At 47.0% G+C, this 72,089-nt stretch overlaps 1 protein-coding gene across 1 annotated transcript; it reads right to left on the reverse strand.

Moving 5' to 3' along the window:
* Positions 1–11,440: 11,440 nt before the first annotated feature.
* LOC149326333 (uncharacterized) lies at positions 11,441–36,565 on the reverse strand. The gene is made up of 5 exons (XM_089564539.1): positions 36,502–36,565; positions 31,838–31,848; positions 14,183–14,569; positions 13,478–13,685; positions 11,441–11,832 (listed from the first exon to the last, which is right to left on the reverse strand). The coding sequence occupies exons 3-5, from the start codon at positions 14,351–14,353 to the stop codon at positions 11,441–11,443; spliced, it is 771 nt and encodes a 256-aa protein (XP_089420665.1). The 5' UTR covers positions 14,354–14,569; positions 31,838–31,848; positions 36,502–36,565.
* Between the last annotated feature and the right edge of the window lie 35,524 nt (positions 36,566–72,089).

A 72,089-nucleotide genomic window follows, 5' to 3' on the forward strand; every position in this document is an offset into this window, starting at 1 on the left:
ATCTGTTGCCCTGCGCACCTTCATTTTTTCCAGATTGTTTGGCTCAACATGAGTCCGTGTGAGGAATTTAACAGGTTTAACTAGAAGTTGGGTTAAAAGAGTAGAAATCTGAGCTAGTTGGTTCATACTTCTTGGTGGGAACAGCCGAAATAATGAAACGCAGACACAGAAAGGAACACATAGAACGTAGACGAAGCAGCTTCGTCTACGTTCTATGTGTTCCTTTCTGTGTCTGCGTTTCATTATTTCGGCTGTTCCCACCAAGTAGAAGTTGGGATTGAATTTCAAAAACCTTCTTCAAGTAAAATCCACCTCCAATGGCCTGCCCCTCATCTACCAATTCTCTTTCGAGGAAGTTCGTGCGGAGATTTTCAATCAGGTGGTTTGGGTCAAACGCCAAAAAAAGGGGGTCACTTTTCCTGAAAGGGTGAGGCACCGCGTGTACAAGTGCACCTTCCTCTGAAAGGCTCTTGAACAGGGCAACATTGGTTTGGTGGTTGTCCGTTACAATTCTTGAGACGCGAAAGCCAACCTCTTCAACTGACTGCATAACTTCCATGGTCATTGAATGAAGCTTGTCATTCTTCAGACAGCGGGAGAAAAAATAACCTACTGGTATGATGTAAGGCGTTGACAAGCCTCTCAAAACAAAACACAACAGACGGTTTGCCACCTGAGAGATTGTTGTTGAGAGCTCTGCAGAGCCCATGTCTACGAGGCCGAAAACTTTGTCGACTTGCCGGGCATATATAACTTTTTGCGCTATAGCCATTTCATCAATGATTAATGAACAGTAAGCCTCTTGCGGCACACTCAGGTTTTCATACTAAACACGAAGACTTTCCTTGATGAGGGATGTCACTCCAATCTCTCCTGTTGACCGACCTACATACTTCTGCAGGGTGGTTCGGCACGGCAGCTTAAATAGACCCCTTGATCGGACGTGATCGTAGCCTTTGTTTGAGCACGCTTTCCAAAGTACGCACTCTCTCAGAACAGGTTCACTGTACACAGTTTTTTGCTTGCAACAGTTGGCAACTTGAGTTTCGATGAAGAGAGCCGTTTTGTCACCTGCTTCAGCTGATTTTAGTAACCTCATGAAATCCTGAACCGCCTTGTTTTCTTGATAACCTTGCAAGCGCTCTTTCATTTTGTCGTGCTCGGCTTGCAGTTTTTGCAGCGCTTTTCCTTGACGAGCGATTTTAGATTTCAGCCTGTTCTCGGTCTTCTTTGCATCGTCCATCACGCTCGCGAGATCAAACGCAGTCTGACAAGCCTCATCAACCAGCAAAACATTTTTGCTACAGGTTTCCAACCAAGGCTGGCCTCCATCCTCCGTCAACAGGGTACTTTCGGTGCTCATTTGCGTGCTTACTTCAGGAGCAACATCATGGTCGCCATAAGAAACGCGAGATCCACTCGCATTTGGGTCTTCCGTCGAGCCGTGGCACTCAGCTGGAGTTGCGCAACTTCCTTTCCTCAAATACAATTTTCGACTAGTGTCTACTGAGATATGTGAGACAGTTAATGCGTAATTTCCTTTCCTCAAGTACAATTTTCATTTTCTTCACTACGGCCCCTCTTTCTTCTTTCACTCACTCTTCCTCCCTTCCTGTACGGTGCGGCTCAGGTGTCCACCGAGACGACAGAGAATTACAGCCCATTTCATTTCCTCAAAAAGCGTTGCGTTCAAAGGGCAACGCATCGCGCCGAACGGGTGGTGGCATTCCGTGGACTCCCCGGCAGCGCTACAACACGCTGTCGCGTTCCACTCATAAAGGCGAAGTTTAAGCGTCATTAATTGGCAGTTAATTAATGCACCAACAAAATGTGCAGTGAACAATCGCGTAGCAGAATGCAGCACTCAGGCTTTCGCCTTTCACCACTTTAGCCGCTAAAGTTCCTCGTAATTTTTCCTGCAAAGAATATTTCGAGGCATCCGGTCTCAGCTCCTTTGACTGCCTTTCCTATAGAATCCATGTTCATCCCCGCAAGCAGTTTGAGTGCGGCACGTTTCTGTTTAGAAAGGTTGAAGTAGACTGGTCTAAAATTCTTCTTGATGCCTTCAGTGGCTTTTTCCTTGAAGATATCATTCGGCATGACAACAAAGCCACCTTCTTTGTCAGCCTCCAGAACTGCGAGGTCAGACGATTTCATGAATTTGGCGAGGCTATTGAGTGGAGGGTTCTTGCTCGGGCGCGAGTTGTAGAGGCATGTGGCACCTTCCCCAATAATCCAGTCCCTATCTTAATCATTGATTTTGCACCTGATTTGTCGTACCATAGCTACCAGCTCTGGGCGGTTCGTATGAGGCTCAAAACAGCACTTGGCACCTTTTTCCAAGATGTTCCTGACGCCACTTGGAAGATCGACGTGACCGAAGGTGGTAACGGTGTTGGAACACTCACTTGGTCGGGCTTTTGACGGCACTGAAAGCCTCGTTGTCTGCCACAGAAACTCGATGGATCCAGCTGCCAGCTTCTTGTACCCACTAAATAGGGAGTTGGTCAAGAAAGGATCAAACCCTTCATACAGTAGAATTCTGAGCCAGTCATAGTAGTAACGGACCTGTCACCAGGATTCGGATTTCAGAACCTTGCACCTTACACACTGTGCCACTGATACACTTGTAAACCAAATTCTCACTACTTGCTGTTCTTCATCGAGGGGTCTTAAATCCACGCATGAACGTGCAGATCATGATCGACTCCAGTTTCTTGACCTACAGCTTATTTTTACAAATGCTCATGTGTGTTGGGCTTATCAGCCGCGCTCAAAGAAGCCACTTTTGCCCTATGATAGTGGCCACTCCAAGCTGGTAAGGCGTGGCATAGTATCTCTTTCCATGAAATCTGCGTTAGATAAATCCTGCGCCCACAAGATAGGTGAAAGTTTCCAGTGCCAGATCGACTGAATTTCCTCTGCAGGTTACCCTGCACATCTGGTCACCAACATGTCTGAAAACCTTTTGCAAAAAATTAAAAAATCGGAGCATACTAAACATCAGACAGAACAGAATCCTGTGCAGGTTAAGCCTTACCTGCATGGGCTTTCACACAATTTGAGAAAGTTGCGTCTCGTCACCGGGTTAAGCTGGTTTTTTCGGCTCCTTGCAAACTGGCGAAATTATGTCCGATGGTGACCAGTAAGCGTGTTAAAAAGCCTGTAATATCAAGAATCAAACCGTGTACACACAATGCACTGCCAATGTTGTTTACAAGATTCCATTGACGTGCGGCAAAGTGTATGTGGGTCAAACCGGGAAATGTTCCAATGAGCGCGCCCGCAGGCACAACGTCACCATGAATAACAGATCTGGAGGTAACCGTTCGTTACACTGCAGCACTTGCCAGAACTGCTACCCCAAATTTAATGAAACCAAGTTTCTAGCTAAGGCTCAGTACAACACCGTAATAGAAGTAATTGATGCCTTTTTCATTCACCTCAAGAAAGACAAGTGCGTTAGCACGCCTTCTATTAACCTTCCTAGGAATGAACTTACCTTTTTGGATGGGTACATCTAGACTAGTAACCCGTTCGCTTCTCTGTTTTATTGTCCATTTAGATCTTTTAATGTGCTTGTATTTCATTTGCCGCTCTTTACACGGTTTTTATCCCCATCTTTCACTTGTTCTTTTCTTTTTTATAAATTTCGTCATGTTGTTAGGCATCTTGTATGGTGTTATCCTCTTTTTCAGTGACATCTTTCATACAGCTCTGTTTCCCCATCGTATTATGCATTGCTATCTGCCGATATGAATCCCCCTTTTTTACCTTACCTCGGCAGGTGTTTGGTATGTTCACATCTTTGGGTTTGTTATAATCTCACTTAGATATGCATTTTTGCGCTCTCTTGGGTTTGGTTGTTGGGTTCACGCTCTGTCACGCAGCTCATTTCTGGTTATCAGCGGATATATAAGTGCGCCTGGCTTCTTTTGTCGTCAGTAAAGTTGAAAGTTGCGCTTCTGTCCGGTCGTGTCTACCCTTGTTCCTGTGAACGTCTTTTTAGCGCACAGCCTTTCATCAATGGTTGTCTCTATGGTTTCCTTCCAGAGGGTACCTATATGCGGTACGGACCAGTGATAAACTTTCATTTTACAGTGATTGCACACTGTCGTAATGACTGCGTACATCGCAGTATCCGCAACTATTTTCTTATATACCCCTTCACGTGGGCACTTTCGGTTGTGATCGAGCCCTCGACCGGATCCGACTGTCAATCGCGATGGAAATTGATCGCTAATATAGCGGTCCAAGGATCGGGAATAAGAACAGCCCTAGTGCCACAGATGTTAATAAGTAGGTGCGAAATAGCCAACAAAATTTTCCAAGTTGGCAGAAAAATGTCTTTGTATATTACTTTTTCAAGAAAAAAAATTTCAATTTGCTATTATGGCTCAATAACGTACAGCCTCCCTGACTTTTAGTAATATAGTACGAGCGTCGACCGAACTGCTGGTCAACGCCTTATAACGGCGATAAACGTGCAACAAGGCGAGAGTTCGCGCACGCACACGAAGGCACAGCGTCGTCTGGCTACGCTGTTCTGAGCACGAGGACACACGCCGTGCCACAATAGAGAGTTTCAGTATAGCGTCACCCTATCGCTTTGGGTCATAGGGGAATAGCGGGACGCCACTGCGCATGCGCAGAACGCTAACGGCCCTTGGGTGTTAGGGTGAGCGGGTGACTCTAACGCTAAATCGGCGTAATAGCGTTGCCCCGTAACGCCGGATAGCGTAGAAAACATGGCGGCGTGCATCGAAGCGGGGGCCGCTCACTTCACCGCGTATTCACCGTGGATACGTCGCTGTGAGTTATTCTCAGCGTAAATAAATGGTGGTACGTGACTTCGATTCGTTTCAACTTCACTCGACCGCAAAGACTGAACCGTAAAATGCCTTATTTTTCTAAAATGCTTCTCGAACTCACCGATCGTAGCCCTAACAGTGAGTGTTTACGAGGTTGTCATAGAAACGCAGGAAGCGGAAGCGTGCACTGGCTAAAAATAGTTACGGTGCGTTTTTCAAGACGTAGTCAAAGCCACGGTGATTAGGAAGAGAAATAGCGCGGGAAATGTTAGTTATCGTCGTGTCTCCTGCAATGGCAGCATCAAAGACAGCGCCTCTTGCGCGGCTGCGCTTCACCGTGACAGATGACATTTTTATGTTGCGGGAAGTGCTAGCCAGAAATCCTTTTGAAGGGGGAATTAGCGGGTGGGTGACCGTTTCGAACAATTTGCACAATGCAATTAAGAAGAAATTTTCTCCGCGAGCCATCCACGACGCTGCGACCTGCTGCTGGCACAGTTTGCGCACAACGACCGCGTGAACCTCCACAAGTAAGTAAAATTCCAGTTGTTTTGTTAGTTTGTTATGTTTAAATAGCGAGGAGGTGGCAGTACATCCGGGGGAAACGTATACTTAGAGCGCTGGAGCGGTGTCTGCAAAGGAATTGAAGCAAGCCTAAGTCTGTGCTGGTTTTAACATTTCTAGTGGTCTAGAATTCAGACAGTTTTGAAAAATGCATGAAAGTTCATCAGGACGTTCAGAAATTCGTCGTGGTTAAATAGGCAGTGACCTGTGAGCAACTGCACCACTCAGGGCACTAAGCAATCTTGTTAACTTATGTACTGGCGTGGACATGTGGAGGTTAGGAACAGAAGAGTAGTATGACGAAAAGGAGAGACTGCTCCAAGAAATTGCTGACCTTGCCAAAGAGCATGGTTATACCGTGAGGCCAGCAGCTGCCAAGTTTCAGGCACCCGGCCAGTACCTCCGCCGACCTGCGCAGTGCTGCCTGCAGAGCGCAACACAGCGTCTACGGCCAGAGATGCAGCGGCTGCAAGGCATGCGACTTCCCAGGACGTAAGAGCGGCGGCGGATAACACGTGCAAGACCATTTTATTCTCATTTGGTCGCAGGAGAGAGAAATATTCTGGAGAATGGCTGTTCTAATAGCATATTTCAAAGGGCATTTATGCAAGCTAGTTGATATACTGGTAACACTGAAAATTGCCAAGTTTCACTTCGAAGGCTGGCGGAATTTTCAGATTAATTTATAAGCCTTTGTGTGTCATCTTGTTTTGTCGATAAGCGTACCAGCTGTATTTAACCAAGTGGTCTTTTAATAAAACACCAAGTTGTTAATTAGCGCTCCGTCCAGTCAAACATTTTTTTCCTGCGTTTTTTTGCGCTATAAAAGCAAGTCGAATATTCCAACAGCTTGATTTTGCAAGCAGTTACCACATTTTGCATCGTACGGTGGAAAACCTGTTCTTGAGGTGAACGTGCAGACTTCATGTCTATCGTTGTAGCTCGAAAATGGGCATGCTTCAAACAAGGACAGATTTTCCAGTAATTGTGGATTTTGTCGTAAGGGATGCTAAGCAAGGCTGAATTGTGACACATGCATTTTTTGAAGCAATGAACACCTTTGCGCCTTTACTTTCATTTACAACACCTAATTTCAGTTCAACATATTAGTTTTCACACCTTCAGCTTATAGCCTTTTGCATTTTGGTGAAATTTTTGAGTGTTTCACCAACATGGCAAATGCTGCGAAAGGTGTTAGAAACCAGACCCATAGTCTCATTTCGTCGAACGTCTATGTAGAGAACAGTTTGAATTAAAGGTACACTGAGGATATTGAGGGGGAACATTTTAGCCAACTCAGAAGTGCTGATGGCAAGTTGTGGTGATAAATTTAGCAGTGAATTGCAGATGCACAAATTATGATGATGAAACTAAAGAATAAATCAATGAAATGAAATTCAAGATCCAGAATATATGTGGGAAGCAGCTGTTTATAAGGGTTGTGAAGACATTAATTTCAAAATGGTGAAATAATACATTTATGTGAGGTAAATAATGCCCTTAAAGGAGGAAGTAACATTATTAATATAGGCATGAGTATCTGCTCTTGTACTTGGGAGGGCCTCTGTAGGTTTAAGAGCCTCCTGACTGACCTTGGTGGCAAGCTTGAGCTGGTCAGTTGGGTCAGCATTTAGCACTGCACCCTCATAGGAAGAGCTGAAGGGGGAATGTGTAGGGGTCACTGTATGCGGCTGAAGAAAAGCCACGAGGCAGTAACACACACACACTCTTAGACAAAAGCCCCCCAGGGTAAATGGCTTGAGAATGAAGTAAAATGCATTGCACAGATGTCTTAATGTCATGAATGGCACTTTTCGGGCCACAACTTTGACTAAAGCAAGGACCTGATATTAGATTGAGCGCAGCAATTTTATGAATTAATAGAGAAAGAAGTGGTTTGGGAAATTAACATGAGTTGATGTGCAGACACAACAAGGAAGTTGAGAGACTCTTCAAGATACATCACAGATAAACAGAGTGACACCAATGCAAGCCAAGATTTTTATTACTGTTGGTAATGAGAGGAAAAAAATTGATGTCACATGTTTGTAAACTATAAATAATTAGCTATAAATAATGTGGAATAAATAATAAATTAGCTATAAATAATGTGGAAGCAAATGTGCCACCAAATACTTAACGTCTGGTGGTGTCCAACCCGCAACCCCTAGAAGTCACGAGTTCCTATCCGACCAGTGGCATGCCTCTTTTTCCTTCTTTGTAGCTAATTACCAACTCCTAAGCATGCGACACCAATTATTTCCGTCATTAACAACAATGAAAAAATAAATCCCGACTGCTTTATTTGGCGATAGACTGTATTTTTTGTGATTATTCAGGATATCCTTGCCAAATGGACAAGTGGTGGGCACATACAATGTAGGAGACATTCACATCACAGTTGAGATTTCGTGGTGTAGCTCATTCAGGGAAAACAAGTCAATTCAACAAGTCAACAAGTCAATATGTTACTTCCTGTAACATAAAATAGCTGCCACTGTGACTTAGGTGAATGCTTACTATAGTTATCTCTTTTATAGCAATGCAACAGTGTGTGAAAAAGTAAACATAGGAGAGGGTAAGTCATGTTAGCTGATGAGGTTCGGATGTTTGGAACTGTAGGACAGCTGCAGTTGGCACAGACAGCAGTAGGAGAGAATTGTGTTCTTTCATTGTGTTGCTCGACTGATGATGAAACACTCACTACACAAGCTCTAGAAATTTTATTGCCAAGACAAAAGTGTCGCAGCTGAATCTGTATTCAAATGAGATCTACATTAGGCAGAAAAATGCAAAGTATACATGAAATTGATGCACAAACAGTGTAATAAAAGTTCACGACAGACACAACACTCAAATTGGGGGCTGTGCTTCAGTTCGTCCAGCCTTCGGATTGTTTCATAGCAGTTGTAATGATCAAATAATCAGATTGGTTTGGTTTGGTTTATGGGGTTTAACGTCCCAAAGCGACTCAGGCTATGAGAGACGCCGTAGTGGAGGGTCCGGAAATTTGGACCACCTGGGGTTCTTTAACGTGCACTGACATCGCACAGTACACGGGCCTCTAGAATTTTTCCTCCAAAGAAATTCTAGCCGCCGCGGCTGGGATCGAACCCGCGTCTTTCGGGTCAGCAGCCCAGCACCATAACCACTGAGCCACCGCGGCGGCTCAAATAATCAGAGTCCAACTCGCCACATTTGTGAAAATGAAAGCATTGATGGTTCAATACGGGTACACCATTGCTATAATGTGTGTCTTTTGCTTCCCCAGCGAGCTCGGCTGAAGAGTCAGCAACACAAATATTTCAGAGGATTAGTGCTGGAGACCCTACAGAGAACGTCGAAGCACCACCACCTCCAGATTACACAGCCTCCAGTGTGCCCAGCTGCAGCTCGCAGTCGGTTACATCCTGCAGTACCCAGTTGGTAGACACAACTGCAACAACAACTTACAGCAGAGGAACTGCTGAGCGTGAAAAGCGAGGCAAGTGAACAGCTACGTTCACCAAAAGAAGAGCAGTCACTGTGGCTAGTTCGTATATCATCATGCTGTGTTTTTTTAGCGCAACCCATTATACAGTGCAATTCAGATATTCATTCCTTAATGCGTGGTTTGAGAGTCAATAGCACGACAGAGGCGCAAGCCTTTCCTTTTCTCAACTTCTTTCCTTTTTTGTTGCTCCCCAATATACAGTGCAATTCAGGTGTTTACCCCTCAGCATGCTTCAATATGGGCTCCGGGAAGCGTCTTCAGATGGTGTATTGGTTAGAGCGCTCGTCGGAAAACACGAGCATCTGTGGTTGGATTGAACAACAGGAGCGTTTATTTTTTTTTACCATCAAACTGGGCATGCTCCTTCATGGAAGATACAGACTGAAGAGCTGCTTTACCCAAGAAAGATAAAATTGTCATGATTAAATTATGCTGGTAAGGACAATGCAAACAAATTCTGAACAGTGACATTTCAACACATATTAAGATATTTATCTTATGTTTGTTCTTTGAGTGATTTGCGACAGGTGATCCCCTCACATTGTTTATCCAGATCTGTACAGTCAAGCACTTGTAAAATACACATTAGTGCAGACTTTTCCTACTATAGTGAGCGTGATATGTTTCGCCATGTATCAGTGTTAATGTCCTCTTTATAGGACAAATAATCGAATGGACAGATTGATAGTGCAACGAAGTTTCAAAGGCTGCCCTGAGCACGGTTTATAAACACACATTTGTGAAGGCATCATCTTGGACTTCATCCCGTTAAGGATTCACGCATACACGGAGTGCCTTTAAGTGAATGACAAAATGCGTCTGGTAGCAGGCAAAGACAACTTCATTCTTGGGATATTATGTTTGCAAGTGAAAGCAGAGACCTCCTAGGGAAAATTAAATATGGGAACTACTACTGCCTTCATAATTTACTTGCAGGTACCAAGAGGCGACAGCCAGACAATCTGTTTTTTTTTTTCGAAAAAAGACTTCATCACGAAAAAAATGCGCGCGGAAAAGAATAGGCTGTCGAAAAAAAGCGTCTCAGCCTTGAGCAGAAGCGCCTAGCTGTAGAGAGGCTCAAGGTTGAGCAACGAAGGGGGAGTGGGAGTCAGAAAAGGAGGAGAAGATTGAAGAGCGGCGACTTAGACAACAAGAAGCTGCCAATCGGCAAAGGCTCCTCGAGATAGAGCTCCAAGACAAAGCCCAAGAAAGGGAGCTACGGGCACAGGAGGCTGCTGCGCTCCGGAAGCAACTAGAAAGCGAGCAACGGGCTCGTGCAGAGGAACGCCAGCTATTTATAGCTCAGCGACAAGCTCTGCTCGGCCTAGTGAAGCAACTATTGAAAAAATAAAGTTTTAATTTATATCCATCTTGCAAAACATTGCACTGTGAAAATTTTTGTGCATTTATCATCACTGAATTTCACACTGACATATAATGAACACACGAAAGAACATATTTTAATAATTGTGTAAAGCAAACAGCATCGTGACATCACACTCCCAGGAGTCACGAGTCAGGGGTAGGCTCTCAACCATATAAGGGAAAGAAAGGGGAGAATACCGTTGTTGTTTGCGTAGCCATATTGTACGCGTAGGTTGCAAAACGAAGTACTTTGTTCCAGTTTTGAGTGGGCGTTATCAACGTACATGGTGAGCATGTCACTGAGTGTGCGGTTGAACCGCTCAGGGAGCGTTAGCCGAACTGGTTGGAAGTGGGCCGCAAAGATCAATGCTGACGCGGTCAAAAGGGCGGCCAGGGCAGGGTAACAGCTGCAACGGAGCGGTGTCGTGGTGGGGAGGGTTCTTGCAACACGTTGGCAGGCTGTGCATGAGGCTGAATGTACTGACATATGAGCGGTAGATACTGCGCCAGTACTATTGCAGATGCAGGCGAGTATACGTTTTCAATGAACGGCATGGCCGCATTGTGGATCTGCGTGGAGAGAGGTGCAGATGGCAGCATGGAGGTGGTGGCGACGAATCACCAACAGCCACTTCCGGTTGAACGGCTGCCAGTCGTTCCCAATATTTGAAGAGGCAAGTCTTGTTAAATAAAAACCGCACACACCATATTTGTTATGAATAACAATAAATGAGCAAGTGCAAATGCATGTTCAAAATGCATGTTCTGACGTGCAGACAAGAGTAAGGAAGTTAAGGAACTCGTCAAGATACAATCGCAAAGAAATGCACTCTGACACGGTGGCAAGCAAATGTGTTTTGGTTTTACTATTGTTGCTAATGAGAGGAAATGATTGATGTCACGAGTTTAGGGAGTGGTAAATGGCTATAAACAAAGTAGAAGTAAAAGCAACCATGTCGGCAAGTGAGAATAAACGCATGACCTCTTCTACTTTGTTTAGAGCTAATTACCACTTTCTACACATGCGAGATGAATTATTTCACCTCTTTAATGAGACTGCGTTGTTAAAGCCTCAGGAAGTCTAGTTTTTACTGTTACTTCTAGCACTTGGACAAGGATCTATCTGTTACATTAAAAGAGTACTTTTTCAATCTGTTACACTGAAATGAAAAAAAAAGGCAGCAAAAGCTGATCACAGAGAAAGTGCTCAGGCGTCTGGCCTTAGATATTCATGCAGAGATGATGGCCGCAAACCAAAGAACATGCTCACTTGGCTCCCATAAAGGCATGTGTGACAGTTTGTCAGAATGGTTTCAACCTTGTACATTTGCGGTACGTTCTGAAGCAACAATTTTTGATTTTTCTTATAATCAAGAAAGGCGAACAAGCCTATTGTCTTTCCAAATCTCCACTCCACAGCCTGCCGAACAGTGCTCATTCCTCGGTTTAATGCCTGTTGCTGCTGGCTTAGTGTGGCGCCGCCATATGGCCGCATGAGGTGGGGACGCAATGGATAGGCGGGATCACCATAAGTTGTGACGGTGGAGCCTCGCACCAAATACACAAGCTTTCCGTGGAGGCCACTGTCACGAAGGATGCCTGAAAAATATGGTAACTAATATGAAGACATATGTGAGGAATATAACAATACAATTCTTAGCTGTGAAACTAGCATATTCAGTAAGATGAAATTTAACCTAAGGAAGAATGTGACTGAGTGCTATTTGTAGACTTTTATCTACTAGGGTAGGTGCCTAATATGCAACAAAACGTGTCTATGTCTTGCCATGCTATAGCAAACACGAAGCACAAAAAAAGAACATATTAAAAGAAGGAAGGGGGCTCATAATACAACATGCACAAAAGAGGATTATCTCAAGTGCACCCACGCAATACTTCCCGTATAAAACTGGCACAAGACTTCTTTTTAAACTCGGTACCATAACGCTACTTAGATATGGAACTCAAAAAGCATTGATGACTACAAAGACAGCAGTCTTCGGTGCTGTGGAAACCATAGGTGATATTTTTTGAATATTTTTCTGGTAAATTTGAAGAAATTGACTTTTCACTTTCCTGGTAGAAACTGATAACTAATAATAACGTAAAACAAACGGATAACCACATGCCACCGGTGCAAATCGAACTCAAAATGTCTGAAGTATACATCTGGTGGCCTTACTACCTGAGCTATGGTGATGGCTGTCTTTCCTTCCCTTCAAAAAGCATTGGCTTATTTTTGCTTATAGTCCGTTTAGTGCTGTAAAATATGACACAGCGGAAAAAAAACAACGAAGACACGACAGGGCACTATTTCCTGTCGTCCTTGGTGAACAAGAAGCATGTGTTTTTTACTTCCCCATCAAATACATGCAAAAGCACACAGCTCTGCATAGTACCACGCCCCATTCAGAATGCATATTTTAGCCCTTATATAAAGAAAGTGGAGAAAGGCGCGAATGTTTAATTTTCTACCTTTGTTGACATGACATTATCTGATAACTTTTAGTCTTTGCAGCAACATTATTCACTGCAATGAATGCCTAATATATACTGGTCTCAGTGACACTCTCCAACAACAAATAGATGTTTTCACAACCTATGCAAGGTGCTTAATAGCTATACACCTAGAATGTAGATGCTTTAATGTACTTTATGTTTCCCTGGCAAAACAAACGGGCAAGCCGGTATGAATAATTTCCACTTTTACATATAGTGAACTCTTCATATTGCCCAAGTAATGTTGAAAGCGTACAATGTTTCAAATATCCATTGTTTATAGCTTTGAAATATGCATACAGCCCTAGTTACAGTAGGAATGAGGTCAAGCAGCATGAAGCAATTTCGCACCAGCACTCTTGGTCTCTGACAGCGCCAGGGCTGGAAAACAACATGACGTCAGACTCTACTGTCACGATATTGATATGTCAGACTCTACTGTCATGACAATGATATGTCAGATGTCCTGCCAGTGGCACTGCTAGCCAGCCCGTAAATCACCCAATTCATGACTTTTTTGCGGGCAGAAGCGGGGAAATCAAAGTCCACAACTGACACTTTCCAAGTAAGCAGATCAGATAAATTGTTAAAATTTGAAATTTCATGTCTGTTCTGGTACATATAGGATTCTGAACACATTTCTCAGTAATGAGTTTATTTCTGTTGAAGGTTTTGATATACCTAATCGTAGTATTTTCGCCTTTTTTTTATTCCAAATTGCAAAAATTAATCACGTTTCACTCACCAGCATCATGTCTGTGACCAGGGTACGGCCCATCAAGCTCACATATGATGGCATTAGCATACATTATCGCTTGGTACTTTAACACATGTAGCCTTTTGTGACCAGAGAAATATATCCTCTGGCTTCTTGTCGTCCTACAAATAGGCCTGGCCGTGCCGTCCACAAATCCCCAAGAGTTGGAAAGGGGGGCACTCCTGCGATGAACAGCCTGCAACAAAACAAGCACATTTCTATTTTGGTTTTTGTTTTTATATACCATATTTCATTTATTTCCGTGTACTGAGGGCATAACCTGCCCTTGCATATAACTCATGCTCGTAACTTCGAACTCCAGGAAAAAGAAAAAAAAAACCTGTACTCAAGCTAAGAAGCTGCGGAGGGCCCTTCAGCGCACTTCAAAGTTCCCATGGTTCCGTTTTCAACGGGCTCAGCAGACGCAGGTGCTTTATTTTTTCAGGAACATTCACGTAACCACAGCCGCGAGGCGCTGGAGGCCCGTTACCCGCACCGCTCATTTTCTTGTTTCCCTTTCTTTATCACAGCGCCCCAGCACAAAGGCGCGCACGGTTGTTGTTTTTCTCCTTTTTTTAATCATGAAATGCGCAGTCGGGAAGGGCCGCAAAAGGCGAGCAGCGGTTTTAACAATGGGAGGTCGGAATCTCTTCCGCTTCGTACAGGAACGCGTATTGTTTGATGTGTACGTACCTCGGAAAAACGCGCCAAGTTGGCGAGCTGCAACCACTGGTGCAGTACCATGAGATCCAGGAGGTGGACTAAAAGAGTCGGCACAATGCTCGACATTGCCGAGCAGTGGCGGCCTAAAATTGGCTCCCAATCCCACCACCTATTAGAGTAGGCCAGTTGGCGGAGAGCCATTAGAAGGGCTTCCTCGCCGGAAACTCTGACGCCTTGGCTACTATCGATGGCTTCAGGTATGAGCAACGCTGTCTTCAAGTTATCGAGATGCTCCTTCTCGAAACGAAGCGTTCGTCGGAATGTCTCCTCTTCCAAGGCGCCGACGTTGAGGAGCCCGTTACAGGAGACGTAGCGTCGGGTCGCTGGCTCCCGACACCCGAGAAAAAGGTCTTCTAACTGTAGTAAAATGGCAGTTTGGGCGAGTTGGTTAAGCATCTTGTAATAAAACAGCGCAAGGACACAGGACGAGAACGGAGAGAAGACACACACGGCGCTGAACTTTCAACTGCGTTTATTGGAAAAACACGCTGCTTTTCAAGGCAGGGCGTCAAGAAAGCGTGCGCATGCGCTTTGTCCAAAAATACACTTATCGAGTAATAAAATGTCTCGTAAAGGCACGTGTGATTATCGGTGCTAACCACTGTTTAGCAACTTCATTTCCTTGGAGGACAATGCTACTTAAGGCTGGTTTACACATCTGTTTCCTTTTCTCAAGATATGAAATGCCTCTGCTACTTCCCCCGTGCTACGATCGTAATGTATGAACAAGACTTCGGTGTCAACGAAAAACGGGGTGCACTTACACTCGATACAATGCTTGGCCAAGTTTGTTGAACACTTTCCCAAAGAATTTTGGTGCTCCAAAAGCCGTACATTAATGTAACGACCTGTCTGGCCAATATAAGTACGGCCACAGGACAGAGGAATCTGGTAGACCACAGCAACCTTACACGAGGCGAACCTGTTTGCATGGTTAATTTTACACCCTGTTTTCTTGGCCATTCCATCTCTCTTCCTTTCAACAGCTGCCCCCACCTTGCCTACCTTATTAGGAGCCGAGAACACAACGTTGACACCATACTTGGCCCCCATTTTCTTAAATCTGTGCGAAAGGGAATGTACGTACAGGTGCGGCCAGAATAATACGGAGCACGCGAAAGGCGGCCAAGCTAGCAGAAACTGCATCTAAGCGCCACCTATCAGCACAACAAAGACACCCCTGGCTATCCGCGCGCAGCGAGAGTGGCTGCCGCCGAGCCCCCCTCTTTGCTGCAACCCTACCGTTATCACTGTTCGAAAGATGCTGCGCTGGTTCGGGCAACACCGCCAGGTGCTGCTTTCATCCAGGCGTGCTCACTTCAGCCTCGGTGGCCGCGCGGACTGAAGGGCCCAGATAACACGTAATGCCAAAACGGCCGTCTTGCGCACGTTTATAGCGCTCGCCGCTCATCAATGCGAGAAACGCGGCAACGAAGCGCATGGCGCTGTCAGCAGAGTATCAGTCGATCATAGAGCAAGGGATTGCATGCTATATGCTGTGATGTTGATAGGCCTGCGGAAAGAGTGGGTCCGTGCTACCGGCGCCATCTCGCCGCGCCCAAATTAAGATAGTTCCTGTCGCCACTGCTAGGCAGCGCGCATAAGCAGGTTTCTACTGCTCCGCGACCCTTCCTGTGCTCCGTGTTATTCTGGCCGCACCTGGACGGCATTACAGCTATATTCTTTGTTCTATCGTCCACACTGGAGCGCTGCTGAGAGTTACGTTCGGGGGTTTTCAATTTTTTCAGGCTCTTTTCCGCACACGACACAAGAACTGAGTCCGAGAAACCGGCCTGCTTACAGCGGTGTACCTGGGCGCAGAGGCTAGTCTTCACTTTGTGAGAACAGGATTTCTTTAACGCCATACTCATGCAACCGGTTACTATCCCGCTTTTTACTAGTTTCGAGTGGCAAGACCTATAGTTCAACAGGGGCTTCTCACTCACTCCGAGGGGAGTATTGCCAGCACACGTGGTCTTTTTCAAAGACCAGCAGTAAGTCCAAAAATTGTAATGTGTTATGCTGAGGAATTTCAGGCGTAAATTTCAGGCCGGACCCGTTCTTTACAAAACAATCTAAAACACTTGACACGGTTTCTGCCTGAGGGGACTTCACAACTACAAGATAATCATCAACATACCTAAAAATGCGTATAAAACCACCTGCCAATTCATTCGCCACTTCCTTGTCGACATGACTAAGGAAAATGCTGCTAAGCACCGGGGCTACTTTTGATCCTATACACACGACAGACTTTTGCAAGACTGGTTTTCCCAAGCGACGTACGTATTCTTGAGATAGAAGGTGGGGAGTTCCAGAAAGGATGCGGTAGAAATTCCGCATCTATCTTGAAAAGCATGCTCGTCATTTTGATCTTTAATGGACAGTTGTATATATTGCTGGAGAGGCACATGCGGTAGGGAAAAGAACAGATCTTCCACATCTATGCTAAAACCGGAACAGTCTCCAGGGTTGTCATTGAGTAGAAAGTTGACAATTTCCTCCGAGTTGGGAACCAGGAACGGGTCATTCACATGTAGTGTTGAAAGATGTCTGTTTAGGTACGTGGAAACCACCAACTGCCAAGAGCGATGCTCGGAAACTATTGCCCTGAACGGAATCTCCGGCATATGTGTCTTGGCCGCGAAGATTTCCAGAACCCCTAGCTCAGCATCTTTCACCTTCTTTGCTAGCCCTTCTAAATTAAGTTTAAGCAGCAGAGCCTCTGCCTTCTGTTTACAACGTGCTGGTTTTACCTTGGCGGTCCTGAAATTCTTCATCACTGTATGGCGGGCTTTCTCGGCACAAAGGTCTTCCGATATCCGATACATAACTCGGCATAACTCGGCGATACATTCTCGGCATCAAGATCTTCCGATACATAACGATCGTAGCACGAGGGAAGTAGCAGGGGCATGTAATATCTTGAGAAAAGGAAACAGATGTGTCAGCCAGCCATCAGTAGCATCGTCCTCTAAGGAAATGAAGTTTCTAAACAGTGGTTAGCACCGATAATCACACGTGCGATTACGAGACATTTTATTACCCGACAAGTGCATTTTTGACAAAGCGCATGCGCGCGCTTTCTTGACGCCTTGCCTTCAAAAGCTGGTTTGGTTTGGTTTATGGGGTTTAACGTCTCAAAGCGACTCAGGCTATGAGAGACGCCGTAGTGAAGGGCTCCGGAAATTTCGACCACCTGGGGTTCTTTAACGTGCACTGACATCGCACAGTACACGGGCCTTTAGAATTTCTCCTCCAAAGAAATTCTAGCCGCCGCGGCCGGGATCGAACCCGCGTCTTTTGGGTCAGCAGCCGAGCACCATAACCGCTGAGCCATCGCGGCGGCGCCTTGAAAAGCAGCGTGTTTTTCCAATAAATGCAGTTGCAAGTTCAGCGCCGTGTGTGTCTTCTCTCCGTTCTCGTCCTGTGTCCTTGCGCTGTTTTATTACAGGATGTTTAACCAACTCGCCCAAACTGCCATTTTACTAAAGTTCATTTCTAGTTCCTGGGCCTCTTTTACATGTCGACACCTGGATTTGTCACAACCAGCCGTTTTGTCTCCGCTCATCGCCGTGAGCATTTTCCGTGCCCGCTGAGCCTCCTACCATCTCCGTCATGGAACCTGCCCTACGGATCTGCAAGCCATGTGTGGTATGCTGAGACCATCTGTGGGCCATACCAGGAGAATGTGCAAGATTATCCAGAGTGAATATTGGAGACAGGCGAGGTTTTTCAAGGACATGCTTCGGACAAGGTGCTGCTGCAAGGATTAACGCCGGAATCAACGCCTCTTCCGCGAGTGGTGCAAGACTACAGAACAGCTCACGGAATTCCTGTGGAAAATTGTGCGCTCTTCGTTTCCAAAAGACTAGCCTCTGCGCCCAGGTACACCTCTGTAAGCAGGCCGGTTTCCCGGACTCAGTTCTTCTGTCGTGTGCGGAAAAGAGCCTGAAAAAATTGAAAACCCCCGAACGTAACTCTCAGCAGCGCTCCAGTGTGGACGATAGAACAAAGAATATAGCTGTAATGCCGTACGTACACTGCAAAAAAATTCCGTGAATGTTACGTACAAACTCTCCATAACAGAACACACGCTTGCTCTGTTGCATTTGAACTGGAGGGTCCATCCGTAACACATTCGTGAAGGTGGCTGGCCGTATTATGCATTTTCTGAAACGTATTACTCGCCGTAACTGTTGGCCCCCGGACTAGGCACCACATGACGTCCCATTTCCAATCTGTGTGGTTTACTCTTGTTCAACAATGTCCACAAACTAGCATGGCGAAAATGAGATTAACCCCACGTGCAAAGGTGAAGATCCGACGGGGGGTGATAATCAAATTAGACCCAAGTGACGCATAATGTTGCTTCAGCGTTGAGGGATTAAATTAAACATTAAATAACAAAGGACTTACTTTGCTATAACTTTAAAAGAAGAACGTTGACTTCATAAAAAAATATTTTCACCATGTTGCTAACTACATGACAGGGTAACAATTAATAAATGCATTTAATAAATAATTTAGAAATGCAGCTTAATGAGGTCAAGAGATAAAAAAAAATTAGACACAGACAATGGTTAGACAACTTCTCTAAATTGAAACTGAACACCAGCTGAAAATACATTACAAACATGATGAAAGTGCACAAGGTGAAAGCCAAATTTCCGTCTGCCGTTTGATAAGGAAACGAACCACTGAGAAAGCCAAAAGCATGGGCAAACAAATTTGTGAATGCAGTGCAATGTAGCAGTCACATCTTTGCTACACAACGATCAATCAAAAACACTAACTCCTTCACGGATAATAAAAGCACAGGCACAACAAAATATTGCTAATTGCAATGTTCAGTTTATTAGGTACCTATAACCAGCCATTCATGCCTGGTCTTCCTGCGGATAAATGAAACGCTGCAAAAAAGCAGTGAGCAGCCATAATTGCTGTAGTGACAAGGAGGATGTGCACCGTCGGTGCTGCTCCCTCATCCTGAGTAGGAAATAATAGCTGTTTTTTCTGGAATGTACTCTGGAAGCATGAATTTCCTATCCACCTTTATTTAGCTTGCACTGACACGACCCATCATGAACTCTGCAGCTTTGACAAACATGCGGGCCAGTCGACAGCCACAGAAGACTGTAGAACCCTGCTAACTTGCAAAAAACCAGTGCTCAGACAGAAAAATTATAAAAAAATGAGGAGTTCCTTATACGCACTGTTTTATATGGTACTAAGAATGCGGCTAAGACATGGCATGAATATTGTTTTTTTCTGCTCCGTTACAAACTTTCTCGCCTGTGCTAACATATTACTTGAATGTAAATAATGAAACATGCCAGCATTGCACAACATGCTGTAAGACTTACAAAATACACCCCCTGCAAGGCTACCACATGCCTCTTAGATGTGGTAATGTTTATATCTACCAAACTATCTAGACTAAAATGAGACACCAAGCCTCTGACATCTGGAGATGTGTACCTCCCATGCAATTAGAGTGATTCGAGATGCTCCTCATTGATGGCATTTCAGTTGCTAGGTGTGGAAGGACCGGATATGAAGGTGAACAACAAGACACCACATGCCTCTTAGATGTGGTAATGTTTATATCTACCAAACTATCTAGACTAAAATGAGACACCAAGCCTCTGACATCTGGGGATGAGTACCTCCCATGCAATTAGAGTGATTGGAGATGCTCCTCATTGATGGCATTTCAGTTGCTAGGTGTGGAAGGACCGGATATGAAGGTGAACAACTAGACACCCACTTTTTAAGCAACGTCACAATGAGCAATGTGCCTTGGCTTTTCTTCCATCCAAAAAGTTTTAGGTTCCATGTTTACGTAACTGCTTGCATGTGCTCATTTTGGCTTCCTGAGAGGTTCTTTTCTTTGTTAAACTAGCTTTAACTCTGGCCTCAGTCCTCTGCACCTTCTTAATTTTTTGCTAGTGTTCACCTTAAGTCCTGTGCAAGCTCACGCAGATCTCTACTCTTCTACGTTTCCAACTGTCACGTCTTCCCTGCCTTCGTCATGTCCATCACTGCATCCGATGCCTTCAAGTATGCTGTGTATAATCACCTTAACTAATCTGCCTATTATACATGTTTTTTTGTTAGCCACCCACTCCTCTATCTGGCGCTGATAGGCCCTGAGAGTAAATAAATGAATTGTAGTCTAAGCTAAGTCTCAGCAAGCATGCATTATGTTCAGTTTATTTTACCATGTTGACCAGTAAATAGTGGACAGAAAAAAGCTGCAAAGTGGAGCTTGACATGCCTCTCGCCCCTACACTGGAAAGCAGCAGGCAAGACATACGTAACCACTAACGACAACGCAACATGCCAAGTGTGAAGTAAATCAGTAATGTTCCTCACATTTATCACAAGGTATACTCTCTGCTCAGTAATTTATTACCCCCTTAGACATTCTGCAAGGAGTGCATACAATGATGTGTCACCACAATACAATGAGAATCATTAACCCTGTGCCAATACAACAACAAAGAAACTTATGCCCAATAAATGCATTGCTTACATGCAACCAAGAGGCAAGAATGGGCCAACCTGGCACATATATGAAAAATAAGCTCAAAATAATAAAGAATGATATTTGAGCAGCCGCTCATTCCCCCACCCCCTCCCACAAAAAAATATGAAAAAGGGTCCTCTTCACACGGCACGTTTGAAAGATGCGGCTGTAATATTTGCGAAAGTTCAACTACGTGTGAAATTCAGATATAAATAACGCCAACGCATGCGGTTGGAAGCGAGGCGCCAGGGCGCGGGCAAACAGTAATCGTCTTCAGGTATCGACTGGTTCCACTTCCTGAGGGCCGCTGCTCGACGAATACCACTCAAGGCCACGTTCACATCCAACAAGCTTGTAATAAACTTTAGACAGGTGTTTATCATGACGCAGCAGCAGCTCATCAGTGCTATTGGCCAGTGCTGAATTTTTTAGCTTGATAAACGCAATCATCCACCGAAACGCGTGTCGACTGTTCCTCGCCAGATTCTTGCAGTCCCACGAGGGTGAGCAGCTTTTCCGCCGGCTTCAAGTCTCCTCTTTCGTGCAGGGCCACTGGCATTGTAACGCACATTCTGAACGGTCGTTTTACTATGCATCGATGCCGCATGGGACAGCAAGCGGTTGTACACTCCAATGCGGCGTACGGGCCGCACACATACACACACCGTAACGACAATACAGCGCGCAGGACGCAAACAGCGAACACGGAAGAACAAAAACCGTTCTAAAGCACCTGTTCACTCAACACCACACACCATGGAGGAAGGAAAAAGAGCCACACACACTCCGCTATCCGCGCATGGTTCCGACTGCGGGCTTGGCTAGCGCTTCGACTCGTCACGGCCAAGCTGCATGCACTGCGCTCTTGTGGTAACAACGCTCATGAAACGAAAAGAAAATTTTAATATGTAAAACCATTCAAGTTGTCAGCTAAAAAGCTACGGTAAAATTAAATACATCTGATATGTTTTCAAGGTGGTGCGCTTTTGCGGCGTCAGCGATTTAAGCATGGACGTGAATACGCGAATGACGCTATGAATTTCCCGTGCACCTCTGCTAGCCACCATAGCTCTGCAAATGGCATCGTGCTCGGCGTTTTGCGCGGCTGGCTTGCCCGCATAAATTTTACTTCCTCCGTGCACACATGCTTGGTGAGGTGAACGGTGGTCGGTGCGAACAGTTTGAAGTTTAATCGACTCAAAATTGCTCAAGGAAAGTCAGCGGCATTGCATTTTTATTGTTTCTGTGCATCGCGAGTGACTGGCGGCAGACACACGGCATCGTCTCCTGTTTGGTGAACTTGTGAGAAGGTGAGCAATTTGTTCTCAGATTTTGAAAGCGGTTTTTTGTTTCTATAGTAATCCTGTGTCTCGTCGCATGTTATGTTCACGGTAACATCAGCACAACGTGCATGCGCTTTCTGTCTCTATTTGAAGTGACATTGGTCGATCAGCGTAAACTTTTGAATTCAATTAAGCACAGGCTGTCCATGTTGGTAGTGCGTGTCGAATGTGCTTTGAGATCATTCTGCGCTCGAGATGGTCTTCTGATAATATACTTATTACCAGGTATGGTCTAGAGATTTAGAACCGTTCATCCCAATGCAACAGTGCTGAAAAGCTGTTTTGTGTTCATGCGTCTGCTGTCCTTAAACTTTTCGGTAATAATTCGCGTGGTTCCTTTGGATCTGGACAACCGGCTACTGTTGCTAGGGACGCCTCGCAGCAGAGCCCTTGGGGACGCCCAGTGGGTCAGCTGTTTGTCCAGGTGCAAAGTTACCTAAGGTACTATTCCAGACTTTTTTTTTCTGTCCATCAACCTCATATTCCTTGCAAAAATTACAGTATGTAATTAGGCACTAAAAAAATTGGTAACTTATACACATTTCAGGACAGTTGAGAAACATGAAATTAAAATTGGTTTTTGAGGAAAGGAAATGGGGCAGTAACTGTCTCTCGGTGGACTCCTGAACCTAAGGGAAGGAATAAACGAGGGAGTCTAGAGAAAAATGCACATGCAGCATCAGTATTCTCTCTGTAGACTTTTCGAGACCTGGATTCATTCCTTCCAGGACAGTGCCAAGCAGTAGGTGAACTGCACACAAATTTATTTTCCTGTGGTGCAAAGTAAAGAGTGAAAATGTTCTAAGACAAGTCTCTAGTCTGTTTCATTCTCACTGCATTTGCTCAAAGCATAATATGAAATGCTGTATTTCTTATACCCTGGTTTCCTTTACTTTGAGCAGTAGGTATTGACAATGAACATCAAGGCAACTCCACTCTCATTACTTATTGCTGCTTTTAGGTTTCCTCCATGATTTTCTGTTTGGTCAGTCCTGGCCTTAACATATTTTCTTCTGCTGCTTAGCTTCGAACTATTGGCTAGGTTACATGGTTCTACTACTTCTATGTTCACTGTGAGGTTTGAGAGCTTGTTGCTTTGTTCTTTTTTTGTAAGCATCTTTGTCTTCTCGAGGCTGATTGGCAGTCCGGAACAGAGACCACATGCATTGTTTATGTTAAGATGATGACATGATAGCCTAACACATCGTACCGTTGCCATTCGAGCCCACTGTGTACTTGCTTTGTTGCACTGGGAGCAAAAAAGTTTAGTGGAAGTCGCAATGAGGCGCACTTTTGTTTAGACTAGTGGCAAAGGTTAACTGTTGCTTCGCAGTATAGTGCTCCCACCTGTTGCGCACGAGCATTTAGATGGCTGTTAAATACTACTATCAAGGATTTAGCCATTGTAATGTTTCAGGTCTTTTGTGTAGGATTTCAGATCATTGTCTTGCACTGTCCCCGAAGCCTGTTGTGTGTCAGTCACGCCACTATGCGGTTGTATTGCTGTCCAGTGTAAAAAATATTTTCTGTGACTATGCTACACGCACAGGTTCATGGGGAAGTAAATATTTTGTGTCGCTTCAACCGGGTAATGCTTCAGAATAAACACATGCAAAAACCCATGCTGTTAAAAGCCTTGGCTTGTGTAACCCAAGTGTGAGGAGAATACTATTACGGCAGGGATTCTTGCATTGCAACCTTTTAAATTCCTTTTTTGTAAAAAGAATGACGTGAGGTTTCATGAGTTACAGTTGTCTTTCATTGCTTGCTCAGAGAAAGCGTTTATTGTAAGTAAGCAGTAGTGGCTTTTTTCTATTGTTCAAGCAGCAGCATCAGCATGCCTCATCATTTTTGTCTTGAATGACTGAAGGTGCTTCCAGAGCATTGCCTTCTTTTTTTCTTGTTGTTTATTCAGCATGCAATATTGTGTCTATAGATTGCTCTTTAGCATTATTTTGCGTTCTCCCAAGCAAATTATAGGCGACCAAATTCAGAAGCACCTTGTATTGGCCTTACATGCTCGCTATTAATGCAGAAGTAATTATATGCCACACTAAACACCAAATCTACATCCTTCAGAGTGGGTCTAGAAGCTTGTCTCCAGATTCTTGCCTTCAAGGAGTTCTTACAGGTTTCACATATCGGCTTGGTGTTGGAAGTGACAACCTTGACTGATAATGATATGCATTAGACACACATTATGCATTTACAGTTAGGCCGGAACGAAATGCGAACATACATGTGCAGTACTTTTCTACTTTGCAGCGAGGTATACATTTAGAAAGGGTTCATATATGTGTATTAGGTAGATCTCTTAACCAGAAACAGGAATCAGGCTAGCTGCATACTCAAGCTGAAATCACACAGGTGAAATGTTTTGTCTTGTTCATAGGCGCTGTTTGCATTTCATTCCATCCTGATTGTGCACTACTGCCATAGCAGGTACCCTATCTAAACGATACACTATCTTGTGGCAGATCATACGCATATGTTTTAGACACGTGTGTGAAGAAATGTGCAGCTACAAACATTGCATACTTGGTTATTCATAATGCTTTTTTTTCTCATGTGCATAGAACAATGTTCAGCTACATTGCTTGCTTTGTTGTTACTACTTCTATTTTCCCGCTAATATTAAACTACATATTTACCTCAGAGACCCGATGTTCGACTGAATGATCCTTCTGTGTCCCACTAGGAAGGCAAAAGCATCACGCCTAGGGCTCATTCACCGCCCTTCACCCCTGTTTTGGTTTTAGTCGGTCAGTTATGCTATTAATGAATGTAATCACTTTATAGGACAAGTATATATGAAAATATATTTTGGGCTAAATGAGGTTAACAAGTTATCCACTGTGCAGAATGGTATGGTTGGTCTTGTATATCTTTACTTGGGTGTTAATGTTTCTTTTGTGGTTGCTTTCGGGACCGACCCATAGGCCATCGATCATATATGATCGACGGTTTTGCGCGTGCTGCCACGTTCAAATTTCCGCGCGCTTGGACAAGTAGCGCCATCTAGGGGGTTTACAGGAACTAGAATCTCGGTTTCAGCGTAGTTTCGTTTGTTTTCCGTCAGGCGGCGATACGGGAGCGAGCATTTTCCGGAGTGCGGCGGCAGGAGACGCCGTGGAAAATGGCGTCGTGCTCGCGTGCGGTCGCTCAAAGAGACCGCCGTCAATCGCGCGATTCCGCTGCTTCGGCAACGGATTTTTTTGACGAACCGAGCAGCGAAGAGTCTGGGGACGACTTCAGCAGCTCCGATTTCATTTCGGACTCTGATTCGGGCGATGACGAACCGCGGACTTCATCAAGTAGCCGAAAGTGAGCATTGTTCCACTTTGAGTTCTCTCTGAAGTAGGTAAACGGGCTCGCTATATGTTCTCATTATTTTATCTTTACTTGGTAGGGTCTCAACAAGCTACGGTGGTGATCTGCTGCCGCCAGCGCAGAAGCGGATTGTGTTTTCGCCGAGACGGGAACCCGGCGTGCACTTGGACACTGATGTCGGCGTGCCACTCAGAAGCGGGTCAAAAAAATTCCTGACTGCTCTGGACTTCTTTCTTCTGTTTTTCTCGATGAACGTGATCGAAACAATTTGTGCAAACACTAACAAATATGCTTGGACTAACATTTTAGCGAAACCAACGCATTCTAGTTCCGACGGATCTTGGGAGGAAGTCACCCCAAATGAAATGCTGAAGTTCATCGCACTCATAATTTACATTGGCATTGTGAATGTTCCTCGGCTGAAGTTGTACTGGAATGTAGGAAATCTGTACAGTGGTCTGCTCCCACCACGGATCATGCGGCGACGCCGGTTTATAGCTCTCCTTGCAATGTTGCATGTTGCAGACTTGGACGATGCCACTCAAAATTCAAGAGGAAAGCTCCGATACATGTGGTGGCTCCTGGAGCACATGAACGAAGTTTCAGCGAATCTTTTTCAGCCACACCGCGATCTTTCCGTGGATGAGCGGATGGTCAAGTCGAAAGGGCGGTCCGGCATTAGACAATACATCAAGGACAAAGTGACAAAATGGGGCTACAAACTCTGGGTCCTAGCCGACCCTGGCACCGGATATACTGTGCAGTTTAGTGTGTATACTGTTAAACGTGAGCAGCCAGGGCCCCATGGGTTGGCTTTCGATGTTGTTAGCCAGCTGTGCCATAGATATCTTGGTCAGGGCTACAGGATCTATATGGACAATTTTTACACTTCTACGCATCTGTTTAGTCATCTTCTCAGCCAAAAAACACTGGCTTGCGGAACCACACGCAAGGATCGCCGAGGATTTCCTGCTGAACTGAAGGATGTACGATGGGAGAAAAAAGCTCAACGCGGCGACATTCGATGGTTACGCGATCAGAACATCCTGTACCTTCAGTGGAAAGACCGGCGTGTTGTCAATATGATGAGCACGGTTCATACTGCAAATGACACGGTCACCGTAAAAAGAAGGGAAAGAAAACAAAACTCCTGGACTCAGATATCTGTAAAAAAGCCTCTGCTGATCCATGATTATAATAATGGCATGCTAGGTGTAGATAAATCGGATCAAATGATTGGCTATTATAATGTTCTACTGAGAAGCGTGAGGTGGTGGAAGACTCTGTTCTTCCACTGCATCGATATTGCATGTGTCAACAGTTTCGTACTCTTCCAAGCTCACCGCACATTGCACCCAGAGATTCCTGAGCTGGCACGCACTGCTGGGTTTGACCACCTAGCTTTTAGAGAAGAGCTCATTCAGCAGCTTCTGAATCTTGACGGTGCCAAGCAAGCACACGCACCTCCACCACCCGTCGCAAAACATCCGCTCCACAAGCCGGAAAAAGTGGCAAAACGCAGAAACTGCAAGCTGTGCTATGAGCAAAAGAAAATCGAGCTCAAACGAATGTCTTTTGCAGCACATGCCAAGTTCACTTGTGTTTGACAACTGTACGGAACTGCTTCGTCGAGTGGCACAAGAACCGTGGGACCTGAGTAGCCTGAGTGCTGACCACTGGCACCAGAGTTCACACAAAAAAAAGACAGTTGTAGATAGGCGTGCCAAATTTTCACAAGCAAGAAACACGACAATGTAGCACATTTTGTACATCTTGGATTTTTTTAAAGTGTGTTTTTCACTAGTATATTCATGCCTTTTCGAACTTTTTTACGTTTTTTTCTCAGAAAATCTCGAATGTGAGATTTTTTTAAATACTATATATCATTTTTAGGTCTAATCTTTCTTTATGAGTGAAATACTATCTAATCTGCTATATTTTGATATATGTTAAAGCTATATAGCGCAATGAGTATTTGCAATAATAAATAATTTCTCACACTCATCAGAATTGCGTTTTTTCTGCGGTCCCGAAAGAGTTAAATAACTTTGCCTGCCTATTGTATCCTAAGTCCTTTTATGCCTGTCTTCCTTCCTACGGGCTCTCTCCCTTTTCAGTCATTCCTTTTTCCTTTAAACTGACGATTGGTCACAAGCCTGCTGTGGGAATGGCAGCTAGCACTTGGCCCCTTTTATTTCATTGAACCTGCACTGCTAATATTAACGCTAATAGTACTGTATCAGTACTTATGTGATACTGCATTTTTTGTTATGCATAAATACTTGGCTAAGCCAATGGTAGCGGTGTTGAATATCACAATATATCATGCATATATCTTGCATGCAATATCAGTATCAGTTTATTCACTTTGGATGAAGGTTATACAAACAGGGTGATAAAAGCATCTTGGCCCTTAGCAAGCTGCTAGTTCGGGCCCATGCAATAAGTGCACAAAATAGTGTACCCAGGCATCAGCATAAGAAAAAAAAGTACATTTTACATGAATAGAAGATGTTACACAAAACTATATCAGTATATTCACTGTTACGCTACCCTCTATTTCTTTCAGCTCGGCCGTTTGGCTGTAGACATTTTGTGCTGCTTTCCTAGTTTAGTCCACTCAAACTAAAACTTTGCGTTCTGTGTTGCAGGTAGAATCTACAATGAATGCCGCACTGTGTCTTGTAAGCAGGAGGCGGTGTTAATGGAGCCATGAACTTTTCTTGCGGATGACTGGCGTTGGCCTTATTATGTACTGAACCTCAAGTGTGAAGAGGAAAATGTCGTGTTGGATTTCTGCAGAGGTGAGACATCATGGTGAATCTACCAGTGCGAAAGACGAGACGAGAGACAAGACAGTCGCTGAGTCGCGGCCATAGTTTATTGAAGTGAATAGGGAATACATGAAGATGCCAAGCAACACCACAAACCACACAATTACAGATAAGCATACATGACAACATGAGTCAGTGCCCCTGAACATTCCCCTGATCGAGATAGTCCAACTCATTGCGTGTTAGTGCGGTAGACAACACACTTGCACATTAGTCACCGAGTCGTAAGGTGTGTCTAGCCTCAATAATCTACCATTTAATCTTCTCTGAATTTACTGCCAAAATGTGTGCTGCCAAAAGGAAAGGGTAGCAGCCCTCAAATCCCTTGCAATATACAGAAAAGTTAGAACCCCTACCCTCTTGTGCTCCTGTAATCTTACATTGGTACACCTTCCAGTTTGACCTATATAGACCCGACCACAAGATACGGTGTCTGATACCATGTTCCTTTTACAAGGTACATATACATTTCACTCCACATGTGTACTTTTCTCTAGCCACGTTCACAGAATTATTCTTAACAATTTTACATATTTTAAACAACTTATTAGGGGCCAAGAAAATCGCTTTTCCATCATACCTTCTGGCCGCATTTTTCAATTTGTGCGACAATCTATGTACGTACGGTAACACAACCGGTCTTTAGGCATCTCGCTGGCTGGCCCCGGCCTGATTGCGGCGGTCGCCGTGAAAAGCTTTCGGCTTCTTTAACAATTTATTGTATGCTCTTGCAATAACATGGTTAGGAAATCCTGCGTTCATTAACCTAAAATGTGCTCTTGGAAACTAGTCGTCATGCTAAGAAAGCATGACTTCATCAATTCTGAGCCCAGGCTTGACAGTCCAATGCTATCTTTCACTAGCTTGTAATAGCCAACCTGTGTCCAAGTAGCAGCTTAACACTCCTGGGTGAATATCATCAGCACACATGGTGTGTGCAGATCAACTTATCAAGGTAAGGTCCAGAAACCGCAGCTCTTTTTGTGGCGACATTTGCTCCAAGGTAAATCTAAGACAAAACCTTGCTCCTTAAACAGCTTGAGAATATGTTCACATCCCAAATTATCAGAACCTTTGTAAAAGACCAGAAAATCATCAACATAGCAAAAGATTTTTTCCCCCAGTCCATGCAAGCCCTTGACAATCATTCTATACACCCTACTTAAAATATCTCTTAGCACAAGGCCCATCTTCGAACCACTACATATACCAGATTTTTGAACACATACCACACTGCAGTACTCTACAGCCATGCTCTTAAAATAAATGCTATTCACTAGCATGCTCTTCAGATAAATTTCAGAAAAGGGTTCTTGCAAAATTTTGTCTGGTTATTTGCAAAAGCATTTGTCTACTTCGCATCTTGAAGATCCGTTTCTTGTACTCAATTCGCAGCGTGGTTGAGTATCTGAAGAATGGCAATCCAGCAGATTGTCTGGTGGTTAGTGTCGATGTAGAACTATTTTATTCCATCCCGTATGAGGACCTTATGAAAAGCTTGTGAATGTGTATATCGGAGCACAATGATGAGCTTGTGTTTAGGAACAGGTGCGTAATAGTCTTTTTTTGGACTTACCTCCTTTTATTTGAAGAGCATGTTTCTGGAGTATGGCTGTGCGGCATATGTTCAAAAGTCTAGTATATGTATCGATTGAATGCCTCTGTGCTAAGTAATACTCTCTTAAGCAGGGTGGATGGAGTGATTGCCAAGAACTTGCATGGGCTGGGGAAAATCTTTCACTCCGTCTGATTTTCTGGTCTTTTAAAAAAGGTTGCGATAGTGTGGGACCTGTGCATATTGTCAAGTTGTTTAAGGAGCAAGGCCTTTCTTTAACTTAGCATTTACTTAGAGGAAATGTCCCATCAAAAAGAGCTGCGGTTTCTGGGCTTCACCTTGATGTTCTGCACATGCCATGTATGCTGCCGATATTCACCCAGGAGTGTCAAGCAGCTACTTGACTATTGGCCGAACCATTCTAAGCTAGTGAAAGATAGCATTGCGTCATCTAGGCTAGGCTCGGTATTGATGAAGTGATGCTTTCACAGCATGACAAGTGGTCTCCATGAGCAGATTTTAAGGCTTACGAAAGCATTATTCCCCAACCATGCTATTGCAGGAGTGTGTGATAAATTGTTAAAGCTGAGCGTATAAGATTGATCAAGTTGGTCAGACATGCTAAAGGTAAGAATGGCATAGCATCATGTAACGAGGACAGCAGGAGAGCACACACGCATTAGTGCCAACCTTGGAGCAGATACAGAATCCAAGAGCGTGTGCTTGACACTCAGCGTTGGCAGTCAAGGGTCGGGCTCATTCAATCTTGAATGTTCAAATCAGTGTTTTCTCATTTCCTTGACTGTCAGTGCTGATTGTCAAGCACGTGCTCTTGGGTTCTGTTCGAAGGTTGGCACTTGTGCTTGTTGTCCTGTTGTCCTTATTACTTGATGCTGCGCCATTCTTCTCTTTAGCATGTTAAAGCTAAAACCCCTTCACAGGGATTGGCAGGATACGGCCGCGGCCAGCCATCGAGATACCAAAAGATCGACTGTGTTACTGTACATACGTAGATTGTCGCACAATTTGAAAAATGTGGTCAGAAGGTATGACGCAGAAATGGTGCTCTTGGCCCCTAATAAGTTGTCTGCAAACTGTCAAATTGTTAAGAATAATTTTGTGAATTTGGTCCGGGAAAAGCATATGTGCCTTGTAAAATGTATGTGGTGTATCGGATACTGTTATCTTGGGGTTAGGTTTATGTTGGTCAAACTCGAAGGTGTGTGAATGTAAGACTACGGGAGCACAAGAGATATTTGGATATTGTTCAGTAAAGCAGAAAGTTGGGCTAGTTGGTATCGATCCATCTAAAAACGGCGCACAGAAAAAAAACACACAGAACACAGGGAGAACGGACAGGACAAGAGCTCTCTTGTCCTGTCCGTTCTCCCTGTGTTCTGCGTGTTTTTTTTTTCTGTGCGCCGTTTTATTTGGATATTGGTAGGGGTTCTAACTTATCTGTACATCGCAAGGAATGTGAAGGCTGCTAGCCATTCCTTTTGGCAACACTCATTTTGGCGATACATTCGGAGCAGATTAACCGGAAAATTATCGAGGCTAGACACATTTTATGACTCGGTGACAAATCTGTGAGTGTGCTGTCCATCGTGTTAATATGCAACGAGTTGGACTATCTAGATGAGAGGAAAGTTAAGAGCGATCTTTTACTCATGTTGTGGTATAGCATATCTGTAACTGTGTGGTTTGTGGTGTTGTTTGGCTTTTCTATGTACTCCCTGTTTACTTCAATAAACTTCAGTTGCGAGTCAGCGCCTGCTTTGTCTCCTTTCTTGTCATTGTCTCGTGCTGGTAGGTTCACGTACTTGCAGAGTAGATTCACTGAATTGTATACTTGCAGAGGCTTGTGAAGAAAAACCAGAGGAATTTTCTTTCCTTTGTCTGGAATGGAAGTTAAAAATTTTTTTCGCATTACTAGATGGTTGCAGCATGAAATTCCATTCTGGAAGGGTAAACCCACTAAATTGTACATTTTGTGTGCAAGGGTACTGATGCTTGCATGAAACTGAAAACATTCGTCCAGGCTATCTGGCTAGCTTCCTTCTTCCTTGTGCCCAGATTTTTTAAAACAATACTTTGTCTGATTTATTTTGACCAGAATTTCTAACCTGTTAATTACACCACATTTTGTGATCATATACAACAAAATTAAAACATGATGATCACTGGTGTATGGTTTAGTCTGGGGTAGAATGATGAGAAGTACCTAGTATATAGTAAAATTTAATATTACTAGTCTAACATAAACAAAATTGCTCTTTTTTTAGTGGAAAATTTTGCTACCAGAGTGTGGGAGCGGCATGGCATGATGAAGACTTGGACAGTGTGCATTCCAAAGTACCTGTATTCATGTCGGCACGAGAACTTGCGCACAGTGCTTCAAACAGTTGGTGAGTACCTTGGTGCTGTGCTTAAATGCATGAATGCTTAAATAGATAGGTAGATATTTTATTTTAAATAAGCCTGAACAGCCAATTGGCCTAAACGAGTGCACACTAAGTCAATACAAACACCATGACGTGAACAGACATAATACAGAAAAATGGTCACAAATACGATGATAATAATAGTAAAGAAAAACAAGCATAATGAATAAACAATGAAAACAGCAAATTAGACAGATATTTATGTCATAAAAAGTTGAATTGTATTATTTGCAAACGAGTCATTGGTGAAATGGCATGCATGTCAGGATAAAATCTATCATAGCATTTGGTGGTTTTTCCATGAGCCACACGAAATCGCAGTGACATCAATAACGGCTCACAGTGAATAGAGCCGAGCACAACTTTATGTAGAAAATCCATGTCATAAAGAGTAGACATACCAAGGTCTGCTAGAAGAAAGTCGTAGTCTTAGAAACGACAGCGCTCAATATATCTATCACAAAGGATGCATACAATCTTCTGCTGAACATTTTCGATTTCATCGCCAGAGGTAACAGAGGCACTATTCTAAGCTACTGATGCAAAGTCAAGACGTGGCATCACGAGAGCACAGTAGCCAAATTATGTTTTTAATCTGAATAAGAGTGTGTATCTGAAAATTTGAGCAAAAATTGAGTAGCATTTAGATATTCTTGCACGAAATACCACTGTTAAAATTGGTTATAAATGATATGTCTCACATGTACACTTATCTGCTGAATATAGTAAGCATGGCTTGCGACCTGAGTGCCTCCGGTGTATGAAAATAATGGCCAGGTTACTGCATGACGCGTGGAGCAACCCAGTGTAGCACATTCAGGCTTCATGGAGTGGAGAATGAAGGCAGTAATAACTTTAAGAACAGAAAACACAGGACCAGGAAGCTGACAGAACACACTGACACTCGGTGCATGAAGGGCATTATGGAGTTGCCTGTCGTGTCGTGCAAGATGGAGGTCGCACAGACAGATGTTAAACATGAGTCGATGCAGATACCTTCAGTCATTACGTAGTACTCACTGCAGAACTCAACAAAAAAGAAGCAAAGGTAACAGCTGAGCATGGCCAGACTCTTGTGCTTTCCTCCGCAAGCAATCTGGAAGCGCAACTCTTTGAAGTCTTTTATGCTTTCGCTCGACATATACATCATCACTGCATGTGTCGAGGAAAAGTACATACCCTTAATGTCAAATGACATAGCACTTACAGGACCCAGTAACAGCTTACTTACTGTTGCATCTACAGGGCACCTCATGAGAGATTCTTAGGCTTCAGAGCACTCAATCTACAGGGCGCCTCATGAGAAATTCTTAGGCTTCAGAACACTCAGCCCTTGCAGAAATTGTTTCAAAGTTTGTTGCCACATGGACCTCTTCGTAATAATGACCCTAAAAGCGAGCCTTCCTTTAGTGTCACAGAAAAAGGCCTAGGACATGGGTCTTTTTTGCTCCTTCATTAGAACCAAAATGTTTGCGAGCGAGATCTTTCACAGATATGGAATGATTTCACGAAATGTCAAAGAGAAGACTGAAGCTCTGCGAAGCAATACCAGCAACAGCCCTGCCGCGGTGGCTCGGTGGTTACGGCGCTCGGCTGCTGACCCGAAAGACGCGGGTTCGATCCCGGCCGCGGCGGCCAAGTTTAGATGGAGGAAAAATTCTAGAGGCCCGTGTGCTGTGCGATGTCAGTGCACGTTAAAAAACCCCAGGTGGTTGAAATTTCCGGAGCCCTTCAACACGGCGTCCCTCATAGCCTGAGTTGCTTTGGGACGTTAAACCCTAATAACCAAACCAAGCGATACCAGTTACAAACACATCACAGCTGTTGAAGAAGCTGAAAGATTCATGCCTTCATCCTTTTTCTACATCAGACACATGACTACACTTTGTCTTTCTGGGCCATCATGTTGAAAAGGTTAACATGGCAGCGGCCTTCGGTTAGATTTCTGCAAGGAGCCCTTTGTGGAAACTTAAGCATCTGTTCCTCGTGAGGCGCACTGCAGAGATATTTGAATACCTTAGTGAGCTGCAACCAGCACCTGTGGCTGTATTTTCACTGACATCAGAGATTAGTACATTTTCTTGCAGATGCTGAGATAATGGAAACTATGACTGAAAGCATAAGGTTTCGGGGAAGTATGCTTCCTGATTGCTTGTGGGCAAGTGCTGGGTAACCACCAATCCAATGGGTACAAGCTTTCTCCCTACCTGGTGCTCGTCTTCTTTAGGGTGAAATGCGTGCCAAATGGTTCATTGCCCTACCTTGAGATGAAGAAGATACCTTGTGCCATGGTGCTCTTTGTACTCAGATTTTCTCGCGCCATCAAAAATCACAATCATCATCATGCTTGTAGGCAAGTGTCTGGCCTTTTTCAGATGTTACTAATGTTCCTTGCTCACTAAGTTGTGCATTGAGTACTATGTAATGAAAGGCATCTGCATTGAATTGTATTTGGCACCCATCCTTAGCTACTTTCTATTTGCACAAAATTGTAGACAACCGTAAAGACTTTCATGCACACGGTGGTGTCCGAGTAAGCGCATTTTCTCTGCTTCTTCCTGGGCCTGTGGTTTTTGCTGTTTACTGTTATGAGAAATGAATTTTAGGCAATGAATCATGTTGCTTTGGTTCTCCGTAAATGGCTTTTACAAGCTTCTACGAAAGCCGATTGTTCAATAGCGGATGGTTCAAATGTATTTGTGAAATTTATAATAGGTGTTGTGTGGCTACTAAATGAGGATTTTTTTTTCTTTTCAGATGAATCCGACAGCAATGTTTAGAGGTACAATGTGTGCAATTTGTCATGAAAATAAAACGTATGTACTTGTACTCAACCAAACACTTGCCACTCTTTCATTCTAAGTTGCATTCTCTGTATGTGTGCAATACATAAAATGCATGAAAGTCTTGTACATAATACTTATTTCCTCGGCCTCTGGACTGCTATATCTGCAGTGAACGTTCTGGGCAGAAACTATACACAGATGCATGTGCATGTACTACTGAAAGTATTATCGAGAGCAAAAATAACAGACCCCTGCCAGCCCGTGCTGATCTGTGCCAAACTGCATGCAAGCGCCGCTTGACGAAGCACTCGAGATGCTGAGACGAGCGCAGTGGCACGCAATGCGTAGCGCTCCTCGAGATGGGCGCACGCCACTGCGCTGGTCTCGGCACTAGGAGCGCTTCGTCAGGCGGTGCTCGCATGCAGTTTGGCGCGGATCGGCACGCGCTGGCAGGGGCCTGTTATTTTTGCTCTCGATAGTACATAATTACAATGCAGATTATTTCCGTTCTAGATCAGATGACTTCCAAGTGAACGGAGGAAGTATGCATACACATTACGGGACCTTTAATAAGAACACAACAGAAGCATTCGTTGCAAAGAAACGATTTCATTCTCGTTCATAGCATAGCGTAACTTTCCGTTACCAAGAATGTGACAACCGTCGGACGGAGTCGCTGTATTCATGTTGCGGAAAACCCTCCGGCAACGCATTACCAGCGGGTTTCTCTGTACTGAGGAGCATTTTTTTTTACAGTGTACATACATTCCTTTTCGCACAGATTTAAGAAAGTGGGGGCCATGTATGGTGTCAACGTTGTGTTCTCGGCTTCTAATAAGGTAGGAAAGGTGGGGGCAGCTGTTCAAAGGAAGAGAGATGGAATGGGAAAGAAAACGGTGTAAAATTAACCATGCAAACAAGTTCGTCTCGTGTAAGGTTGCTGTGGTCTACCAGATTGCTCTGTCCTGTGGCCGTACTTATATTGGCCAGACAGGTCATTGCATTAATGTACGGCTTTTGGAGCACCACAATTCTTTGGGAAAGTGTTCAACAAACTTGGCCAAGCATTGTATCGAGTGTAAGTGCACCCCGTTTTTCGTTGACACCGAAGTCTTGTTCATACATTACGATCGTAGCACGGGGGAAGTAGCAGAGGCATTTCATATCTTGAGAAAAGGAAACAGATGTGTAAGCCAGCCTTCAGTAGCATTGTCCTCCAAGGAAATGAAGTTGCTAAACAGTGGTTAGCACCGATAATCACACGTGCCTTTACGAGACATTTTATTACCCGATAAGTGTATTTTTGGCAAAGCGCATGCGCACGCTTTCTTGACGCCCTGCCTTGAAAAGCAGCGTGTTTTTCCAATAAACGCAGTTGCAAGTTCAGCGCCGTGTGTGTTTTCTCTCCGTTCTCGTCCTGTGTCCTTGCGCTGTTTTATTACAAGGTCTTCTAAGTCGCTCCAACATCAATCAAGGTAAAGCAACTGGTCGCAAAGCAAGCTTGCTTGCGCTTGGCTTAACCTCGGCATCGTTTCCGAAGAACAAAAACTGTGTTCCGGAAAGACGGCAACGCGCGAAAGCGCTCGCTTCGGATACCTAGGCGCGTATGGTATGGTAGCGCGAGTCCTGCGCTTGGATGAGGATGGCCACTTTTGACTACAAAGCTGACTGAAGAAAAGAAAAATGTATTAACTATTTTCGGTGTGTACTGTTTCATTTATAAATTGATGGGAATGTTATTTACTACTGTTTTGTAAATAAAAACGTTTTGCATAAAATATATTTTTCTACTACATTTTCTTTTTTGCCGTCATGGCGCTGCGTGCAAACGACGCTATGCTACCGCTTCCGACGCTATTCTATAAGCCGAGAAAGTGGACTCGTAGCGCTGACGCTATGCGCGTGCAGATAGGGTCACCCTATGCGCGCTGACGCTATACTAAAACTCTCTAATATCAATTCTCAAGATGCCGCCAACCTGTAGAGCGCATGCGCATGATTAATATCTGAGACTGCATGATACGTGATTTCTTTCTCTTTTTTTGCCTATTACGAGAGGCCAGGCTGGCGATGCAAACTTATGATAAGAAAAAATAAAAGGAAAGAAATATAGCAGCACATTGAAACCATTGCCTGGATGGCGATAAACGGGGTTCCAACCAGCTCTTCAATCAGCCTTGCAGTGTCTCGACGGTATAAAAAGGCATCGCAGCTTTCAAACGCCCTCTTCGGCGGAGAGTGCCTCCACGCGAGTTACCGTTTTTCGGTTTTGTGACTCTGAACCAAGGCCCACTTATGCTTGAATAACACCATCTGCCGGGCTAGTTGGAGACTTATGCTGCCTTTGTTTTTGTTTCAATTCAGTAAAGTTTACTCGCTCAGTCCTGAACTACTTGAAGAGCAAAGACATGGAGCCACGAACGGTGGCCCTTTCCTTTTTTTTCTACAAAAAGGTTGCCGCTTCCAGCATGCGTCACCTGATCTGGAAATGGTAGTCGCCAGGTTAGGAGCCATGAACGCATAGAGAAGCGTGGGGTGTATAAGCACTTTTTTTGTTTTTTGAGGAGGAGAGGGGGTATTAAGGCATGTATCCGCGGAAGTTGAACACTTCTGTGTATTTTCACCAAATAACCTTTATTTCCTTGGTGCATTCTGGAACTGAAAGAGGACCTTGACTCAAGGCAACTCTGAAATTCTCCTCCGGACTGAGCAACACCAACGATGCGCCTGGGCAGGGAGTCGAAGAGTGCGGGTACAAGGTCCACGTCATCCTTTAGGGCATCCCATGCACTCTTCATGGCTTCCCACAAGTCGTCTTGCGTGCATCGTGCGGACTCATTTTTGACAAGTTGGACTTGAGGATACCCCAAACATTTTCAATTATACTAAGGTCTGCTCCCTGGGGAGGCCAAGACAACGTGATGATGCCTAGTTGTTCCAGATGTTCCTTCACGGCTCGTGCAGCATGCACCGGTGACAGGTCATGCTGTAGGTAGAAGCAACCGTCCGTGAAAGGGCCGTCCAGAGGATGGGGAAGAAACTCCTCTTTAATAATCTCCAGACACGCTTCAGCACAGAAGCGGCCCGATATACGACGGAGTGGGCCAAGGCCGTCCTTAGTTATTACACCCCAAATGTTTACGCTTGTCCTTCTACTAGACTTAACCTCCTGAACATAGTGTGAATCAAACCTGCAACAGTGGAAGAAAAATTTATAAACAACATATATTGTGTGAATGGCTCCTAAACAATATTAAACGACACCTAAAGAAAAATACACCCCCTCTTCACGTGGAAGTATAATCCATCCCCAATCTCAGCACACATCTTTCAGATTTAACCAAGGATAAGTAATTCTACTTAGGAGCCGTTTTACCCGCCTCTGCTGCAACATCTATTTCTCGAACACTGACATCTGACATTGATAATCACATGTCACCTCGTGAAGCAAATGCCATATACTTTCGCAGACGTAAGCCAAACCTAGCCAAATAGAAAAAATGAACAATGATAAATCACCAACCTCATGAGGTCTGGCCGGTGAACTTTCTGGTGCTGGTTCCATTTTGTGCAAACCGTCGACTCGTCCGTGAAGACATTTTCCCAGTCCTCCACAGTTCATTCAATACGATCGCGTGCCAACTGGTGCCTTTTCTTTTTGTTAGTCGCCGAAAGCTTCGGCTTCTGAGCCTCAACTCGATTGCGAAGACCTGCTTCTTTAAGTAAGGAACGCCCCAAATTGTCACTCACGTCCACTCCAGCAACCTGCTTCAATTGGCCAGCAGTCATGAAGGGCGCTAGACAAGCCGCAGCAACAATGGCATGGTCCTCTTCTTCGGTTGTCTTTCGCTTCAAATGCCGAGGAGTGTCACAAATGCGCCTTTCATCGCGATAAGACTGAACTATTCTGCTGTTTAGCTGGTTGGTGTTGCTCGTACCTGGGCACAGGTTGGCTATCTGGTTGACGGTTGTAGAGGCTATTACAGATTAGGCTGGTGGCTTTAGATTGCTGTTTGCACAAGAGCCTTGTTCGGCATTCGGCTTAGAGGCTGCATTGGTGCTTTAGAGTATTAGTTGGTGAATTAGTGGCATTGAGGGGTTGCCTTTTTTTTAGTTCTAGTGACCACTAGATGGTGGATTAGTGCTTTGCTAATTTGGTTTTGTTTTCAGGTTTTTTTTCCTACATTAGGCTTAGTGGTCTGAATTGAATTGAATTGAGTTTATTTCCGTTCGAAACAACGGAGGGGGCTCGGACAAAAAGTGAAGCAAGTCCACTTGATTACGTTCGAGCACCCTTTACATGGCATTTGGTGAGGAAAAAATTATAGTATAACAACAGATACATTTACAGACTGCAGAATTGAACAAAAAATATTAGTTATGCACAGAAAATCCTACAAAATAATTTACACCATGCCAATATGCAATTCTAAGTGCAAGGTTTATAGAAATAAGTACGAAAAAAAAATAGGGGGGAACAAGGCAAAAGAAGTATTACACAGAACAAGCTCGACAAAACAATTCACACAGTGAAATTATACAAATTGTAGAGAGAATATGTACAAAGCAAGTTAGGAAATAAAATAACGATGAAAGTATTTATTGCACCGCAGCAAAAGCCTAATACAATAAGGCAATGAGAATGATCACATCAGTTAAAAGTGAACAGTATTGTTTGTGCAGGTGTTAATGCATTCAGTGGCTTGATTATATTTTTGTAAGGAAAGCCTTTACCTTGGAAATGTTAGTGCGGTTGATGTCAATTTGATTGCAGTGAAGTGTGTTTAGTAAAGTTGGAAGTGAGTGGCGCCACATTTGTTGTCCTAGCTTTGTCCGGGAAAAAGGAATTTCCCAAGGCTGTGAAAATCGCAAGTCACGGCAACTTGTTGACTTGCTTATTTGTGCTATTGCATTAAATTCTTGCTGGTTATTTCGGAGTTGTTTGTATTTTTTTCCCAATATTTGTGAGTATAAGCAATGCACACTTGTTATCTTAAGCTGGGTAAAATATTGTTCCGTATGTGCTTGCGGATCAGCCCCTACAATATGACGAATGGACTTTTTCTGTAGTATATGTATGGGATTTAGATTAGTTGAGGTTGTTGTACCCCATACAAAAAAGCAATAGTTTATAAGAGAACATATTAATGCATTGTATATGTGTAGTTTCACGGCTTGCGGTAAGAACGAGTGAAATTTTGCCAAAATTCCAACTGATTTAGACATCTTTGTTAAAATATAATTGACATGGTTGTCCCATGACATGTTTTTGTGCAGATATACCCCTAATGTTTTAATTGTGTATACTACTTGTATTGCCTCTGATCCTAATGTAATATCAAAGGTGTGCGGTATCTGAAACTGCCTGGGCGAAAAAATGACGACTTTTGTTTTTTTAGCGTTAATTTCAAGGGAGTTCTCAGTGGCCCAATCATGAAGATCTCGCATGACGTTGTTTATATAAGCCTCTAGCAGTTGCAAATTACTGTTGCGAAATAATAGGGTAGTGTCTTCTGCATATGATATGAAATGAACAAGCGGGCTAATTATAGTGATGTCATTCACGTAAAGGTTGAACAAGAGATGCCCAAGAATGCTTCCCTGGGGTACGCCAGTATTAATTGGTCTGCGCGATGACAGGCGGTCATCTATTGAAACGCTTTGCATTCGATGTTTAAGGTATGATGTTATACGCGATAGAGCTGTTCCTTTTATTCTATATATTTCAAGTTTTTTTAACAATGTTTGGTGATTGAGTCGATCAAAGGCTTTTGAATAATCTATGTCTATACCAACTATGATTTCTTTTTCTTCAAAAGCTTTTAATATTATTTCTTTCTGCGTTAGTAGGGCTAGTTCTGTTGATTTCCATTTCCGAAAGCGAAATTGTGTTGGTGTTAATATGTTGTACTTTTCGACAAATTTGGTAATGCGAGTGTGAAATATTTTTCTAATCCTTTTGAAAAAATAGGTAGTAGCGATATCGGACGGTAGTTAGACAAATTGTTCCGAACTCCACCTTTGAAAACTAATCACTTTGGAAATTTGCATCTTAGCTGGGAAAACGCCTGTGATGAGGGCTTGATTGAAGATATATGTAAGATGTGGAGCTAGCAGGTCCAGTGCGGACTTGATAGACCTTATTTGAAAACTATCAATGTCACACAAAGAACTGTTACGTAGGGACATAAATGTTTCAAATACTTCACTGACGTCTACAGGACAAAGAAAGATACTGTTTGGATTCCTAGTCATAGTTCTCACTGATTCCGGACAATGAGCATTGGTTGCCTGATTTACAAAATGGTTGTTAAATGCTTCAGCTAGTTGTTGTCCATCAATAACTACCCCATTTAAGGTTACCTCAAGGGGATCCTGGTTAGAGGATTTTCGATTAAGCAGTTCATTTAACCTCTTCCACATGATTTCTGATTTAATGTTATGACTTGTTTCAAGAAAGTTATATAGGTACTGCCGTTTTGGACTCCGCAGTATGGCATTTGTTTTATTTCTACATTTTTTGAATATTTTCTAATCCTCAGTGTCTCGTGTGCTCAAAAATTTTTTGAAGAGTTTATCTTTCTTTTTCATAAGTTTTAAACACCCTAGTAATCCATGGCTTACGTGTTTTTTGTGAGTTTATTACGGTAACAAAATGGAATGATTGCGAATTTGGTTCGAGTACGATACTCAGAAAATTATTATATGCATCATCTGGTGATGACGAACTGTAAACTTGACTCCAGTCTGCTTGAGTCAATTTAAAACGAAAAACCTTGATGGTTCTTCATTAACGTTTTGAATTTTTCTGACCGGAAAAGTTATGGTATGGGTACGTTTAGGGGACGTTTTGCTAAGCAAGAATATCGGCAAGTGATCACTGATATTGCACGAAAGTGCTCCTCCTAATACTTCATCTTCAGGTAAATTTGTTATAAATAAATCTATTAGTGTGCATGAGTTCATTGTTATCCTTGTGGGCATGTGAACCATGTTACTGAAGCCATGAGAGGCGAGTGGTATTTGGAATAATTGTTCCGAGGTAGACGAGTTGAGTAAGTCTATGTTGAAATCTCCCCCTAGAATTAATGCGTAGTTATTTTTATTAGTGAATTCGAACAAGGCTTCAAGGTGATCTATAAAATCCCCCACACACCCATGTGGCGGGCTGTACGCTACAGCAGAAATATATGGCTCATTAACTACAGCTAAACATTCAATGCAGTCATTAATTACTGTGAACTGCTTAAGTAGCTCACACTGAATGTATTTTTTGATGTTCAGTTGTATTCCTCCACCCCGTGATTTGGAGCGGTTCAAAGCAAATGTCTGATAATTTTTGTCTGATATGGCATCACAGTCTGCAGTAGACCACGTCTTTGTTAGCATAATAACAACGAAAGTAAACTTAAACTGAGCAAGAAATGTAGTCAGGACATCTTCTTTCTTGTGGCTTGATCTTATATTCTAGTGAAAACACTTGATACCCTTTATATTTCTAGTTTTGATAAGATCGCCAATCTCAGCAGGCTGTGAAGCCATTTCGAAAGATGATGAGGCAGGCAGTACTGGAATGCCGTTTTCAGGAATGTCGTTTTCACATTGGACACGAAGAACTTTTGACGTTTCATGTTTCCGCGCAAATACTTTTCCATCACGAACCCACACAAATTTCCAATCGTGTTCCTTTTGCTGTTTTTTTGCCAAGCTAAGGAGCTTCTTCATGGTAGGGCAGAGGTGCTCATTAATATACACAGCTTCAGAGTCATCAAATCTAAGGTCTTTGTTCGTTAGGTTAGTCTTTTTGGCTTTTGCGAGTGCAATGTCGCGCTTAGCACGAGACTTAAATTGAATGTTTATATTCTCTCTTTTGCTGTTGTCACGAGCGGGGACACGGTGACATCTTTCGATATCATTCTCAGAGATAGTTTCACTGATAGCATCTCCAATCTTGGAAAGAATTGATGGTATGCTTTCGTCTGCTTGCTGTACTACTGCTTGAATTTCTAGGTTCGTGCGCCTTGAGTACTGTTCCAGTAACACGACGCGTTTTTCAAGTTCCTCATTTCTTTTTTCTAGAACCGCACATCTTGCCTCAGAAGTGGCTTTTTCAATGCTCAGATTCGCATTTTTTTCGACCCCTTTTGCAGGTTGCTGTTTTAGCTTTTCAGTTTCAGCATGCGCAAAATCAAGGCTGTCGGTCAAACTTCTTTGCTCATTCCGAAGCTCTCGGATATCACTTCGTACGCCCCTTTCGAGTGACAACCGTGCAGTTTTAATTTCCTGCTGGAAGTTTTCCTTTAACTGAGCGAACTCTTGCTTAACTCTTCTTTTATCTTGGCTAGTTCCTTTGCCATCGGGACTAGGCTCGCTGCAGCAGATAAGAATACACACACACACAGAAACTGATACACACACGCACAGCGACACACACAGCTGCTGTCAACTTGGCGATGGCGACGACCAGATGGGTAATAAGGTTTAGAAATAAAGTCTTTACACTAACCTGAAAAATGCAAGCGGTATATTCAGTCGGTGTGCTCCTTCGTCGTAGCCAATGCCAAGTGAGGGCCTCCGGCAGGCGGTGGCGGGTTATGTACCTTCAGTAGTTGTGACGTCAGAGCTGAATCCCCTGGCTTTCCGTTGGTAGCGTTGTACACACCATCCGTTTTTTGATGGCGTCTTTCCGTCGCTTGATTTAGCACGTGCAGGGCTTTCGTCCGTCTAAAGATTAAGCTCGTGCAATCTGCAAAATGCAAGCGGTATATTCAGTCGGTGTGCTTCTTCGTCGTCGCCAATGCCAAGTGAGGGCCTCCGGCAGGCGGTGGCGGGTTATGTAGCTTCAGCAGTTGTGACGTCAGAGCTGAATCCCCTGGCTTTCCGTTGGTAGCGTTGTACACACCATCCGTTTTTTGATGGCGTCTTTCCGTCGCTTGATTTAGCACGTGCAGGGCTTTCGTCCGTCTAAAGATTAAGCTCGTGCAATCTGCAAAATGCAAGCGGTATATTAAGTCGGTGTGCTTCTTCGTCGTCGCCAATGCCGTCGTCGCCAATGGTCATTGGCTGATCGTCTATTATAGGTGGTGACCACTAGGTGGTGTATTAGCATCTATTAGTTTTAGTACAACTTAGTATTCGTAGTATCTAGTAGAGTTGGTGTTAGTATTCCTTTTTTTAGGCTTAGATGTTTCATTGGTCATTAGCAAGTAAACTATTAGGGCTGAGTGCCACGTGGGTGATAGTGGCGATTGCTGAAAAATCATGGCGATGTATATACGTGCTTTTATTATAGGCCGGAGGAGCGCATCTAGAGATGTGGGTCACGTATGCCATATTTGCGACACTAGGTTCACATCAAGAGTGAAACTTGAGGCCCATTACTATACCCACAACATTCAGTTATTGTGGCGTTGTGTCTTCTGCGGCAAGGATTGGAAAAATTCACAGCAGGCCTCTTCGCACTGCTCTAAATGACCCTCGAGGGGCAGGCCTAGGGGTCCCCACCAGGTGGGCGCTGCCACTGGATCCGGCAAATCTAGTCCTGGTACGGATGGAGGGGCCTCAGTATCCAATGCTTTAGTAGCCCCTCTTCATCCTGGTTCGCAGTCGCAGTCAGAGTGTCCTGTTACTGCCGCGCTCGACACCGAGCTCACAAATGATGAAGCTTCGGATTCATTGGGTACAAATTCCCCTACATTGATTCCTCCTGAACGCAGCATTAGTCCTACTCTGCCGACATCCTCTAGTGCTCCTGTGCTCGCTACCTCTAATAGAAGCCAACCAGCTCCTACAAGCCATGCCTCTGTAGCACAAGATGAACCTTCTTCCAGCCAGGGCCTGTTTAGTCCACTAAACGAAGTGTATCCTGATCACAGTTCTCCTCAAACTGCATCGCTCGCTCCGATTGAGGCCAGCACCGGACCTGGCCGCCGCCAGTATGTCCCAACCACTAGAGGACGCTGGTCGGACCAATAAATCCGGGAGTTGGCCAGGCTGGAGGTGTTGTACCGCGACACCCTCCCTTTGCTGCCAACCCTTTCCCAGAACTTTCGTACTAGCACCGAAGATGCCATTGACCATATCCGCCGATCCAGCAAATATAAAGGGATACTTCAAGAGTTGTTTAACACTGCAACTCAAGATTCCTTAAGAGTCCAACCAGGTGTGTTACCCGATGCTGGACAAGAGGAGGCGTGCTGTTCGCATTGCCGATGGACTTCATCGGACCTGGCGGCACTGGCAACTACAGACGTTGCTTTAGGACCGACAAGAACTATAAATGCCGACCTCCACAAAGTGTTCAAGACCCGAGCAGTACAGGCAATAGCGAATGCGCGTCATACTGAGGCCTACAAAACAGCCTTGGAACTTGCTGCACAGGTCTCGGTGCAGCCACCCGCTCTTCAGCCTTTCTGGAACACTTCTATGCTGCCCCCTCTGGGGTAGGACTTTGAGGAAACCCTGTCCGCTCTTCAATCTGTGGGCTTGGATAATGCGCCACTAGCTTCAGCACTTAGTACGGGTCCGGTGGGAGTGACCGACATAAACTATATCCTAGATCACTTTAAGGTATGTCGACTTCCTCCAAAAAGCAAGACCCCGGGTAATCAGGGAGCTGAGGCTCCCACAGAAGCACTATCTACAAAGCAGCGCCGCTCTGCACGGTACCGCGAGCACCAGCGGCTTCACAAATTAGGTCCCTGGGTACTAGGGGACGCCTTGCTCTTGGAAGGTCGCCCTCCTAGTTGTTCGCTCTCAAAGCTTCACGAAGTATTTGATCCGATTTTTAGTACCAACTCTCACCCCGTGGAATCTGGAATTCCATCAGAGTTACAGGCTGATGTAAACGAAGCCTTATGTGTTGTTGATGAGGTAGCCACAGCTCTACGACATTTCTCGAACAAATCCGTTCCTGGTCCAGATGGGGTCTGTGTGACCGAACTAAGAAAGGTACCAGCCGAAGTGCTGGGGCTTATATATTCACGTAGCAGTTTTTACAGGTAGCGCCGCTTCTAGTGGCAGAGGAACGCCAACACCGAGAAGACACGAACGCACACCGCGACGGCCAGGATGGAACGTCCAGTTTCGTCTTCTTCAGCAGAGAACAGCGGGGCGCACGAGCTGCGCGCCGAACAGCCGCCGAGCGGCTATTGTTGTAGACGCGGCATTACCCTCCCTCTCGGAAAGAGCATCGGCCCGATGCTTTAAGAAGAAAATAGGGAGAAAGAAAAAAAACAACATAGTAGCGCGCAGCACTTAGTCACTAAATGTCTCGCGCAAAATAGGGCTTCATCCGCACCACATGAACAATCTCTGGTCTCTGCTGACGACGTGTAGTCCGGGGAGCCCCATCCGGGAGAACTTCATAGGTTACGTCGCTTAGCTGACGGAGAACCGCTCATCGGAGACAGCCGCTCATCGAGTCCCGACCAGCTACCGCTTGTCTGCACGCCGTTCACCGCAGCAGCCGCCGCCTCCTGGGAGTGGTCCCAGAGTTTGGTCTCCTCCCAAAAGAGCCACGCACTCATCGAACTGGTGAGCATACCACCATGGCGCAGGCTAGCGCTTCACACTTGACGCTACAGCAACCCCGCGTGCCAGCCAGCTTCCATGGCGTCACTTTCGAAGACGTTGAAGACTGGCTTGACCAGTTCGAGCGGGTTGCCGAATATAACCAATGGAGCCCTGCGCAGAAGCTGCGAAACGTGTATTTCGCCCTCGAAGACGGAGCCAAGATTTGGTTCGAGAACAGGGAGGCCGAGCTCCAAAGCTGGGATACCTTCCGTCAGCAGGTCCGGGACACCTTTGCTAGCACGGACCGCCGGGATCGTGCGCGGCGCCTCCTTGACGCTCGCGTCCAAGAGCCCGCTGAGAGCGTTGCCATGTTCGCCGAGGACGTGACCCGTCTTTGTCGGCGCGCTGACCCAGATATGGCGTAATCCACGAAGCTCCGCCACCTGATGCAAGGTGTGAAGGACCAACTCTTCGCTGGTTTGGTTCGAAATCCCCCGCAGACGGTAGCCGACTTCATCAAAGAGGCGACCGCCATTGAGCGGGCCTTGCATCAGCGCTGCCGCCGAAATGACTCCTTGTGCGGTGAGCCAAGCGCGAGTGCGGCTTCTTTGAGCTTGTCCAGCGACAATTCGCCGCTGCGTGAGCTCATACGCGCGGTGGTCCGTGAACAGTTGCAGAAATTGACCCTTGCCTCACCTGGTCCGACGGCTGCGGCTCTTACCGAGGTTGTGCGCGGCGAGATTCGGCAAGCATTTTCACCGCCTCCCCCAGTCATGCCGGAGCCACGCCCAGTGATGCCACGGCTGCTGATTTATCAGTAGATCTGCTGATTTTTAAAATTATCTGCTAATTCAGTGATGAAGCGTTAGAATCTACTGATTTTCTTGCTTTTCTACTGAAACGAAAGCAAAAACTGCTACTTTTTCCAGTTGGTTATATTAACTCCATGACTTTTTCAGTAAAAATGCGGTTGGCTCCGAGGTTAACATCATTCTTTCCTTCCTCCATGGTTAAAACATACATTCTTGCGTTTCCAGACTCTCAAACGTGGCGCTACCTCTGTCTTTGAGCAAAGTGGGCAAAAGGTGAGGCGGTGAATTTGTGAAAGTGGCTGCACTACCGTACCCCACAACTATGAAACCACAAGTCCACAACAATGAAACCAAAACTATCGAACTAGAACCAATGGCGCAGTACATACCGCGTGTGGCAGGTCACTCATTAAGTTCAGCGTGCGCGCTTCATTACGAGCTCACCGGATAAGTAATATCTGCATGTCTTGAGTTCTCGATATGTTAGTACTAATAATTTAGTGCTTCACCCGTCGAGGTTATATTTATGTCCACTGCAGCACTTAGGCCTTTCCCAGCGATCTCCCAATCACCCCTGTCTGGAAGATACTATACTCTAAAGATTTCAGGTACTAACTACCATCTGACGCCTTTGAATATGCCATCAGAGGGCTTCACTGTTTTTCACTTCGTGCTTGACAATGGCTCTCTGAATCCCCGGGTTTTTCAAAAGTATCGCCAAGAATCTTGTGGCCAATTTTTGTACTATTTCTTAGAAGCTACAATACAGCAGAGTACTATTATAAGCGCTGAATTCGTGGGCTCATAAACTGAGTACAAAAATTGAAATGAAAAATCTACTGATTTCTACTGATTTTTCGCGAAAAAATGTACTACTATTTTTTGATGTGTCGTGGCAACACTGGGCACGCCCCATGAGCTACGCCGCGGCTCTCCGCTCCGAGTTGCCACCTGTGCAACGCTTGTCTTACCACCCGCCACCGCCAACCGCTCCGCCACCGTCATTCTACCAGCGGCCTCAGCGAGGACCTGCCATGCGTCCACCGGCCCGGAAGGCGGCTGTTTGGCGCACTTCTGACCAACAGCCGCTCTGTTACCATTGCGGGGAAGCCGGCCACCTGTATCGCCGTTACCCCTACCGTGAAATAGGCCTCCGGGGTTTCCCACGTGACGCTCCCTGTCCCCGTTTCGGTGAGCGACCCCGCGAAATAGAGGAGTACCTTTCTGCCCATGACACTACCTCTACCCGCCGACCCCGATCTCCGTCTCCCGCACGCATCAGGTCGCCCAGCCGCCAGGCTTTCTCAGATGGACTGCGGGGCCGGTCTCCAAGCCCGCGCCGGAGAAACTAAAAGCGACGACCTCAGGGGGGAAGGTTGCTGACAGCGGATATAACGAAGACCCCCGAACGCCGCCGGAGTGCGATGCCGACATCCCGATGCTGCCGCAGCCCGAATCTGTGACACCGAGTTTCCCTGACACCGATGCAGTTAGCGCCGACCTCCGCATTCACGTTGACGGGCACCCAGTGACTGCTTTAGTCGATACAGGCGCGGACTTTTCGTTAATAAGCAAGCAGCTCGCGGATCACCTCAGCAAGGTAAAGACAGAATGGGATGGACCTGAAATTTGTACTGCTGGCGGTCACCTCATGACGCCTGTCGGAAGATGCACTGCTCGAGTCACCATTGCCAATTCTGCTTTTGTTGGCACTTTTGTTGTTCTGCCGCACTGCTGCAAAGACCTGATCCTCGGAATGGACTTCTTGCGCGAGCATGGTGCCATCATAAACCTTCCTGGTCGTCTGATAACATTTTCGACCCCTGGTACGATTTCAGCCGACACCGAACCACGCAGAGCGGCCATGCGCATAATCGACGCCGATGTGACCGTGCCTCCGCGATCCTGTGCCATCGTTACCGTCATTTGTGACGACCGGTGCAGTGCTGACGGCGTAGCAGAACAGAACACTGCGCTTGTTCTCTCTCATGGGGTCTGCATCGCGAGGGGTGTCGTCACGCTACGGAACGGCCTGGCAGATGTCCTTCTAACGAATTTCGGGACCGAACGGCAACACATCGCCAAGGGCACTGCGGTCGCATACTTCGATGGCATCGCCGAAACTCACGACTGCCTTGCCCTCCAGAGGAACGCCAACACCGAGAAGACACGAACGCACACCGCGACGGCCAGGATGGAACGTCCAGTTTCGTCTTCTTCAGCAGCGAACAGCGGGGCGCACGAGCTGCGTGCCGAACAGCCGCCGAGCGGCTATTGTTGCAGACGCGGCAATATTTAATAATTGGTATGCATTCGGTGTAGTTCCACACGAACTCAAAGTTTCGCGAAGAGTATTTATCCCAAAGTGCGCAAAACCAGCTTCACCGGGTGATTACCGGCCGATCCCCATATCCCCAGTGTTGTACAGACTGTTCGCTAAAGTGCTTCTTGCAAGGTTATCAGCTGAGAACAAGTTTCACAAGTTTCAGGCCGGTTTCCGGAGGACAAAGTAACGTCCTCTAATTTGATTATCTTGCAAGCATTCATGAGGACGATGAAAAAACTACACCGTCCTCTGTTCGCCATTAGTCTTGATATCCAAAAGGCATTCGACTCGATGTCACACCATGCCTTGTTTGCGGCCTTGGAGGGCAGGAATGTGCCAAAGCGCTTTATAGCACTAATACGTGACATGTACAGGTTCGGTACCAGTACGTTCTGGTCCGACGATATTACTGATGACATCAGAGTCCCTCTTCGGAGAGGCATAAAGCAGGGGGATCCATTATCTCCTTTTCTTTTTAACTGCGTTTTGGACCCCCTGCTCCAACAGTTGAATGCCTCGGGACTAGGGGTGCACCTGTGGGGTGCATATATGAGTGCCTTGGCATTTGTAGACGACATAGTCTTGGTTTCCGACACATTCGAAGGCCTCCAGGCTCAACTTAGAAACACCGAGCTTTACCTTCAGAATGCTGGGTTGCGCCTGAGCCCTCGAAATCACAGTACTTTGGTTGGCGCTAAGATCACAGAGCCAAAGCCTGTAGGTATGATCTGCCACCTGTTACCCTTGGCTGTGTACAGGTGCAATCGGTTACAAAAGAGACTCCAATAAAATATCTGGGCTTAGGAATCCACCTCACGAAGCAACCAGCGTTGCTAACTGCCATGGCACGTTCCCTTCTGCAACTTATAGGTTCTGCCAGCCTAAAACCATTTCAGAAGCTACACTGCTTCCGGCAGCTGGTGGTCCCCGCATTTTTATACACAGCATCCAACACTCTGAATGTCCGGAGCGAAGCCGGTCGCCTGGATAAGTTGTTGGGAGGAGTGGTTAAGAAAGTGCTGCATCTTCCACATAGCTTTCCTAATACCCACCTGTGGTTGCCATCAAGGTGTGGAGGACTGGGGCTCCTGCAACTGCAGCGTGTCGCTCAGGCAGTGCAACTAAAGGCACTAGGACGACTCATTCGCCTAGGCGACAACTTCGTTGATGCTCTTTTCGAGATCGTCCTACAAACATCCTTCAACCAAATTGCTCAGCAGTTTGGCATGCCAGAAGGGGTTACCTCGCATAAAGAACTTAGTTCGGCCATCAAAAAAGGCTCCATAGCATGGTGGAAGAAACTAGAGGCGAAGTATTCCAACAAGGATCTTTTCGCCTTTAAGGATCAATTTTCAGCCAACTCATGGCTTTCTTAGAACTCCAGTCTCCTGAAAAACGGCGACTGGATAAAGGCTTTACGGCTGCGTACCAATCTTTATCCTACACGAACATTGTCTAATAAACAGTCGACAAATCCCGACGACCGCCTGTGCCGGCGCTGTGGCCGCGGCCCTGAAACCGTGTACCATATTCTCCAGGAATGCAAGAGTATCTCCTTGCCACGCACTGAGCGCCACAACTTTGTCGCAAAGAATGTCGCCAGGTTGGTTCTTGAGAAATACCCTATAGCGGTCATAGAAAGAGAAAAGACGTTTGCAGCCCCGAGTGGCCCACGTCTCCGTCCTGACATGATCGTTAGGAAGGGCGGGGTTGTCCACGTGGTCGATTTCGCGGTGACTTGGGACACCAACGTAGGAGTTCTGAAAAGCATGTGCGCCTACAAGGCAGCGAAATAGTAACAACTCCGCCCTCACTTTCCTGGCGAAACTGTGAAGTTCTGGGGGATAGCCTTTGGGGCAAGGTCTATGCTCTGCAGAGAGACCGCGAAAGTTGGTACCGTACTTGGTCGCACAAAGGCTGATCTTGGATGGCTCTCTGCAAGAACACTGCTCGGGAGCATTGCTCAGCCGCTTCGCGCGGTTGGTGAAGTGACGGCCTTGCCCCTCTCACCTCTTAGGACTTTAGTTCTGACACCTCTTTGCTTTTAGCACCTTTTAGTATTTTTGTATTTTAGTGATTTTAGGCCAGTAGTCTCCTTTTCGCACCCCTGTTTTTAATTTGGGGGGCGATTACTTGGCCAGCTTTTAGTTGCTTTTAGATTTTTGTAAGTTTTAGTTTAGTTTTTAGTTGAATTTTTGTCCTCTACTAACTTTTCATTCGCTGCTACAGTTTTCAAGGCATTTGCTCCCAAGGCCCCAACATTCCATGTTCGTACAAAAATATCTTCTCTCGAGCGCGGCAGTACACATTGCGTGACTTGCCGCGCCGTAAAGTGAAATCTTGGCCAAGTACGGCGAGGCTATACGCTTCTGCAGCTTGGCGACGGCAAGACACGATAAATAACACCACCTTGGGGGCCCTTCTCACTCTGCTGTTGCGGGGAAATTTCAGTTCTTAGCCTGAGTAACTCCAACGGTCTTAGCAATTTCATTCCGAGACTTGCCGCAAAGCGACATTGCGATGACGCGGTGGCGTTGTTCCAGTGGCACGCGTGGAGGCACCCTCCGCCGAAGAGGGCGTTTGAAAGCTGCGATGCCTTTTTATACCGTCGAGACACTGCAAGGCCGATTAAAGAGCTGGTTGGAACCCCGTTTATCGCGATCCAGGCAATGGTTTCAATGCGCTGCTATATTTATTTCCTTTTATTTTTTCTTATAACTTTTCATCGCTAGGCTGGTCCGCCCGTAATAGTGAAAAAAAAAGAGAGAAAGAAATCACGTCTCATGCACTCTCACATATTAATCATGCGCATGCGCTCTACGGCTTGGCGGGATCTTGCGAACTGATATTGTGGCTGGGTGGGCGTCCTCGTGCTCGGAACAGCGTAGCAGACAACGCTGTTCCTTCGTGCGCGTGCGCGAACTCTCGCCTTGTGGCACGCTTATCGCCATTATAAGGCGCTGACCAGCAGTTCGGTCGACGCTCGCGCTATATAATTAAAGATCAGGGCGGCTGTACAGTCTAGCGCGATTTGAAGGTTATCGCGCGAGCGTCGACCAGCCTAGCCCTCCAGGCACCTAGCGGCCGACTTTGGAACAGGAAAAATCATGATTTCGCACTCTCCTCTTCCTCGTTCGCTGTTCCGTGCAACAAGCTTCACCCCCGCGACGAGATCACCACCCTTTCTCTCTATTCTAAGCTTTGCATTGGTTGCGATAAAGTGTGGACTTGGTTACCTCTCGTATCTTGCGGGCGATAACCAAATTGGTGGGAAAGATCTGGTAAAGCCAGTGCTTGGCACTTCTTGATTTGAACGATTTTGAAGTTGGAAAAATATAAAAAAGCAATATCGCCTCGTCATATTGTCTTTGTCCACCAATAACAATCCGCGAAACATTTTTTCATGAGGGTATATCACTGCTGCTGTAATGATCGATGCGATCCCAGACCACATGTCGCAAGGAAAATGCCACGACGACTTACGTTAGAGGAGCGCCACGAAATTGTTTCGTTGGGAAAGTTCATGTCCCAGCGAGAGATATCCCGTAGGGTGAACCGTCCTCAGAAGACAGTCAACCGCATTCTTCGAGTGTTTCACCGGGGAAACCGCTTGGAAGATGCCCTGAATCAAAGAAGACCCAGAAGAACAACTGCGGAGGAAGACGCGCTGATAATAGCTGCCGCCGTCCACGATCCATTCACGACAGCCAAGAAAATCAAAGAAGAACTTGGCCTTCGCCTAATACTTTCGTCTATCCGAAAGAGACTTAACGCTGCGGGTCTTAAAAGCCGCGTGGCTGCGAGAAAGCCGCTTTTGACCAGCGGACATCGCAGGAAGCGTTTGGAATTTGCACATCGGCACGAAGCATGGAGCGCTGAGGAATGGCAACAGGTCATATTTAGTGACGAATCGACATTCTGTACCTGCTGGAACCAGCGACTTCGTGTTTGGAGAGTCGATGGCTGCCGGTGAGATTTACTTTTCTTGCATATCATTCCACAAGAACAGCGGTTTTAGGCCCACTCTTTAGTTTTATCAGCGAAGTCATCATCCCCACCCATATTACGCCCACAGAAGGGTGAAGGCCTCTCCCGTGTTCGTCCAGTTAACTATGTCCTGTGCCAGCTGCGGCCACCGTATCCCCGCAAACTTCTTAACCTCATCCTTCAGGGCCGTGAAGTTTATTGGAGCAAACATAGGTTGAGCAGCCGCACAAGCATCACCAGGCGCGGTTATTTATTCTCGGCTCGCTTGAATCAACTTCTTTTGAGAGTCCCGTTTGCTCCCTGAACAACTCTGTTTCTCTTTTCTAGTAAATTTAGCTGTGATTTTCTTTTGCAGAGCTCACTGCATCGCCTTTGATTTAAGTTGCAGCGCAGTAGTGGTGTGGTAACCACGTAGGTGAAAGACAGGCGTTATCATGGGAGGACGCCGACAGGTCTATACAGGAGGAGTATGTGACCAGAGTCAGTTATGATGGGGGGCAGCGCGGAGAGTATACGGCTAGAGCAGAGGAATATGGCACGCTTCGTGTGTGGCGGCTGCTGTGAAATCCACCGCCCGAGGAGAGGCTTTAAGACCGGCATACTGTAGCGGAGTTTCAGTCGAAGTGCGAGTAAGTGTGCAAAACTAAAATAGGTGGTCTCTAGCTAGAAAATATGCATGTCGCTCTGACATTTTTTACCTCAGTGTATCACGAGCTGAAAATACCTTAGCAGCTAGCGCTCAGTCTCTCATTATATTGTGGTAACTGCCCTGTGCGTAATTCTGGTTATTAAATTCCAATCATCACTTTTATTGCAGCTATGAAGCTGAAAACGTCCGCGATGTCGGAGCAAGCGGGCGTGTCTCGGTCAATGTCTGGGGTGCAATGACTTACGCCGGTCTGGGTCCCCTCTTCCGCATCCCAGGGAGGCTCACGGCCGAAGTCTACAACGAGACACTGTTCTCCTTCTTTTCGCCGTGAACGGACCTTTCCCTGATGGATGTTTTTATTTCCAACACGGCGGCTGCCCTGTTCACACTGCATCATCAGTGCAAGAAAATCTCACCAAGTCTGGAATTGCACAGCTCCTCTGGCCACCAAAAAGCGCCGATCTGAACATAATCGAAAATGTTTGGGGTTTAATGAAGGCACGGCTGGCTCGCTCCAACTTGACGAACATTGACGCAGACACTCTGTGGGCAGCCGTTGAGAGGGAGTGGAATGTCCTCCGACAGGACCCAGAACTTGCAGAGTCTCTGTTCGCTTCTATCCCGAAAAGGGTAAAAGACGTGAAAGAAAGAATGGGCACCGCGTTGAAGTATTAGGACCGAGGTCAAAGCCCTAAGCCTGTGATAATGCATAAGATACATTAGTCTTGTTTGGAAGCCAATAAAGAACGATTGAAATGAATTTGAGTCTAATCAACATTAATATGTAAGCATCGATGACACAGCCATTTTCAGTGGTAGTTCATTGCGTAGCCCTCTCCGTATACGATGCCACTGATATCGAAAGTAAAGTGATTCTGTACACAACCATCACTGAAATTCGCAGCACCATTTAGAGACCAGAGTAGCCCGAACACATATCGGAACGGTTAGCGTTTATCGACATTCAAACGCCTTATTGACTCTATCGTTCCTCGTCTGTCTCTTATTTGTGACCCGCAGCTCCGGCTTGGCTGCCGCACACATTCTAATTTCGACCGCGGTGTCTGACCTCGGCCTCAGGGACCAGCTTGCACATGTGAATACTTTCATCGGTGATGATTTCGCTCTGCTTCGCACGTGTGTAACTGCAGAGCTTTGAAGGAAACAGCATAATTAAGACTATTTTTCTTATTTATGCACAAAATCTATCCATATTTAGCGCAGTTATGCAAATTTTTATGCTGCGTCCTTTCATCTTCCGGTCGCTCATTGCGACAGTGATAAGATGGATCGGGCTGTAGTCAGAAATTCAAGAAAATCGTGATGCGCTCGACGACGTGATGCGCTCATTAGGTCTCGACGAACGCACATCTTCATTTTTAAAATGTTTAGGGCATACCTGGCTACAATACTTCGTCATAGGGCAAATGGCGACGCGAAAGCAATGAAAAATAATAGAGATACCGTGCATTTTTGCCCAAACTGGCGCTTTTACTTGCCGCCTGCTTCCACGTTTATCTTGTTTGGAGCCTTCGAAAAGAAAAAAAAACTGATAGCCCAGAGGAGGGAGTGACAGCTGCTGAAGGAACAGCAAAAAGAGTGAGGGAAGCTGGCCGGATACCTCCCTCGCCTCGGCAGAGAATTCTGGGCCATGGCGCTGTTCACGTTCTCGGCCGACACTCGCGCGATAACCTTCAAATCGCGCTCGACTGTACCTATGAATGCCGATGACCTGAAATTCTCTGAAACACATCATGTCGGCGGTATTGACACAGATATGAAAAATTATGCATGAATAAAATGTATTAGCATTTGTTGCACTGCAGTCTAAAACAACCTTTTTTGTTTATATTTTAGGCTTCCCTCTTTTGCTGTTCGCTTCCTAGCACTCTATGACACCTCAAAAGCACATAGTAGCTTTCGAACGCAATCGGGCAGCTCGATTTCGATGCTCCGGTAGCAGTGCACAATTCCTGAACGTGGGGCATATTGAGGGCCCATTGGGATCTGACCGATCACGATGAAAACTGCCCCCTTGCCGTATGAGAAAGCCATTTTCATGTGGTCGATTTGAAATTTGCATTAAATTGTTCAACCCATTCATTCCGGCCCATTGCCCTACTGAGCTGCGTAGGTAAGCTCATGGAGCGCATGATCTGCAAACGCATAACTTGGTTCCTAGGTTGGTCAAATGTTTAGGGGAATCCCCCAACGTTGAGTAGATTTGTAATAAGGGAGTAATTACTCATTGGCATCCACCCAAGCGCAGCCATACGGCTACAAAGGAAAGCTCTACAGCTTTCTCAGAAACTTCGTAGTTAAAGAAAAATTCGTCCTGGTCCGGGGCTCGAACCCGGAACCACCGCCACACCGGAGCAGTCGCTCTACCAATTGAGCTAACCGGGACGGCAAGCTTATGGTAGGGCGAGAGCGAATTGATCAGTGTGATAAAGATGAAGTGTGGAAGGTGCGCTGCAGGCACTCGCGCGCACGGGAGTAGAGAAGACGACAAAGTAGTAGAATACAGGTCGGCTCGACCGTATGCTACGTGTACTGTTTCATTGCTAATTATCATTACTACGATACAACATATTTTGGCGGCGAGGATGCTGTTTTGATTCGGGACCTTCACGTGGCCTGATCACCTTCCGTCATGAGCTTTTCTGGGCTTCAGCCACCACCGTCCTTCCTGCCGACTCCTGGTCGTCCTGCCCTTCCATGGGAGCAATGGGAGCTGGCGTTCCGGAGTTACATGCTGGCCTCTGGTGCCTCTACACTGGGCGCGGACAGGCGGAAGGCCATCCTGTTGAACTGCATCGGACTGGAAGGTCAGCGCATTTTTTATACCTTGGCGCCGCCGTCGTCCACTCCAGCGCCTACAGCAGCTGCATCGCACTCCGGTGACGAGGCGCCCCGCCTTGACGAATTTGATGCGGCGATATCCATCCTGTCGGAGCATTACAAATCGTCCGTGAATGTAATCGCCGCACGTCATCGCTTTCGCCGTCGAGTTCAGGCTCCAGGAGAGACAACGGATGAGTACGTCGCTGTCCTTCGCAGCCTTGTCGGCGACTGTGGCTTTGGGACCATGGCGGACGATATGATCAGGGACCAGCTGGTGGAGAAGACCTCGAGTTGCCGTCTGCGTGAGCGCCTACTCATGGAAGGCTCCTCCTTGACTCTGTCGCGCGCCGTGCTCCTTGCTCGACAGTGCGAGCAAGCTTCCCGTGAAGCCAGGGAATTGGCTGAGGAGGACGCTCCAGTACATCGTGTGGGATGCGAGCGCGGATCGAGACAAACACCACCTCAGGCCCATTGCTGCAAGTGCCAAAGTCAACCGTCACAACCTGCAAAGGCAATGACAACTCTGTTGCGGACGCTCTGTCTCGCCTTCCCTTACCGACCTCATCATGCAGTGAGCCCAGTGAGTTCGACTCCAGTGACGACGATTTCGTCTGCCTGCTATCGCCAGCCGTGACTCTACAAGAGCTACAAGAGGCAACCATCAGCGACGCGGCAGTTGCTCAAGCCATTCAGTTTACATCTGCGGCATGGCCGGACAAGAAATCCCTACCGGAGAACCTCAGACCATTTTGTCACGAATATTACACAGCACACAGAGACACAAGAACTGCTCCAGTCTGCCGAGCGGTCACCAGCAAGAAGACGAACCACTTCTTCTTCCTCGTCACCAGCGAGATGGCGAAGCACTTCTTCTTCGTCCACTTCTGAGCTGTATCATTGCTCCCTCCCCTGCAGCATCGCCTCGATGCGGGCCGCTTTCACAGAGGGGAAAATGGGTTAGACACGGAAAGTGAGACACAGCTATCACGACACACAACCGGCGGCACTCAGCGTCAAGTACAATCAGCAGGACGGTCGTGGTACGGCTTCATACGAACGACGTGCACAACATCCGGATGCGGTGGTCTGCGCGAAGGGCGGCCTGGGGTTGCCGGTGAAACTTCGTACGTCACGTCGCTAATGCGGCGGAGAACTCGGTAAGGTCCGAAGTATCGGCGCAGTAATTTTTCGGACAACCCACGGCGACGAACTGGTGTCCAAACCCACACATGGTCGCCTGGTTCGTACGTAACAAATCGCCGTCCGAGATTGTAGCGGTCAGCGTCGGCGTGCTGTTGACGGTGTATTCGCTGCCTGGCCAGTTGACGTGCTTCTTCAGCCCGCTGAACGAAAGTGGCGACGTCAAGATCTGGCTCTAGGTCACACTGAGGGTCGACGGGTAACATGGCATCCAAAGAAGTAACAACTGGACGACCGAAGACAAGCTGGAAGGGCGTGAGCCGCGTTGTCTCTTGCAGGGCCGTATTGTAAGCGAACGTTACGTATGGGAGAATTTGGTCCCATGTTTTATGCTCCACATCCACATACATGGAGAGCATGTCGGCCAGGGTTCTGTTAAGGCGCTCTACCAAACCATTTGTCTGTGGGTGGTACGCTGTTGTACGCCTATGGCTGGTGTGGGTCAGATCTAGGACTGCCTGAGTCAAGCGGGCTGTGAAAGCAGCTCCACGGTCAGTAATTATAACCGCAGGAGCGCCATGACGCAGCACGATGTTGTGTACAAAAAACGTAGCCACTTCGACAGCAGTTCCGTTTGCAAGCGCCGTTGTCTCAGCGTACCGCGTCAAATAATCCGTCGCGACAGCAATCCAACGTTTTCCAGTGGATGACTTCGGGAAAGGGCCGAGTAGGTCCATTCCCACTTGTTGGAAAGGCGTCTTCGGAGGCGCTATGGGATGAAGAAATCCTGCGGGTTTGACGGGAGGAGACTTACGGCGCTGGCAGTCGCGACAGGTTTTGACGTATGTCCGCACTGATGGAAGTAATCTTGGCCAGTAGTACCTCTGCTAAGGTACGACTGACCCCCAGGTGGCCGGCAGATGGTTCGTCGTGGCAAGCGCTCAAGATATCAGGTCGCAACTCGGACGGGACTACGAGCAGAAATGTTGCAGTGTTGCTCTCAAAGTTGCGCTTGTAGAGGACGCCGTTCTGCAGAGTGAAGGATTTGAGTCCACGAAGAAAAACACGAGGAATGCGGGGACCGTCGCAGCCTTCCAGGTACGCGATGAGCGGCGCTAACTCTGGGTCTTCCCTTTAAAACTGCGCCATATCGGTTGCGCTAACAGCACCAAGGAAAGAGAAGTCTTCAGTGATTTCCGGGGAAGCAAGGTCCACTGGCGCGCGTGATAAACAATCCGCATCTTGGTGCTTCCGCCCCGACTTGTACACGACCGTTACGTCGTACTCCTGCAAACGGAGGCTCCACCTCGCCAACCGCCCAGATGGATCTTTGAGGCTGGCCAGCCAGCATAACGAGTGGTGATCACTGACAACGCGAAATGGTCTTCCGTATAGGTATGGGCGGAACTTACTGATGGCCCAGACTACCGCAAGACATTCTTTCTCAGTCGTTGAATAGTTGCATTCCGAGCGCGAAAGTGTACGGCTTGCGTATGAGATGACTCGTTCGGCGCCATCCTGCCACTGTACCAGGACCGCCCCAAGGCCTACGTTGCTAGCATCAGTGTGTATGTCAGTTGCTGCGGCGTCATCGAAATGGGCGAGTATCGGTGGACGTTGCAGGCGGTGGCGGAGCTCCACGAAAGCATCCTCTTGGTCGCTTCCCCACAAGAAGGGTGTGTCGTCTCTGGTCAGTGCTGTTAAGGGTTCAGCTATTTTGGAAAAATCTTGGACGAATCGTCGATAGTAAGAGCACAGTCCCAAAAAACGGCGAAGGGTCTTTTTGTCAGTGGGACGCGGGAAACTGGAGACAGCAGCGGTCTTGTCGGGATCTGGGAGAACACCGCGCGCGCTGACAACATGGCCGAGGAAACGAAGCTCCTCAAAACCGAAATAGCATTTCTCGGGCTTGATCGTAAGTTGCGCACATTGGAGCGCCCGGAGCACTGTGCGCAGCCGCTCCAAGTGTTGCTCGAAGGTGGGCGAGAAAATGACGACATCGTCCAGGTATACGAGGCACGTCTGCCACTTGAGCCCAGACAAGACAGTGTCCATCATGCGTTGGAAAGTGGCCGGCGCTGAGCATAGTCCAAACGGGAGCACCTTAAATTCGTATAGACCATCAGGCGTCACAAAAGCAGTTTTCTCGCGGTCTCGCTCGTCCACCTCTATCTGCCAATAGCCGCTTTTGAGATCCAAGGAGGAAAAGAACCTGGCATCACGTAGTCTGTCGAGTGCATCATCAATCCTGGGGAGCGGGTAAACGTCCTTTTTCGTCACGTTGTTCAGTTTGCGGTAATCGACACAAAAGCTCAGGGTGTTGTCTTTCTTTTTCACGAGGACTACCGGTGACGCCCATGGACTTGTCGACGGTTGAATGACATCGTCGGCGAGCATTTCGTCCACTTGCCTTTTAATGGCTTCGCGTTCCGTCGAAGAAACGCGGTATGGGCGCTGGCATACGGGTGGTGTAGTCTCGTCGGTGATAATGCGATGCTTTGCGACAGGCGTACGACCGACCCTGGAGCTTGTGGCAAAACAACCCGCGAAGTCGGTTAGAAGCGCCGAGAGAAGAGCCTTCTGCTCAGGCGCCAAATCGGGATTGATTCTGACGGACGGAAGGACAGGGCGTGGTGGGGCCTGGTCTTCAGGGCTTGTCTCCAGGGCGCACACTTGAGGCACCACAGCGAAGTCATGCAGGAAGGCGACAGCCGTGCCCTTGGCGAGGTGCTGCAACTCGTTGGCAAAATTTGTAAGGAGCACACTAGCACAACCGTCTTGTAGTTGGACGAGCCCGCGAGCGATGGCTACTCCTTTCTCGAGCAGCAGGGGTACGTGGCTATCAGCGACACCTTCGTAGTCGTGGAATAAATCATTCCTCACGAGAACTAGCACACTGGACCGGGGTGGCACCATTACGTCGTCGTCAACAAGTCGCAGAGCAGTGAACCGTGAATCGTCTGTGTCAGTGCGTGCCACGGCCCGTTTCGTCGAGAACGTGACCCGTGATTCGTGGAGGTCAATGACAGCACCGTTCGTGTGGAGAAAGTCAAGACCGAGGATCAAGTCCCTCGAACACTCACGGAGGACTACAAACTCGCCGACGTACACAAAACCACGGATATCGACACGGGCTGTGCACCTGCCGGCAGGGATAATCAGGTGACCCCCAGCAGTGCGAATGCTAGGCCCCGACCACCCCGTCAATACTTTCTTCAGTTGTACGGCAAGGGCCAGGCACATGACAGAATAGTCGGCACCAGTATCCAGCAAAGCGGTCACGTCGATTCCGTCAATTTTGACGCACAAATCGGAGGTAGCGCGTCGGATGCTGTCGCTACTCGCTCCCGGAGAAACATCGTCGCGTGGTAGTGGCGCAGGAGGATCTTCACAAGTCCCGGCATCAGCGGCCTTGCCTCCAGAGGCCGCTGGAATCAGTTTTCCCGGCGTGGACTGGGAGAACGGCGTCCGGAGTAGCCTGCGGCTTGACGGGGGCTTGGAGAACGGTAGCGTCGCGGCGACGGTGATCGAGCATCCTGGTGGCCTGACGTGATGCGGTTCTGGCGCGACGACAGATGGAATGCTATCTCCTGCGGTCGTTCCCCGTTCTGAGGGCACGGGTCGTCCGGTGCGAAACCACGCAGGCCCACGCGGCGGTATGGGCACGCCCTGTAGAGGTGACCCGCCTCGCCACAGTGATAGCAGAGGGGTCGACGATCCGGGGCACGCCACACTTCACTCTTTCGCGGCCGCTGATAGGCTGGCGGAGCGTCACCACGAGGGGAGCTCGACGAGAGCACTGCTGGAGTCGCGGCAGTGACGTCGTACCCAGGGGCCTGGCGCAGGACGGACGCATACGTGGGCCTTGCATCAGGCTGGCGAGGAACCTCGGAAATCTGGTGCTGTTGTGCTGCCAGGCGCACCTCGTCCCGGATCACTTCGCTCAGTGGCGTGAAAGATGGCGTCTCGGACGGCGTACGGAAGGCCTGCAGTTCCTCTCTGACGACGGATCGGACCAGCTCGCGTAGAAAGGCCGCGTCGATACCGGGAGGCATGGATATGGGATCAGGCCCGAAGGTGTTGACGTCGCGATTGTACTGGCGGGCTCGCTGTTCCAGCGTCTTCTCCATAGTTGCCGCCTCGGTGAGGAACTCTGCCACAGTGCTTGGTGGGCTGCGCACGAGTCCTGCGAAGAGCTCTTGCTTGACACCCCGCATGAGGTGGCGAAGCTTCTTGTCTTCTGTCATGTTGGGATCCGCGCGCTTAAAAAGGCGAGTCATGTCCTCGTAGTACATGCGTACACTCTCGTTGTGGCGCTGGTTGCGCGAGTGTAACGCAGCTTCTGCTCGCTCTCGACGGTCTGCATTCGGAAAAGTGGCTTTAAGATTGCGGCAGAAAGCTTCCCAGGACGTAAACGAAGCTTCATGATTTTCGAACCATGTCCGAGCCGACTCTTCAAGTGCAAAATAGACATTGTGGAGCTTACGGTTGTCACTCCAGCCGTTGTAACGGGCAACCCGTTCGAATATCTCGAGCCAATCCTCGGCGTCCTCGAACACGTCGCCATGAAACGACGGGGGTGTTCGTGGCTGATGACAGAGGATGTGCGCCGGGAGCGTGGTCTCAGTTGCCATGGCAGCTGGTGCCTCCGAAGGCCGGGGTTGCGTCGCCCTGGTTGCAGCCGGAAGGAGCCCAAATTCAGGGGACGCTCCACGGAGGCGGCGGCCGCGGCGCTGGTGAACTGGGGTGAGATCCGTATTGGTCGGTAGCCTACGCGGGTCTGGAAGCGTACCCAGCACCTCCACCAGATTTGTCACGAATATTACACAGCACACAGAGACACAAGAACTGCTCCAGTCTGCCGAGCGGTCACCAGCAAGAAGACGAACCACTTCTTCTTCCTCGTCACCAGCGAGATGGCGAAGCACTTCTTCTTCGTCCACTTCTGAGCTGTATCAATATTATCTCCTGCGCTCGGAGCTGTCCGTCGTGCAGGGCGTCTTGTACCGAGGTGACAGGCTCGTCGTTCCCGAAAGTTCGCGACGACGCCTCATGGACATCGCGCACGAGTCACACCCCGGAATAAGCCGCACGAAAAGTCGACTGCGAGAGCTCTACTGGTGACCGCGAATGGACGAGCACGTCGAAGAAATGGTACGGACATGCGTTGTCTGCCAGTCCTGTGACAAATCGGCTCGTCCGGTGGCAGCTCCTCTGCAACCTGTCGCCTTCCCAGAAAAACCTTGGGAAAAGGTTGCCATTGATATTGTGGGGCCTTTCGATCAAGCTCCCAGTGGCTGCCGCTTCGCGATTACTCTAATGGATTATTATAGTAAGTGGCCAGAGGTTGTCTTCGCTGATGCCATCACAACTCAAACCGTTCAAGAATTCCTGCTTGGCCTCTTTGCTCGTGAGGGTTACCCTCAAGAGATTGTCTCTGACCACGGACCTCAATTTTCATCGATGGCCATGCAAACTTTCCTCCGCGAACGGGGGATACGCCATTGCTACTCGTCAGTGTACCATCCCCAAGCTAATGGACTCGTGGAACGATTCAATCGAGTGCTTAAGTCCTATATTCAGTTGGCTATGTGCGAGCGACGCGACCTACGTACAGCTATTGTGGATTACCTCGGTGTCTACCGCTGTACGCCCCATGCCACGACAGGAATTGCACCAGCTGTCCTACTTCATGGCCGGTTGCCCCGCACAAGGCTCAACGTCATAGGACTGCCGGCCTGCTTCTCAATGGATCCGACAAAAGCGCTTAAGCTTTTGCGGCAGAGGCTTGAGGAGAAGCAAGCGCAGTACAAGCTTTATGCGGACCAGCGGAGTGGCGCCAAGTGTCGTGACTTTCAGATTGGCCAGTACGTGCGTGTCCGCAAACCAAATGTGCGAGGCAAACTGTCAGCTCGGTTTTCGGAGCCTCGGAAGATTGTGGAGCAGCGTGGACCTGCATCTTATCTGCTGGATGATGGGCGAGTGTGGCACTCGTCCAAGTTTTCTGCGGTTCGCCCAGAAGTAGTAGTTCAGCAGCAACTGTCCTCCCCAGCTCCAGCGGCCCTTTTCGCTGATATTTCGCCGCCTATCGACGGCAACAGAATGCTGCCGCCCAGTTCACAGTCCGGAACCGTGGTCCAGGGTTCTTCTTCGGACGCGCCTTCAATCCATCCGTTGCCAGCCGCTCAAGTTAGCTGCTCGGGCCCTTCATCGCACCTGGTTTCGCCCGCTCCGGAATCGGCAGCCGCTCCTCAACCCTCGTGTAGTACATCCACAGCGGCAACTGCGGCTTCACTTCCTGCGCCGCCTCGCCGAAGTACTCGTAGAAAGAAGCGGCCCGCATGGTTCAAAGACTATGACATCCGCTAGACATTTTGTTTTTTTTTTAAAGTGCGGCGGAAATGTGATAAAGATGAAGTGTGGAAGGTGCGCTGCACGCACTCGCGCGCACGGGAGTAGAGAAGACGACAAAGTAGTAGAATACAGATCGGCTCGACCGTATGCTACGTGTACTGTTTCATTGCTAATTATCATTACTACGATACAACAATCAGTAACTCGAAGTGGGAAGAATGTTGGTCAAATGTTTAGGGGAATCCCCCAAGGTTGAGTAGATTTGTAATAAGGGAGTAATTACTCATTGGCATCCACCCAAGCGCAGCCATACGGCTACAAAGGAAAGCTCTACAGCTTTCTCAGAAACTTCGTAGTTAAAGAAAAATTCGTCCTGGTCCAGGGCTCGAACCCGGAACCACCGCCACACCGGAGCAGTCGCTCTACCAATTGAGCTAACCGGGACGGCAAGCTTATGGTAGGGCGAGAGCGAATTGATCAGTAACTCGAAGTGGGAAGAGTGTTGGTCAAATGTTTAGGGGAATCCCCCAAGGTTGAGTAGATTTGTAATAAGGGAGTAATTACTCATTGGCATCCACCCAAGCGCAGCCATACGGCTACAAAGGAAAGCTCTACAGCTTTCTCAGAAACTTCGTAGTCAAAGAAAAATTCGTCCTGGTCCGGGGCTCGAACCCGGAACCACCGCCACACCGGAGCAGTCGCTCTACCAATTGAGCTAACCGGGACGGCAAGCTTATGGTAGGGCGAGAGCGAATTGATCAGTAACTCGAAGTGGGAAGAGTGTTGGTCAAATGTTTAGGGGACCTGAAATTCTCTGAAACACATCATGTCGGCGGTATTGACACAGATATGAAAAATTATGCATGAATAAAATGTACTAGCAAAATGGTTACCTCAATTGGTAGAGCGACTGCTCCGGTGTGGCGGTGGTTCCGGGTTCGAGCCCCGGACCAGGACGAATTTTTCTTTAACTACGAAGTTTCTGAGAAAGCTGTAGAGCTTTGCTTTGTAGCCGTATGGCTGCGCTTGGGTGGATGCCAATGAGTAACTTGGTTCCTAGAAAGCCGAAATGAGTTCCCCCAAAAATGAACGGGTTCCGTCAAAACAGGTCTGCGACTGACATTATCATCGCCCTCGTCTCATCACTTGAGGAGTACCTCCATGCTGGGTACGTCCCGACAGCCGTTTTCCTAGACCTCAAGGCCGCCTTTGACTCTGTCTTTCACCATGCAATTCTCGCAACCTTTGCCAGTCTTAACCTTGGAGGAAAGCTATACAAGTGGATTGGGCATTATTTAAAAAAACGGCAAACTTTTATGACCACTCGAAACGGTCCAACACGCTTTAACGCAGTGGATAGGGGCGTACCACAGGGAGCGGTGCTCAGCCCTCTCCTGATCATTATTGTCCTTATACACATAAGAAACCTTCCGCGAGGGGTCCGCATAACAATTTATGCTGATGATATCTGCATCTGGACCGCATCATGTTCGCGCTATATTACCCAGCAACGTCTTCAGAGAGGGCTATTGCACATTTCGATGTACCTGGCTTCCAGAGGTCTTCGTCTGTCGCCAGAAAAGAGTGTTGCAATGGCATTTACAAGAAAAACGATGACCCAATATCCGCTGCTCCTAGGCGGACGATCGCTGCCATATGTACGATCTCAGCGATTCCTGGGTGTTGTAATCGACTATAATCTGTCATGGTCACCTCAGGTCAAAAAACTCCGCGAGAGGATTACTGCAGCATCGCAAGTGTTCAGGTTCATGGCCGGAACAAGGTGGGGTAGCAACTGCCGATCAATGCTTTTGCTTGAAAAAGCCTACGTTGAAGGAACCTTGCGCTACTGTCTACCAGTGCTTCAAAGATTATCTGCATCAAGCAATAAGACTCTCGTTGCCGCACGGAACAACTGCCTGCTAATATGCCTTGGCCTCCCAAAGGGTTCCTCTGCATCAGGAACAATAGTGGAGGCAGGATGTCTCCCACTAGAGGTGATTGCCGCCCAGGAAACTATGCGTACCCATCTCCGCCATGTCCTGCAAGGGAAGAAGCACTTCCTACACCGTGTCCACCTAACTCACAGCAACTCTAGCTTTGGCTAGGCAGTGCAGCTCCTGCCCCTCCCTACTATTAATCAGCCGCAGAAACTACTACCTCTGGCCTTTCCTCCATGGACACTCTCTCCTCTAAATGTGAAGAAGTTTGTTCCAGGTGTGAATGCTGTTCTGTTCTAAGCAGCAGACAGACGCTTCAGTGGCAGCAACGCAAAACGCTCTTTATTCGAGGCAGCAGCGTCCTTTTATAGGTAACGCTGCATGCCGGTCAGGCACACGTCATTTCCGTTACAATGTTATCAGACCGACTGGCTGATACAGAACATTCCTTCCTCCTTAATCAAAGCAACACGCGTTTCATTCCGCGTTCATAACTGGAGGCTTGATAGCGATCAGGAGGACGTCTTGTTCGATTACTTCTTCGCAAATGAGCCTCTTCGGGTGTAGCCATGGCTGATGCGGTGGAACTTGAAGGCTGCGCTGCCATGTGTCTTGCCTCAGGCTGCGATGCCGGTTCCTCTTTTGAAGTGGCGTCATCTAAGCGAATATCCTCAAGCTTGTCCGCAGTGGGACCACTAATCACGGAGCCAGCAGGGGAATCTTTTTTCGAGGGAGCTGATGGCAAGTCTCGCTGAACAGCGGCACTTTGAGTGGACTCAGGATGCGCTTCTTTTGCGACGTCCGGATGGAGTGATGACTTTGCACCGATATCCAGCTGGGTCTCAAGTGGTCGATATGCACAAAACGAAACTGGTCACCGACTTTGACTACAAAACGTAGAGTCGCTTACACGTTGCATTACGACCGCATCCTCCCATGACAGGGTTTCCCCTCTCGTAGTCTTGACGAGAACTGCATCACAAAATTCCATCTGCGGGTCCCTTCCTCGGCCCTCGTTGCGATGAGTGGCGTCTCTGGCTTGGCGGCTGCGCATGTCCTGCACAAAACTTGGCTTCAGGAGCGAAAGCTTTACTCGGGGTTGTCGTTTCAGGAACAGCTCAGCAGGCGTTCTTCCTGTTACGGAGTTCGTGGTGTTCCTGTAAGCAAGCAAGAAGTCGTTAAGTCGTTGGTGCAGAGTTCTGTTCTGCCCTGTTAGGTTATCGTGAAGCACTTGCTTGAGTAGAGTGGCCTTTGTCGTCTGAACTAGCCTTTCTTCTGCCCCGTTGGATGAAGCGTGGTAGGGTGGCGTACGCGTGTGGCGAATCCCGTGAGAAGAGGTGAAATTGGAGAACTCCTGCGCAGTAAACTGAGGTCCATTATCACTGATCAGTTCCTCCAGGTAGCCATACGCTGCAAATATCTCCATGAGACAATCGATTGTTTTCGACGTCGTCGTAGTGCGGAGGCATTTTACTTCTATCCACTTTGAGTAAGAGTCTACTAGAAGGAACAAGTTCGAGCCATCCTTCATGGCGAAATCGACCTGGACTCTCTACCAAACACGAGTTGGATAAGTCTATGGATGCAATGACCCTGGCGCCTTCGCAGGCATGGTCGTTTGGCACACTGTACATTGACGGACACTGTCTTCAATGTTCTTGTCAATCAACGGCCACCAAACAAACGACCTAGAGAGCATTTTCATTCTTTGCATTCCAGGGTGTTCTTCATGTAGCAATGTTAATACTGCTTCTCGAAGTTCGTCCGGAATGATCACTCGCTGGCCCCACGTGATGCAGCCTTGCTCATACGATAGTTCGTTTCGACGAACGTAAAAGGGCTGAAGCATAATGATCGTATGATGTCGTAATCCCGCCGACCCTTCAGCTCTTCCAGCTCTTCATCGGGCTACTGCACGTGCGCGGCGCTACTCAAAGCGACTTAGCAGACAACGCTGGGCTGCATGGTGTGCCCGCCTCTCCTCTACACAGGGTAATAGACATCTTTGGCGGGTATTTTACGCCATGGAACGCACTTCTCAAGTAGCTGATTATACCGAGAGCATTCGCTTGGCTCTGAATGTGGATGAAACTTCATTTGCACAACAAGCAGCCAGTCAGTTTTTCCCACATCATGACTGCCTCCCTACCCCTTCTCCCATATTATCGATTTCTGAGCCCCCTGATGAGGTTACTTCAGATTTTACCATGGCAGAATTGCTGGCCTCCATAGATCGCCTCAAAACAAGCACTGCTCCCGGGCATGACGGTGTACCTAATTCGTTGTTTCGCAACTTGGAAGGACCTGCTCTACATTCCCTCCTTGATACATTCAATGAGGTGTGGCATTCTGGAGTTATTCCTGCAGAGTGGAAACATTCAATCGTTGTCCCAATCCCCAAATCAGGTCAGCCGCCGGTTTCTCTTTCGGCCCTCCGCCCTATTTCACTTACGCCTACTATCTGCAAGCTTTATGAACACATTATAGCAGCTCGCTTGTCGTGGTGGCTGGAATCGAATGATTGTTATCCAGAATCTCAAATTGGGTTCCGCCCTCACATTGGAACACAAGACGGTCTGGCTGTTTTGGCTGCGGACGTACTAAACCATGCATTCTCCCCATAGTCATCTTGTTCGTACGGTGATCGCGACTGACATCACAAAGGCATATGACAACGTCCTACACTCTTCTATTCTTGGCACCCTTCAAGATCTCGGTCTCCCGCATCGCTTTCTCCTTTAAATTCACTCATTTTTAACAAACAGAACCTTCAGTGTACGTATCCATGGGAAGCCTTTTGGTCACTTTACCTCCAACCGCGGTGTACCCCAGGGCTCCGTCCTCACCCCCACATTATTTAATGTAACTTTTATACCTCTTGTCCGAGCCCTAGAGAAAATTCCTTCTGTGCGCGTCCTTGCGTACGCCGACGACATAACCTTGTGGTCCTGTAATCCAGATGCGTCTGTGCAACAGTCGGCGCTTCAGCAAGCGCTGGATGCCTTAACATCACGACTACCCCCTTTGGGTCTGACCCTCTCGTGTAATAAATCTTGTTTCATTCGCATTGGCAACAGAAGTGGCTTACGGAAAGCAGCACCTTTTACCTTTATGGTAGACAATTCTCCAATTCCTCAAGTTGAAAGTGTGCGTGTTCTAGGTCTTCTACTTCATACATCTGGGACTGGGACTCCGTGGCTAAACGCGACCCGTGAATCGGCTCACGCTACTCTTGGTCTGATTCGACGCATAGCTATGCGCTCTGGCGGAGCGCGTTTTGATACTGCCCGTCAGCTCGTGCGCTCCATCCTTCAGCCGCGGATAGTGTACCAAGAGCAATTTCATCGCCTCACCCGACGACAGTGGGACTCCCTTGAATCAATCAATCGGGAGGCTATGCGCGCCATAACTTATCTTCCGCGTATCACACCCATACCCATTCTGCAAGAGTACGCTCAACTTAATACATTGAGTGAACTTATCGACCAGCGTGAGGCAAACAGAGCACGCAAGATGTCGCTTCAGCTTCATCGTTTACAGACTCTTCCCCCGTGGTCATACTGTCAGCTCACAGACAATCGCCCCTCTGCTTCGACGCCGATATCAGCCGCCCATCTTCCTTCAGGGTGCATAATATACACCGATGCATCACACACAGCAGTGCAGGGAGTTACTGCAGTTTACAGTCCCTCACATCCTCATCTCAACTCCCGCGCTACATATAGCACGGATACTTGCTCCCCCCTGGCCTTGGAGCTTCAGGCGATACACAATGCCATTGCTTCCCTTCCGCTCGTACCTACTTTCGATATTGTACACATTTACACCGACTCCCTTGCCGCCCTTAAGCAGCTTAAGGCTGTCCGGCGCACATTCCAAGTTACACAATCCATTCACCAACTTTGCACAAAATACCCCTGTCCTGTGCGTACACTGGATTCGCGGGCATGCCCAGGATCCGCATAATATTCATGTGGATGCAATGACACACCTTGACACATCCGATATCCCGCCACCTTCCCCTCTTCCCTCAGATCCGTTCCTGTCCCATATTTCCGAGAAACAGTCTTTGCGTCAGCGAACACGCGCTCTAATTCTTCTGTGTTCGTACCCTCTCCCCCGGAGTCTCACTCGGGAGGAGGAGGTATCTGTGCGCCGGGTTCGGGCAGGAGCGGCTCTGACTCCTTGTGTGCGTCATCGGTGGCGTGACAAACGTTACGAAGTGACAGACAAGTGTCCCCATTGTGGTGCTGCGCCCGACCAGTGTGATGAAAAACACTTGCTGTGGACTTGCCCGGCTACAGCTTTCGTGAGACGACGTTTACTAAGAAAGGTTGGCCTGCGATGGGACGTTGCAGACGACTATACCAAGTGGACTCTAGATAATCGCTATATCACGAACTTGTGCCGCTTTTTAAGCGAGGCTTGTTTGCACTCCTTTTTATAACTTTCTTTCCTTTTTCATTATGCCTGATGGCAAACAGCTCGAAAAAAAAAGGGCTGAAATTTATCATCGTGGTGCGCGGGACAGCCAGATAAGGTGAACTGCACGACTTTGGATAGAAGGCGATCCCTTTTAGTGGAAGCAGCAACCTGGCTCGCAGTGAGAGGCATTGACTCAAACACTGCAAGACATTTTTAGTGTCCTCTTTACGCTTGACCAGAAGTGGAAGCCTTGAAAGAGCGTCGGCAACATCCATGTTTTTGCCGTTCCTGTAGCGCAGTGTGTACTGATAAGCTGCTAAGGTGATAGCCCAACGCTGGATCCTAGCTGCAGCCAAAGAAGGAATTGGTTTATCTGATGCCAAGATCCCCAACAGTGGTTGGTGGTCTGTATACAGCGTGAATTTGCGCCCGTACAGGTATCTATGAAACCTGCTCAGACCAAAAATTAATCCTAGGGCTTCCTTCTCGCCTTGCGCATAGTTGCGCTCCGCTACACTCAATGTTCTGGAGGCAAATGAAATGGGTCTTCCCGAACCATCAGGCATGACGTGAAAAATTGCTGCCCCAAGACCGTAGGCCGACGCGTCGCAGCTTAAACCGATTGACTTTTTCATGTCGTAAAAAGTCAGAACTTGACTGTCTACAAGACGCTGCTTGGCTTCCACGAATGGTCTTGAACATTCGTCCGTCGACGCCCAACTCGTGTCTTTTTTAGCAGATCGTACATTGGTGCAGCTACTGTGGCTAAATCTTTGATGAATTTGGCGTATAAATTCAGTAGACCCAAGAAGGCTCGTAGCTCAGTTGCGTTGCTTGACTGAGGTGCTTCCGTGATGGCTTTTATCTTTGATGTTGGAAAAATGCCATCAGCTGTCACTTTGTGTCCAAGAGAAACGACGGACTGCTTGAAAAATTCACATTTCTGTTCTTTTACAGTGATATTGTGCTTTGCCAGTCGTTGAAGTACCTTTTCCACAGTTTCTTGACAGTCGTCTGTATTGTCGCCTACGACGATGACGTCGTCGATATAGCAACCCACTT

This window comes from Amblyomma mixtum, chromosome 10 (genome assembly GCF_055824585.1).
Source record: "Amblyomma mixtum isolate Tamu chromosome 10, ASM5582458v1, whole genome shotgun sequence".
NCBI classification, from domain to species: domain Eukaryota; kingdom Metazoa; phylum Arthropoda; class Arachnida; order Ixodida; family Ixodidae; genus Amblyomma; species Amblyomma mixtum.

Bases quoted from the DNA above. Each gene is read 5' to 3' on its own strand.
- LOC149326333 (XM_089564539.1), bottom strand. From the start codon at position 14,353: ATGGCTCTCCGCCAACTGGCCTACTCTAATAGGTGGTGGGATTGGGAG. The intron at 13,686-14,182 runs GTACGTACACAT...GTTTTGTTGCAG, and splicing joins ACTTGGCGCGTTTTTCCGAG to GCTGTTCATCGCAGGAGTGC. The intron at 11,833-13,477 runs GTGAGTGAAACG...CATATTTTTCAG, and splicing joins TGGTCACAGACATGATGCTG to GCATCCTTCGTGACAGTGGC.